At 42.1% G+C, this 72,089-nt stretch overlaps 2 protein-coding genes across 3 annotated transcripts; both read left to right on the plus strand.

The window, feature by feature from the left end:
• The first annotated feature begins 11,299 nt into the window (after positions 1-11,299).
• LOC135507143 (C-type lectin domain family 4 member E-like) lies at positions 11,300-14,783 on the plus strand. Of its 2 annotated transcripts, XM_064926723.1 has the most exons (6): positions 11,300-11,584; positions 11,734-11,832; positions 11,942-12,139; positions 12,273-12,418; positions 13,217-13,317; positions 14,000-14,783. In XM_064926723.1, the coding sequence occupies exons 1-6, from the start codon at positions 11,431-11,433 to the stop codon at positions 14,145-14,147; spliced, it is 846 nt and encodes a 281-aa protein (XP_064782795.1). In that variant the 5' UTR covers positions 11,300-11,430; the 3' UTR covers positions 14,148-14,783. The 2 variants fall into 2 exon arrangements, with proteins under 2 accessions (XP_064782795.1, XP_064782796.1); XM_064926724.1 differs by lacking the exon at positions 11,734-11,832.
• A 14,315-nt stretch (positions 14,784-29,098) lies between these two features.
• LOC135506574 (uncharacterized) lies at positions 29,099-58,289 on the plus strand. The gene is made up of 14 exons (XM_064925913.1): positions 29,099-29,211; positions 29,666-29,809; positions 31,166-31,920; positions 32,195-32,296; positions 32,401-32,874; positions 32,976-33,118; positions 33,238-33,341; positions 48,170-48,318; positions 55,748-55,927; positions 56,654-56,755; positions 56,858-57,061; positions 57,181-57,323; positions 57,433-57,533; positions 57,833-58,289. Exons 1-14 carry the CDS (start codon positions 29,099-29,101, stop codon positions 57,972-57,974), a joined length of 2,856 nt encoding a protein of 951 aa, XP_064781985.1. The 3' UTR covers positions 57,975-58,289.
• Positions 58,290-72,089: the final 13,800 nt, after the last annotated feature.

Genomic DNA, 72,089 nt, shown 5'->3' on the forward strand with positions numbered 1-72,089 from the left:
GTCAGGACATTAGACACAACATGAGGTCAGTACATTAGACACAACATGAGGTCAGGATATTAGACACAACATGAGGTCAGTACATTAGACACAACATGAGGTCAGGACATTAGACACAACATGAGGTCAGGACATTAGACACAACATGAGGTCAGGACATTAGACACAACATGAGGTCAGTACATTAGACACAACATGAGGTCAGTATATTAGACACAACATGAGTCAGTACAGTAGACACAACATGAGGTCAGGACATTAGACACAACATGAGGTCAGTACATTAGACACATCATGAGGTCAGGACATTAGACACAACATGAGGTCAGGACATTAGACACAAAATGAGGTCAGGACATTAGACACAAAATGAGATCAGGACAATAGACACAACATGAGGTCAGGACATTAGACACAAAATGAGGTCAGGACATTAGACACATCATGAGGTCAGTACATTAGACACAACATGAGGTCAGGACATTAGACACAAAATGAGGTCAGGACATTAGACACAACATGAGGTCAGGACATTAGACACAACATGAGGTCAGTACATTAGACACAAAATGAGGTCAGGACATTAGACACAACATGAGGTCAGGATATTAGACACAACATGAGGTCAGGACATTAGACACAACATGAGGTCAGTACATTAGACACAACATGAGGTCAGGATATTAGACACAACATGAGGTCAGGACATTAGACACCACATGAGGTCAGGACATTAGACACAACATGAGGTCAGTACATTACACACAACATGAGGTCAGTACATTAGACACAACATGAGGTCAGTACATTAGACACAACATGAGGTCAGTACATTAGACACAACATGATGTCAGTACATTAGACACAACATGAGATCAGTACATTAGACACAAAATGAGGTCAGTACATTACACACAACATGAGGTCAGTACATTAGACACAACATGAGGTCAGTACATTACACACAACATGAGGTCAGTATATTAGACACAACATGAGGTCAGTACATTAGACACAACATGAGGTCAGTACATTAGACACAACATGAGGTCAGGATATTAGACACAACATGAGGTCAGTACATTAGACACAACATGAGGTCAGGACATTAGACACAACATGAGGTCAGGACAGTAGACACAACATGAGGTCAGTACATTAGACACAACATGAGGTCAGTACATTAGACACAACATGAGGTCAGGACAGTAGACACAACATGAGGTGGGTACATTAGACACAACATGAGGTCAGGACATTAGACTCAACATGAGGTCAGTACATTAGACACAACATGAGGTCAGTATAGTAGATACAACATGAGGTCAGGACATTAGACACAAAATGAGGTCAGGACATTAGACACAACATGAGGTCAGGACATTAGACACAAAATGAGGTCAGGACATTAGACACAACATGAGGTCAGGACATTAGACACAAAATGAGGTCAGGACATTAGAAACAACATGAGGTCAGGACATTAGACACAACATGAGGTCAGTACATTTGACAAAAAAATGAGGTCAGGACATTAGACACAACATGAGGTCAGGATATTAGACACAACATGAGGTCAGGACATTAGACACAACATGAGGTCAGTACATTAGACACAACATGAGGTGGGTACATTAGACACAACATGAGGTCAGTACATTAGACACAACATAAGGTCAGTACATTAGACACAACATGAGGTCAGTACATTAGACACAACATGAGGTCAGTATAGTAGATACAACATGAGGTCAGTACATTAGACACAACATGAGGGAAGTACATTAGACACAACATGAGGTCAGGACATTAGACACAACATGAGGTCAGGACATTAGACACAACATGAGGTCAGTACATTAGACACAACATGAGGTCAGTACATTAGAGGTCAGTACACAACATGAGCGGAGTCAATCACCACCTTCCGGAGACACCTGAAACCCCACCTCTTCAAGGAATACCTAGGATAGGATAAGTAATCCTTCTCACCACCCCCCTCCCCCCCTTAATGATTTAGATGCACTATTGTAAAGTGGCTGTTCCACTGGATGTCAGAAGGTGAATTCAACAATTTGTAAGTCGCTCTGGATAAGAGCGTCTGCTAAATGACTTAAATGTAAATGTAAATGTACATTAGACACAACATGAGGTCAGTACATTAGACACAACATGAGGACAGGACGTTAGACACAACATGAGGTCAGGACATTAGACACAACATGAGGTCAGTACATTAGACACAACATGAGGTCAGGATATTAGACACAACATGAGGTCAGGACATTAGACACAACACGAGGTCAGTACATTAGACACAACATGAGGTCAGTACATTAGACACAACATGAGGTCAGTACATTAGACACAACATGAGGTCAGGACATTAGACACAACATGAGGTCAGGACATTAGACACAACATGAGGTCAGGATATTAGACACAACATGAGGTCAGGACATTAGACACAACATGAGGTCAGTACATTAGACACAACATGAGGTCAGTACATTAGACACAATATGAGGTGGGTACATTAGACACAACACGAGGTCAGTACATTAGACACAACATGAGGTCAGGACATTAGACACAACATGAGGTCAGGACATTAGACACAACATGAGGTCAGTACATTAGACACAACATGAGGTCAGGACATTAGACACAACATGAGGTCAGTACATTAGACACAACATGAGGTCAGGACATTAGACACAACATGAGGTCAGTACATTAGACACAACATGAGGTCAGGATATTAGACACAACATGAGGTCAGGACATTAGACACAACATGAGGTCAGTACATTAGACACAACATGAGTCAGTACAGTAGACACAACATGAGGTCAGGACATTAGACACAACATGAGGTCAGTACATTAGACACATCATGAGGTCAGGACATTAGACACAACATGAGGTCAGGACATTAGACACAAAATGAGGTCAGGACATTAGACACAAAATGAGGTCAGGACAATAGACACAACATGAGGTCAGGACATTAGACACAACATGAGGTCAGGACATTAGACACATCATGAGGTCAGGACATTAGACACAACATGAGGTCAGGACATTAGACACAAAATGAGGTCAGGACATTAGACACAACATGAGGTCAGGACATTAGACACAACATGAGGTCAGTACATTAGACACAAAATGAGGTCAGGACATTAGACACAACATGAGGTCAGGATATTAGACACAACATGAGGTCAGGACATTAGACACAACATGAGGTCAGTACATTAGACACAACATGAGGTCAGTACATTAGACACAACATGAGGTCAGTATAGTAGATACAACATGAGGACAGGACATTAGACACAACATGAGGTCAGGACATTAGACACAACATGAGGTCAGTATAGTAGATACAACATGAGGACAGGACATTAGACACAACATGAGGTCAGGACATTAGACACAACATGAGGTCAGGACATTAGACACAACATGAGGTCAGGACATTAGACACAACATGAGGTCAGTACATTAGACACAACATGAGGTCAGTATATTAGACACAACATGAGGTCAGGACAGTAGACACAACATGAGGTCAGTACATTAGACACAACATGAAGTCAGGACATTAGACACAACATGAGGTCAGGACATTAGACACAACATGAGGTCAGTACATTAGACACAACATGAGGTCAGTATAGTAGATACAACATGAGGTCAGGATATTAGACACAACATGAGGTCAGGACATTAGACACAACATGAGGTCAGTACATTAGACACAACATGAGGTCAGTATATTAGACACAACATGAGGTCAGGACAGTAGACACAACATGAGGTCAGTACATTAGACACAACATGAAGTCAGGACATTAGACACAACATGAGGTCAGGACATTAGACACAACATGAGGTCAGGACATTAGACACAACATGAGGTCAGTACATTAGACACAACATGAGGTCAGTATATTAGACACAACATGAGTCAGTACAGTAGACACAACATGAGGTCAGGACATTAGACACAACATGAGGTCAGTACATTAGACACATCATGAGGTCAGGACATTAGACACAACATGAGGTCAGTACATTAGACACAACATGAGGTCAGTATATTAGACACAACATGAGGTCAGGACAGTAGACACAACATGAGGTCAGTACATTAGACACAACATGAAGTCAGGACATTAGACACAACATGAGGTCAGGACATTAGACACAACATGAGGTCAGTACATTAGACACAACATGAGGTCAGTATAGTAGATACAACATGAGGTCAGGACATTAGACACAACATGAGGTCAGGACATTAGACACAACATGAGGTCAGTACATTAGACACAACATGAGGTCAGTATATTAGACACAACATGAGGTCAGGACAGTAGACACAACATGAGGTCAGTACATTAGACACAACATGAAGTCAGTATATTAGACACAACATGAGGTCAGGATATTAGACACAACATGAGGTCAGTACATTAGACACCACATGAGGTCAGTACATTAGACACAACATGAGGTCAGGATATTAGACACAACATGAGGTCAGTACATTAGACATAACATGAGGTCAGGACATTAGACACAAAATGAGGTCAGGACATTAGACACAACATGAGGTCAGGACATTAGACACAACATGAGGTCAGTACATTAGACACAAAATGAGGTCAGGACATTAGACACAACATGAGGTCAGGATATTAGACACAACATGAGGTCAGGACATTAGACACAACATGAGGTCAGTACATTAGACACAACATGAGGTCAGGATATTAGACACAACATGAGGTCAGTACATTAGACACCACATGAGGTCAGTACATTAGACACAACATGAGGTCAGGATATTAGACACAACATGAGGTCAGTACATTAGACACAACATGAGGTCAGGACATTAGACACAACATGAGGTCAGGACATTAGACACAACATGAGGTCAGGACATTAGACACAACATGAGGTCAGTACATTAGACACAACATGAGGTCAGTATATTAGACACAACATGAGTCAGTACAGTAGACACTACATGAGGTCAGGACATTAGACACAACATGAGGTCAGTACATTAGACACATCATGAGGTCAGGACATTAGACACAACATGAGGTCAGGACATTAGACACAAAATGAGGTCAGGACATTAGACACAAAATGAGGTCAGGACAATAGACACAACATGAGGTCAGGACATTAGACACAAAATGAGGTCAGGACATTAGACACATCATGAGGTCAGTACATTAGACACTACATGAGGTCAGGACATTAGACACAAAATGAGGTCAGGACATTAGACACAACATGAGGTCAGGACATTAGACACAACATGAGGTCAGTACATTAGACACAAAATGAGGTCAGGACAATAGACACAACATGAGGTCAGGATATTAGACACAACATGAGGTCAGGACATTAGACACAACATGAGGTCAGTACATTAGACACCACATGAGGTCAGTACATTAGACACAACATGAGGTCAGGATATTAGACACAACATGAGGTCAGTACATTAGACACAACATGAGGTCAGGACATTAGACACAACATGAGGTCAGGACATTAGACACAACATGAGGTCAGTACATTACACACAACATGAGGTCAGTACATTATACACAACATGAGGTCAGTACATTAGACACAACATGAGGTCAGTACATTAGACACAACATGATGTCAGTACATTAGACACAACATGAGATCAGTACATTAGACACAAAATGAGGTCAGTACATTACACACAACATGAGGTCAGTACATTAGACACAACATGAGGTCAGTACATTACACACAACATGAGGTCAGTATATTAGACACAACATGAGGTCAGTACATTAGACACAACATGAGGTCAGTACATTAGACACAACATGAGGTCAGGATATTAGACACAACATGAGGTCAGTACATTAGACACAACATGAGGTCAGGACATTAGACACAACATGAGGTCAGGACAGTAGACACAACATGAGGTCAGTACATTAGACACAACATGAGGTCAGTACATTAGACACAACATGAGGTCAGTACATTAGACACAACATGAGGTGGGTACATTAGACACAACATGAGGTCAGGACATTAGACTCAACATGAGGTCAGTACATTAGACACAACATGAGGTCAGTATAGTAGATACAACATGAGGTCAGGACATTAGACACAAAATGAGGTCAGGACATTAGACACAACATGAGGTCAGGACATTAGACACAAAATGAGGTCAGGACATTAGACACAACATGAGGTCAGGACATTAGACACAAAATGAGGTCAGGACATTAGACACATCATGAGGTCAGGACATTAGACACAACATGAGGTCAGGACATTAGACACAAAATGAGGTCAGGACATTAGAAACAACATGAGGTCAGGACATTAGACACAACATGAGGTCAGTACATTAGACAAAAAAATGAGGTCAGGACATTAGACACAACATGAGGTCAGGATATTAGACACAACATGAGGTCAGGACATTAGACACAACATGAGGTCAGTACATTAGACACAACATGAGGTGGGTACATTAGACACAACATGAGGTCAGTACATTAGACACAACATAAGGTCAGTACATTAGACACAACATGAGGTCAGTACATTAGACACAACATGAGGTCAGTATAGTAGATACAACATGAGGTCAGTACATTACATTTGACACAACATGAGGTCAGTACATTAGACACAACATGAGGTCAGGACATTAGACACAACATGAGGTCAGGACATTAGACACAACATGAGGTCAGTACATTAGACACAACATGAGGTCAGTACATTAGACACAACATGAGGTCAGTACATTAGACACAACATGAGGTCAGTACATTAGACACAACATGAGGACAGGACATTAGACACAACATGAGGTCAGGACATTAGACACAACATGAGGTCAGTACATTAGACACAACATGAGGTCAGGATATTAGACACAACATGAGGTCAGGACATTAGACACAACATGAGGTCAGTACATTAGACACAACATGAGGTCAGTACATTAGACACAACATGAGGTCAGGACATTAGACACAACATGAGGTCAGGACATTAGACACAACATGAGGTCAGGATATTAGACACAACATGAGGTCAGGACATTAGACACAACATGAGGTCAGTACATTAGACACAACATGAGGTCAGTACATTAGACACAATATGAGGTGGGTACATTAGACACAACACGAGGTCAGTACATTAGACACAACATGAGGTCAGGACATTAGACACAACATGAGGTCAGGACATTAGACACAACATGAGGTCAGTACATTAGACACAACATGAGGTCAGGACATTAGACACAACATGAGGTCAGTACATTAGACACAACATGAGGTCAGGACATTAGACACAACATGAGGTCAGTACATTAGACACAACATGAGGTCAGGATATTAGACACAACATGAGGTCAGGACATTAGACACAACATGAGGTCAGTACATTAGACACAACATGAGGTCAGGACATTAGACACAACATGAGGTCAGTACATTAGACACAACATGAGGTCAGTACATTAGACACAACATGAGGTCAGTACATTAGACACAACATGAGGACAGGACATTAGACACAACATGAGGTCAGGACATTAGACACAACATGAGGTCAGTACATTAGACACAACACGAGGTCAGTACATTAGACACAACATGAGGTCAGGACATTAGACACAACATGAGGTCAGGACATTAGACACAACATGAGGTCAGTACATTAGACACAACATGAGGTCAGGACATTAGACACAACATGAGGTCAGGACATTAGACACAACATGAGGTCAGTACATTAGACACAACATGAGGTCAGTACATTAGACACAACATGAGGACAGGACATTAGACACAACATGAGGTCAGGACATTAGACACAACATGAGGTCAGTACATTAGACACAACATGAGGTCAGGATATTAGACACAACATGAGGTCAGGACATTAGACACAACATGAGGTCAGTACATTAGACACAACATGAGGTCAGGACATTAGACACAACATGAGGTCAGTACATTAGACGCAACATGAGGTCAGTACATTAGACACAACATGAGGTCAGTACATTAGACACAACATGAGGACAGGACATTAGACACAACATGAGGTCAGGACATTAGACACAACATGAGGTCAGTACATTAGACACAACATGAGGTCAGTACATTAGACACAACATGAGGACAGGAAATTAGACACAACATGAGGTCAGGACATTAGACACAACATGAGGTCAGTACATTAGACACAACATGAGGTAAGGATATTAGACACAACATGAGGTCAGGACATTAGACACAACATGAGGTCAGTACATTAGACACAACATGAGGTCAGTACATTAGACACAATATGAGGTGGGTACATTAGACACAACACGAGGTCAGTACATTAGACACAACATGAGGTCAGGACATTAGACACAACATGAGGTCAGGACATTAGACACAACATGAGGTCAGTACATTAGACACAACATGAGGTCAGGACATTAGACACAACATGAGGTCAGGACATTAGACACAACATGAGGTCAGTACATTAGACACAACATGAGGTCAGGATATTAGACACAACATGAGGTCAGGACATTAGACACAACATGAGGTCAGGACATTAGACACAACATGAGGTCAGTATAGTAGACACAACATGAGGTCAGTACATTAGACACAACATGAGGTCAGTACATTAGACACAACATGAGGTCAGGATATTAGACACAACATGAGGTCAGTACATTAGACACAACATGAGGTCAGTACATTAGACACAACATGAGGTCAGTACATTAGACACAACATGAGGTCAGGACATTAGACACAACATGAGGTCAGTACATTAGACACAACATGAGGTCAGTACATTAGACACAACATGAGGTCAGTACATTAGACACAACATGAGGTCAGGACATTAGACACAACATGATGTCAGTACATTACACACAACATGAGGTCAGTACATTAGACACAACATGAGGTCAGTACATTAGACACAACATGATGTCAGGACATTAGACACAACATGAGGTCAGTACATTAGACACAACATGAGGTCAGTATAGTAGATACAACATGAGGTCAGGATATTAGACACAACATGAGGTCAGTATAGTAGACACAACATGAGGTCAGTATATTAGACACAACATGAGGTCAGTATAGTAGATACAACATGAGGTCAGGATATTAGACACAACATGAGGTCAGTACATTAGACACAACATGAGGTCAGTACATTAGACACAACATGAGGTCAGTACATTAGACACAACATGAGGTCAGGACATTAGACACAACATGAGGTCAGTACATTAGACACATCATGAGGTCAGGACATTAGACACAACATGAGGTCAGGACATTAGACACAAAATGAGGTCAGGACATTAGACACATCATGAGGTCAGGACATTAGACACAACATGAGGTCAGGACATTAGACACAAAATGAGGTCAGGACATTAGACACAACATGAGGTCAGTACATTAGACACAACATGAGGTCAGTACATTAGACACAACATGAGGTCAGGATATTAGACACAACATGAGGTCAGTACATTAGACACAACATGAGGTCAGTACATTAGACACAACATGAGGTCAGGATATTAGACACAACATGAGGTCAGTACATTAGACACAACATGAGGTCAGTACATTACACACAACATGAGGTCAGTACATTAGACACAACATGAGGTCAGTACATTAGACACAACATGAGGTCAGTACATTAGACACAACATGATGTCAGTACATTAGACACAACATGAGATCAGTACATTAGACACAAAATGAGGTCAGTACATTACACACAACATGAGGTCAGTACATTAGACACAACATGAGGTCAGTACATTACACACAACATGAGATCAGTACATTAGACACAAAATGAGGCCAGTACATTACACACAACATGAGATCAGTACATTAGACACAACATGAGGTCAGTACATTAGACACAACATGAGGTCAGTACATTAGACACAACATGAGGTCAGTACATTAGACACAACATGAGGTCAGTACATTAGACACAACATGAGGTCAGGATATTAGACACAACATGAGGTCAGTACATTAGACACAACATGAGGTCAGTACATTAGACACAACATGAGGTCAGGACATTAGACATGAGGTCAGTACATTACACACAACATGAGGTCAGTACATTAGACACAACATGAGGTCAGAACATTAGACACAACATGATGTCAGTACATTACACACAACATGAGGTCAGTACATTAGACACAACATGAGGTCAGTACATTAGACACAACATGATGTCAGTACATTAGACACAACATGAGGTCAGGACATTACACACAACATGATGTCAGGACATTAGACACAACATGAGGTCAGTACATTAGACACAACATGAGGTCAGTACATTAGACACAACATGATGTCAGTACTTTACACACAACATGAGGTCAGTACATTAGACACAACATGAGGTCAGTACATTAGACACAACATGAGGACAGTACATTAGACACAACATGAGGTCAGGACATTAGACACAACATGATGTCAGTACATTACACACAACATGAGGTCAGGACATTACACACAACATGAGGTCAGGACATTAGACACAACATGAGGTCAGTACATTACACACAACATGAGATCAGTACATTAGACACAAAATGAGGTCAGTACATTACACACAACATGAGATCAGTACATTAGACACAACATGAGGTCAGTACATTAGACACAACATGAGGTCAGTACATTAGACACAACATGAGGTCAGTACATTAGACACAACATGAGGTCAGGACATTAGACACAACATGATGTCAGTACATTACACACAACATGAGGTCAGTACATTAGACACAACATGAGGTCAGTACATTAGACACAACATGATGTCAGGACATTAGACACAACATGAGGTCAGTACATTAGACACAACATGAGGTCAGTACATTAGACACAACATGAGGTCAGTACATTAGACACAACATGAGGTCAGGACATTAGACACAACATGATGTCAGTACATTACACACAACATGAGGTCAGTACATTAGACACAACATGAGGTCAGTACATTACACACAACATGAGGTCAGGACATTACACACAACATGAGGTCAGGACATTACACACAACATGAACTGTTGAAGAAAATGTCCTGACCTTAACCACAATGTAACTATTTCATCACCTTCCTCTTTTGACATTTCCCTTTTATTCTGTGGATGAAGTCATAAACAGTTAGTCAAAGACTCAGAGCAGAGATAGGTACAGTAAAGAAGCAGACACAGGGGCAACTATATTACCAGAATCGGTATATAGACAGAAAACACAGTAAGTTGTTGGAGAGGTCATATATGCTTCGCCAGATATGAACAAGGTCACGTTTGACAGAGGTGAGATGAATGAGAGGATTGTGGATATCTACGTCAGTGCAGACACCCTGAGAGACGGTGAGACCAGCACCAAGAGAGAACAGTCAGCAGACACTGCTCCTAATAATGGACCAGGAGACCAGCACTCAGGTGACACACACACACACACACACACACACACACACACACACACACACACACACACACACACACACACACACACACACACACACACACACACACACACACACACACACACACACACACAAAACATAAAATAATATGGAATGTGTCCACAGAGCCTGATAGCTCAGGGAAGAGACCCTTCCTAGTTGCTGCAGTGTTTCTGGGGCTGCTGTGTGTTCTACTGGCTGGGATCATAGGCTTGTCTGTCTACTGTGAGTTTGTGTCCAAGTTCATTGCTTATCACCCAGTTATAAGAAGTGCAGGTTACAATGCCTATTTACCTGGTGTTTTACCTGGTAACTATGTGTTTATACTTTATAGATAACAGAGTCATCAAAGATTCTGAGGATAAAAGGATCAACTTGTCACAGAGTTTATCCCTTTATAAGACAAACACAACTGCAGAGAGAGACCAGCTACAGACCAAATACAACAACCTGACTGAAGAGAGAGACCAGCTACAGACCAGATACAACAACCTGACTACAGAGAGAGACAGGCTTCAGAATTTGCTTTGTGGTCAGTGAGGTGGTTTTCATACCTTTATTTATTATAAAGTACAGTTTTCATTGAGATCCAGTGACTCATGGAAAATAAAATGTGATGTTTATTGTATTGTATCACATTGTATCAGTGTTGTGTCATCAAACAGAAAGAACATGTTGTTCAGACGGATGGAAGAAGTTTGAATGCAGTTGTTACTTCATCTCCTCTGAGGAGAAAACCTGGGAGAAGAGCAGACAGGACTGTCTGGAGAGAGGAACAGACCTGGTGATCATAAACAGCAAAGAGGAACAGGTGAGAGGAGAAAGAGAAGGGGGAGGTGGGGGTGGGGGAGGGGAGGGGAGATATAGGTCTGTCTGGGGTAGATATGGTCAAACAATGAGCTACAAAAGTATTGGGACTTTGACAAATGTTTTTTTTGGTGGGGCTTTGTGCTCCAGCACTTTGGATTTGGAATGACACAATGTCTATGAGGTTGACGGGCAGACTGACAGCTTTCAGTTTATGGGATTTGTGCATCTTTAACTTTCTCACTCATCATTATTGACAATTCATTCAGCACTATCCGTAGTCATGGTAGCACCCACATTTATGTAGAAGTGTTTATGAAACATAATATATACTTATTTACATGTAATGTTGCTCCAAATCGACACAATACATTATTAACTATTCATTTCTATTGGGCACAAAATAATCTGAAACACAACCAAAACTAAATGCAAATTCATCCAACACATTTGTAGAGTCACAAGCTAGATGTAGTCATTGCGTGCTAGGAATATGGGACCAAATACTAAAACCTTTGACTACTTTAATACACATATAAGTGAATTTGTCGTAATACTTTTGGTCCCCTACAATGGGGGACGATGTACGAACAGTGATGTCATTTCTAAACGGTTCACTCGATATGGATGAAAAAACCTGAAACTGAAAGCTGACGGTCCGCACTTTAACCTTTAACCTTAATGTGTCGTTTCAACTCCGAAGTGCTGAAGTACAGAGGCAAAATAACAAAAAATGTGTCAGTGTCCCAAAACTTTTGGAGCTTACTCAACGCAGTGTATATTGTATCTTTCTCAACCATAGGAGTTTCTCTTCCACTTCAAGAAGAGAGTCTGGATTGGTCTGACTGACAGAGAGACAGAGGAGACCTGGAAATGGGTGGATGGAACACCTCTGACCACAGAGTAAGAGATGTTATGTCACGACTTCCGCCGAAGTCAGCTCCTCTCCTTGTTCGGGCGGCGTTCGGCGATCGACGTCAATGGGCTTTCTAGCCATTGCTGCTCCATTTCTCATATGTCCATTTGTTTTGTCTTGTTCCATACACACCTGGTTTTCATTCCATAATCACACTGCATGTATTTAGTTCTCTGTTCTCCTCCATGTCTTTGTGTGTAATTGTTTACTGTTATGTGGATATTGTCAGGCGCCATACTTGTGTTATGCTCTGTGTTTTTGGCACGTTTATGTTTTTATGTGCTGTTGTTTTTGGACCGGAATTAAAGTGTGCCTGTTTACTACACTCTGATCTCCTGCACCCGACTTCGCCTCCGTATACACCCCTAACATGATAACTATTCTCACAATAATGCTCCAATGGAAATGTTTCTATACAGGTTATTGTTGTTGATTGTAGCAGTCAACAAAGATATCTTTTATTATGTATATTATAATGTATATTATTTAGGATTGTAATGTTCCAACTGTGATATCTCACGGTTTTTAACCCTGTAGGTACTGGTATTAACCATGATATCTGACTGTTTTTAACCCTGTAGGTACTGGTATTAACCATGATATCTGACTGTTTTTAACCCTGTATGTACTCGTATTAACCATGATATATGTCTGTTTTTAACCCTGTAGGTACTGGTATGACCCACAGCCTGATAATGCAGGTTCTACTGGGGAGGAGGACTGTGTTGAGATACATAAAGATCAGAGTCCTCTGACGGCATGGAATGACTTGTCATGTGACTGCAAACTGAACTGGATTTGTGAGAAAGTTGCTTAACATCACCATACTGTAACACATTCTCTCTCTCTCTCTCTCTCTCTCTCTCTCTCTCTCTCTCTCTCTCTCTCTCTCTCTCTCTCTCACACACACTCTGTCTCTCACACTCTGTCTCTCACACTCTCTCTCACACTCTCTCTCACTCTCTCTCTCTCACACTGTCTCTCACACTCTTTCTTTCTCTCTCTCACACTCTCTTCCACTCTCTAGTGCATATCTTCCTGGTATGATCGTGTCCTGTCCATCGTCACAAATAGCCAGGCTGGACACACTGGACAGCTCTCATAGAGACATAGTGGTAGACTATGGAGATGTCTGTGTCTACTGTTTATATCAATGAAGATGTTAGAGGAATACAGTGTGTTTTAGGGGACCAGTTTCACAATAGAGCTATAATCTTAAAGAAAATAGTGTACTTTTATACCATATATTTTTCTTGACACCCAGAAGTGCTCATTACATTTTGAATGCTTAGCAGGACAGGAAAATGGTCAAATTCACACACTTATCAACAGAACATCCCTGGGCATCCATACTGCCTCTGATCTGGTGGACTCATAAACTCACATGCTTCGTTTGTAAATTATGTCCAAGTGTTGGAGTCAGCTATCCTTAAATAAAAATAAAACAATTCAATCGTGCCATCTGGTTTGCTTAATTTAGGAATTTTAAGTGATTTATACTTTTAATTTTACTTTTGATACTTGCATATTTAAAACCTAATATTTTTTTTACTCTTACTCAAGTAGTATTTTACTGGGGGACGTTCACTTTTTCTTGAGTCATTTTCTATAAAGGTCTCTGTACTTTTACTCAAGTATGACAATTGGGTACTTTTTCCACCACTGCTTCTTAGGTTAAATTCTTCTTCGGTTAAATTATCAACTCATCTGCAAAGAGAGACCAGCTACAGACCAGCTACAACACCCTCACTAAAGAGAGAGACCATCTACAGACCAGTTACAACACATTCACAACAGATAAAGACCCGCTACAGACCAGTTACAACACCCAGACTAAAGAGAAAGACCAGCTACAGACCAGTAGCTGCTCTCCCAGCCCTGCTGGAGGATATGAGCCCTAGGCCTCAGGACTACCTGGCCCGATAACTCCTGGCTGTCCCCAGTCCACCTGACCGTGCTGCTGCTCCACTTTGATATGTTCTGCCTGCGACTTATGGAACACTGACCAGTTCACAGGACTTGCTACCTTGTCCAGGACCTGTTGTTTTGAGAAAAATCTGGCCTTTAATGGCCTTGTACACTTATAATCTCCACCCAGCACAGACAGTTTCTAGGGAGTTTTTCCTAGCCAACGTACTTCTACATCTGCATTGGTTGCTGTTTGGGGTTGTAGGCTGGGTTTCTATTTAGCACTTTGTAACATCTATCAGGGATGAAGGTAAGACCCAGATGCAGGCCACGTTGAATTAACAAAGGTTTAATAATCCAACACGGGCAGGCAATAGACAGGTCAAGGCAGGCAGGGGTCAGTAAACCAGAGGTGGGGCAACGGTACCGGACGGCAGGCAGGCTCAGGGTCAGGGTAAGGCAGAGGTCAACAATCCAGAGGGTGGCAAAGGTACAGGTTGGCAGGCAGGCTCAGTGTCAGGGGCAGGCAGGTGGGCTCGGAGTCAGGACAGGTGAAGATCAAAACCAGGAGGGCGAGAAAAAGAGAGACAAGAAAAAGCAGGAGCTGAGACACAAAACCGCTGGTTGACTTGACAAACAGGACTAACTGGCAACAGACAAACAGAAAACACAGGTATAAATACAAAGGGGACAAGGGGAAGGCGGGCGACACCTGGAGGGGCGTGGATACAATCACAAAGACAGGTGAAACAGATCAGGGTGTGATTTATAAGTACATTCTATTGATTGATGATTACAGACTAGCTACGATGCCCTGATTGAAGAGAGAAACCAGCATCAGCGAGACCAAGACAGGGTTCAGGAGATTTTTGCTATGCTTGGTAAGTGGTGGATATAAATACGGGCGGCCCGGGACATCAGGCAGGTTTAGGCAGCCTCATAGAGAGGCAGATTGACGAAGGCAGCATTTTTCTATCTAAATTGACCAAGACGCACCCTTCTAGCCTTTAGGTGGCCTTAAGTGAGATTTGGTCGCCCCATGGGCTGTGTGTACAACCTACAGTAAACAGCCTTGCTCATGGAGCACTGGGCTTTGGGTACAACCTACAGTGGTTCTTCCTTTAAAAGTTGCGAGCTTGTACCGCAGGATTAAGAGGTACCCAGCATCACGGCTTCATTCCTCCAGACTACCACAAGGGGGAGTTAGGGTCCCAAGGTTTTTAGCATTTGGGTCCCAAGCATTTGGGTCCCAAGGTTTTTATATGACAAATCATATCGAGTGGTTCCAATGATGTTGACGTGAGCCACCCTTGCCTTGTGGCGTTCTTCAACAAAGATGGCTGACAAAACATCACGGTGGATCCAGATGTAGGTTGTTATAACGTCATAACGGGTCAAGCAAAACATTTACAATTGAGAGGGAAATGTTAGTTCATGTAGAGACAAACGTTTGTGCATATTATTTTGTCATAAAGTTAATTCACGAAAATCGCTCTTTAGCAAGTTATCTGTCTAGCTAACATTAGCCAGCTTGCTAGTGTTAGGAGAAATAATTTATAATTTGTGTTGATTAATGTTTTAGGGACTCCTGAGATTACCAGCAAACCAGGCTGCCGTCTTGTGAAACAGTGTATGTAAATACATCTAGCTATAAATAATCTAGCTAGCTAAAGCATTTACTGCAAATTGAATGTACAGTTATGTAAGCTTGCCTTGCAATGTAGCTGAAGTAATATAGCTAACTAACTATTTACTTGCTTATTGTGTAGTGGAGGATAAACATAACTGTATGCCTATGGATGTGTAGCTAGTTACAGTGTGTAGCCGATCTGTGTATGAACCCTAAAACGTTAGGTTCTGAACTAATGTTCATACCAGTCTATGAACCTCAGCTATCATAGTTGTTGTATCAACTTCAAGTCTGAAAGGCTAAAGTACTACATACACATGCAGTGTAGTTATTACCACGCATGAGATCCCCACATTGTAGCCTGTACATTGAATATATTCACTGAACATGTAACTCTTCCTTGGCAAATAAAGGTGCGGTTCAGGTATGAATCTCTGAGACATTATTTTTCAGTCATATTCAATACCAGATGTATCAAACTCCATTCTTTGAATGATGCTGTGTCTGCATGTATGTATTACAATTAGACACGTCAACAGTGTTTACCACTCCTGCTCCTGGGACATCAATGATTATACATTGTAACTATGCAATAGATTACACACATGATTGATTTGTAATTCATATATACAGAAGAAGAAAAACTATGCATATCTAACTCCCTTCATCTTTATTAATCTGAGGACACAGGATAGTATTTCAGTGAGATACTTAATTTCAACCAGTGGAGAATGTGAAACACTTTATTTAAAGAAGTTCATTATCCTGTTGTTATAAATGCATTATAATTATGATAATTGTAATATTATAAATACAAGTTCAATCTGTACTTCAATGCACATATGGTGTGCATTATAAAACGAGGAAGAAAGACGAGGTGGGGAAAGTGGTGTAGAAGACAGAAAGGGAAAGAGGTAAGAACCTTGCAGACATCATATGATTCATGAATTACAGTGCTACCCTAATATTCTCTCAGTTCATCACAATTGCAGTGTCTCCTAGCCAGCCTTGGGCTCCCAGTCGGCCCGAAGGTTATCTTAAGAGCGGGTGAGGTGGCGATAACGGGACTGGCTTCCTCTCTCACATCAAAACATACCTGCAGACGAGAGAGCATCATTAAGCATTGTTTGTTTTATTCTAACAAGGTCAGTTATCTTAAATCAGGAAGTGAAATGCAAAACTGACCTTTGATCATTAACTCTGGGACTACTCCATCTCTGTCTGTATTTCAATTAACCTTACTGAACCACCCATCCTGGATCCGGGAAAATTGTCATCAGCAATGCTGAATAGCATAGCGTAGCATAGTGCCACAGTTAAATAATATTACAAGAAAATATGAATATTCATGAAATCAGAAGTGCAAAATTACAAAACACAGTTTAGCCTTTTGTTAATCCATCTGTCGTCTTTTGAAATTATGCTTTACAGCGAAAGCAATACAAGCGTTTGTGTAAGTTTATCGATCGCTCGACAAAACAATAAGTACACATAGCATCAGGTAACTTGGTCACGAAAATCAGAAAAGCAATCAAATTAATTGTTTACCTTTGATGATCTTCGTATGTTTTCACTCACGAGACTCCCAGTTAGACAACAAATGTTCCTTTTGTTCCATAAAGATATTTTTTATATCCAAATACCTCCGTTACTTTGGTGCGTTATGCACAGGAATCCACCGGAAAGAGCGGTCATGACAACGCAGACAAAAATTCTAAATTATTTCCATAATGTCGACAGAAACGTGACAAACGTTTTTTATAATCAATCCTCAAGGTGTTTTTCAAATATCTATTCGATAATATATCAACCAGGACAGTTGGCTTTTCACTAGGACCGGGAGTAACAATGGCCGCCTTTGTCTTTTACGCACAAATCACTCTGAGAGCCACCACCTGACCGCCGTGCCTGGACTGGGCACAGGCGCAGAGCAAAGCTTCTACCATGGAGCAGCACCAGCGCAGAGGAAGGCTCCGGCCTTGGAGCGGGACTGGATGCCGTACCTGGACTGGGCATCGGCGGAGAGAAGGGCTCCTGCCCTGCAGCTGGAGGTTCCGGAACGTGGACCGTCTCAGGAGGTTCCGGACCATGAACCGTCTCAGGAGGTTCCAGACCGTGGACCATATCAGGAAGTTCCGGACCGTGGACCGTCTCAGGAGGTTCCAGACCGTGGACCATATCAGGAAGTCCCGGACCGTGGACCGTCTCAGGAGGTTCCGGACCGTGGACCGTCTCAGGAGGTTCCGGACTGTGGACCGTCTCAGGAAGTTCCGGACCGTGGACCATATCAGGAGGTTCCAGACCGTGGACCATATCAGGAAGTTCCGGACCGTGGACCGTCTCAGGAGGTTCCGGACCGTGGACCGTCTCAGGAGGTTCCAGACCGTGGACCATATCAGGAAGTCCCGGACCGTGGACCGTCTCAGGAGGTTCCAGACCGTGGACCATATCAGGAGGTTCCGGACCGTGGACCGTCTCAGGAGGTTCCAGACCGTGGACCGTCTCAGGAGGTTCCGGACCGTGGACCGTCTCAGGAGGTTCCGGACCGTGGACCGTCTCAGGAGGTTCCGGACCGTGGACCGTCTCAGGAGGTTCCGGACCGTGGACCGTCTCAGGAGGTTCCGGACCGTGGACCGTCTCAGGACTCCGGACTGGGAATCGTCGCCGGAAGCTCTGGACTGGGAACCGTCGCCGGAAGCTCTGGACTGGGAACCGTCGCCGGAAGCTCTGGACTGGGAACTGTCGCCGGAAGTTCTGGACTGGGAACTGTCGCCGGAAGCTTTGGACTGGGAACTGTCGCCGGAAGCTCTGGACTGGGGATCGTCGCAGGAAGCCTGGTGCGTGGGGCCGGCACTGATGGTACCGGACTGGTGACACGCACTCTAGTTCCCTGAGCTGCTGCTGTGGATACAGCTCTTCCTGAACTACAAGCCACTTGAGATGAACGTAAAAGCCAGATACAACGTTATAAAGCTGCAGGAGAGCAAAACAGTAACTGCCTCAGGCACTGATGTTACAGCATCGACAAGAACCAAATTCAAACAATGTGCATTACAGTGCACATAAAATGTAAATCTTGCACTGTTTTTAATCCAGGCAGACACACCCAAGTGATTTCCGCTCATGACGGATGCACTGTCATAGCCTTGCCCCACAGGATTATTTCAGTAGTCCAGACCATGTTTTTCAAGGCAATCAATGATCATTTTGTGGGCCCTGATGAATCTAAGCTTTCAGCTGACTGAAAGCGTAAAAAGCTTTCGTGGATGGCCCCGTTGTAATAGTACCTCACATCTAAAGACATTTGTTATTTTTTCTTTAACTCTTTGGTTTCATCTGCAATTACTCTAAACACTTGGCATTCTTTTACTTCTCTTATTAGTTCAATTTGAAACATCTCAGCAAATCCCTCAAGAACTTCCTTCTGGATTTGGTGGCTTTAGTACTTAGCATTGCCACATGCATTCATCCTTTTCTCTATGACAGGGTCATGCTTTGCTATTTCTTCTAAGATTGTCTAAAAAGAACCCTTGTTGTGAGAGTCATCAGACTCTCGATGACCTCTCTGCGCTATATTTTGAGTGGCAGTTAAAAGCACATCTGCAATTGTTTAAATGGAAGTACAGTTTCCCCCCCCCCCCACTTTATTTTTCCGGTCCTCATTTTTGACATCTAACATTGATGAGTTGCTGTCAATAGCCCTTTTATGATGATTCCAAGCAGACATAGCATTGATATGATGTTCTGCCTTTGAATGGAGCTTAAACCCAGAATCTTTAAACAGAGCCTATTTCCAGTTACAAAAACCCGACTGTGATGTGAAGGCAGATTCAGAAGTGTTAGGCAGAGAAAAACGCCTACAGGCAAAACAATAAGTTGAATCTTGACTTACAGATAATTCAAGCCATAAATTGTCCTTATACCAGGAACTATTGAAAGCACTTTTCCTAGTACCATGCTGCATTCTGGGAAATGTTTTCAAACACGGCTGTATAGGATCCTCTTCTCTGGATCTTGAAATGTCTGAAATACACATTAAATAATGTGTCATATCTCTATGGAAATGTATAATTAAGGGATCCAAAATATTAGATACTAACAGCTGATAAATAAAATGTGTAGTTTAAAGTATAGCCAACCATTGGGTCCTCTTGGAACAGCATATCTGGTGCTTGATGCAGTAGGGAGGATCTCCATGACATCTCCTGGCAGCTCTGGCTCACTGTCTTGCTCAGAGCCAGAGGTCTTTATGTCATCCCTTGATACATCTATTACATTAAAATAACACAAGAACCATTAGTGTACAATCACAATAAAAATGCCACAGCCATCAAAACAAGAACACACATTAATCAACAACCAACATTTTGAAGTGAGGCTTAATCTGACAAAATCAATTATTACAAGCTGAAGCTAAACGTAAATTCTGAACTGGGCATGGGACTGACTGCCTGATAGATGCTCTGACCCGGTGGTGGTAGACTGGGTCTTTGTGAAGTCTGACCACACTGACTCTGACTAGCCTCAGGTAGGGAGCTGCTCTGGGGTCCGGTGGTGATGCAATGGCTGGGGTCTGTTTGCACCTGATCTGCCTGTTTGTGCTTCTTTTAAAAGAAGTCTGATATCTCTCCCTTTCTTTTCATGTTTAATTGACCCTATGCAAAAATAAGACTCAATGGTTACATCTAAGCATCCGATTACCCACATTTCAGTCCAATTTCAATCTTAATTACACATCCCCATTGTCATAACTGTACCTTAAAATCAACTACCAGCCCAAGTTACTAGTTAGATCATGGCTAGCCCTACTCTGCAGTAAGTAACTTAGCTAGCTATAATTTCTTACAACTTTACGACAACAAACAGGCTATCTCCAAATTGTGGTAATCTTTTGAGTAAGGTCAACAGATTGATAATAACAATTGTTCATTTTGAATTCAAGTATGAAAATCTAACTGAGTTAAAGATTTTTCAAATTGCTGAATGTTAACTTGCTGAACACTGACAGCTGTAGCCTACTGGTTACCCCACAATAGCTAAACATTCGTATACTGTAACTTACGACACTGCACTGTGTATGTGTGTATTACTAGCACAGATGTAGACATAATGTTAGGCTAAATTGGGAACCAATCTCTCTTATCTGATTAACTGTCTGTTATGGAGCCAAAGGTCTAACGTTAACTTACACAGCGACTAAACTTTCATAAAAGTTGTTCAGGAAACCTAAACCTGATGCTAAACCTTAAAACTGCTTTCGTCAATCGCCAAAAGAGCTCATGAAGCTGTGGAAATATTATATTTTCTTCTTTTGTATGTTCTTCTTATTCTTATGTATCTCGCAACCCACGTCAACTTCTCTGCGCTACGGATCCCTTTTACGGGATCATTTTCCTAAACAACCGCTGAATTGCAGGGTGAAAAATATTACTAAAAATATTTATAATCATGCCATTACAAATGAAATATACCAAAACATACAGCTTATCTTGTTGTTAATCCACCTATTGTGTCAGATTTCGAAAATATGCTTTACAGAGAAAGAAATCCAAGCTTTTGTGAGTGTATCAATCAATGCTAGAACAGCTAGCCCCAAATTAGCATGGTCCCGAACGTCAGAAAAGCAATCAAATTAATCGCTTACCTTTGATAATCTTCGGATGTTTGCACTCACGAGACTCCCAGTTACACAACAAAAATATTTTTTTTTCGATAAATATTACTTTTATAACAAAAAAAACGCCATTTGGGTTGCGCGTTATGTTCAGAAAACCAAAGCCTCGTTCCGTTCGACGAAAATTCAAAAAAGTGTCCGTAATGGTCGTAGAAACATGTCAAATGTTTTTTATAATCAATCCTCAGGTTTTTCTTAACAAACATAATCGATAATATTTCAACCGGACCGTAACCTATTCACTAAAAGAGAGAAAGAAAATGGAGAGCTCCCCTCTCTCGTGCAGGAACTATTCAGAGGACACCTGACTACTTTTTTTTTCGCCTGCAGAATCAGTTTTGTTATACTCACAGACAATATTTTGACAGTTTTGGAAATGTTGGAGTGTTTTCTATCCTAATCTGTAAATTATATGCATATTCTATGATCTGGACCGGAGAAATAGTCCATTTACCTTGGGAACGTTATAAAAAAAAATATATCTGACCCCTAGCATCAAGAGGTTAATATTCTCTATTCCTCTTCTTCGATTTGACAAGAGGTGAAATTGGATGTCAATCAGCATCAAACTGCCTGTAGCGAATGACATTTTGTGGACACATACAACTTACACATGCAGACTTTTATGTTTTTTTGTGTATGTGTGTGTGTTACCTGTTTGCTGGTCTCCTGGTCCAGTATTAGGAGCAGATACCCCAGACACCCCTCTGGCTCCGCCCCTGTTACTGTAATAGATATTCATGATCATTTCCATCTCTTAGAGATATTGTGTTTTATAGTGGTGTCAAAACAACAGTGAGTGTCAAAGTAACCTGTGGATGGACAGTAGATGTTAGGACAGTTAACCTGTGGATAGACAGTAGATGTTATGACAGTTAACCTGTGAATAGACAGTAGATGTTAGGACAGTTAACCTGTAGATAGACAGTAGATGTTATGACAGTTAACCTGTGGATAGACAGTAGATGTTATGACAGTTAACCTGTGGATAGACAGTAGATGTTATGACAGTTACCCTGTGGAAAGACAGTAGATGTTATGACAGTTAACCTGTGGATAGACAGTAGATGTTATGACAGTTAACCTGTGGATAGACAGTAGATGTTATGACAGTTAACCTGTGGATAGACAGTAGATGTTATGACAGTTAACGTGTGGATAGACAGTAGATGTTATGACAGTTAACCTGTGGATGGACAGTAGGTGTTATGACTGTTCACTGCCACCCTATGACCTCTGTTGTCTCTGCTAGTTGACATGATGTCTGCTGAAAGCTTCCTTCATTACCAAGTCCCGCCCTCTCTCTCCTCCAACCCCACTAGTGACATTGTCCACGTTCCAGATTGACTACATTGAAGTCACCTGCCAGATCTCACAATGCCTGGATTGGTGTTTAAACACATCAGTTAATAACATCATGTTGTACAGTAATCTGATGCCCATTTGTTGATGTGTGCTACTCAACTGCAATATAGTCGGCCTGGAACGAGACTGTTCTCTCCTCATTGTAGTTGATAGATTGATTAGTTCTGAGCTCTGACCTCACAGATACAGGAAACTACTAACCCTGCTACTGTTCTCCCTCCCATCTCACTCTGACCTCACAGATACAGGAAACTACTAACCCTGCTACTGTTCTCCCTCCCATCTCACTCTGACCTCACAGATACAGGAAACTACTAACCCTGCTACTGTTCTCCCTCCATTCTCACTCTGACCTCACAGATACAGGAAACTACTAACCCTGCTACTGTTCTCCCTCCCATCTCACTCTGACCTCACAGATACAGGAAACTACTAACCCTGCTACTGTTCTCCCTCCCATCTCACTCTGACCTCACAGATACAGGAAACTACTAACCCTGCTACTGTTCTCCCTCCCATCTCACTCTGACCTCACAGATGCAGGAAACTATTAACCCTGCTACTGTTCTCCCTCCCATCTCACTCTGACCTCACAGATACAGGAAACTACTAACCCTGCTACTGTTCTCCCTCCCATCTCACTCTGACCTCACAGATACAGGAGAAACTACTAACCCTGCTACTGTTCTCCCTCCCATCTCACTCTGACCTCACAGATACAGGAAACTATTAACCCTGCTACTGTTCTCCCTCCCATCTCACTCTGACCTCACAGATACAGGAGAAACTACTAACCCTGCTACTGTTCTCCCTCCCATCTCACTCTGACCTCACAGATACAGGAGAAACTACTAACCCTGCTACTGTTCTCCCTCCCATCTCACTCTGACCTCACAGATACAGGAGAAACTACTAACCCTGCTACTGTTCTCCCTCCCATCTCACTCTGACCTCACAGATACAGGAAACTATTAACCCTGCTACTGTTCTCCCTCCCATCTCACTCTGACCTCACAGATACAGGAAACTACTAACCCTGCTACTGTTCTCCCTCCCATCTCACTCTGACCTCACAGATACAGGAAACTACTAACCCTGCTACTGTTCTCCCTCCCATCTCACTCTGACCTCACAGATACAGGAAACTACTAACCTTGCTACTGTTCTCCCTCCCATCTCACTCTGACCTCACAGATACAGGAAACTACTAACCCTGCTACTGTTCTCCCTCCCATCTCACTCTGACCTCACAGATACAGGAAACTACTAACCTTGCTACTGTTCTCCCTCCCATCTCACTCTGACCTCACAGATACAGGAAACTACTAACCTTGCTACTGTTCTCCCTCCCATCCCACTCTGACCTCACAGATACAGGAAACTACTAACCCTGCTACTGTTCTCCCTCCCATCTCACTCTGACCTCACAGATACAGGAAACTATTAACCCTGCTACTGTTCTCCCTCCCATCCCACTCTGACCTCACAGATACAGGAAACTACTAACCCTGCTACTGTTCTCCCTCCCATCTCACTCTGACCTCACAGATACAGGAAACTATTAACCCTGCTACTGTTCTCCCTCCCATCTCACTCTGACCTCACAGATACAGGAAACTATTAACCCTGCTACTGTTCTCCCTCCCATCTCACTCTGACCTCACAGATACAGGAGAAACTATTAACCCTGCTACTGTTCTCCCTCCCATCTCACTCTGACCTCACAGATACAGGAAACTACTAACCCTGCTACTGTTCTCCCTCCCTTCTCACTCTGACAGCCACAGTTTCCTCTTCTCTCTCTGGTTGGACAGCATACTTGTTACTCTTTGGCCTCAAGTTTATTTCAAAGCCATGTCTTAGTGTTACTTTGGTGTAAAACTATGTCTAATGATTCATTTGAAAGTCAACAATAGGTTTTTCTATATGTCCTGCAAGCATTTCTGAAAACCGGTTTTTGCTCAGTCATTATGCGGTATTGTGTGTAGATTGATGAGGGGGAAAAACAAGGCAAACAATTTTAGAATAAAGCTGTAACGTAACAAAATGTGAAATAAGGGAAGGGTCTGAATACGTTCTGAATGCACTGTACAACAAACCTGATGCAATGAAGAACACAGACATCGATGGCCAATTATATGGCGACGTAAGAGCCTTCAAACCCAGTACAAGAGATGGAGATGTTGCTTCAGGTAAGATCGCATGAACACACACACACACACACACACACACACACACACACACACACACACACACACACACACACACACACACACACACAGACACACACACACACACACACACACACACACACACACACACACACACACACACACACACACACTATATTAAACAAGTGAGCTTATCCTGTAGTACTCAAGCTTTATTTGTCTCAATCCTGGATGATGCAGTTAAACATATTACCAAAGATCTTTAATAATGTGTGAATCAGTACATTGTCAGTGGTGGAAGAGACCCTCTGGAGTTGCTGCAGTGTGTCTGGGGCTGCTGTGTGTTTTCCTAATAATCTTTGAATATCAAATGCTCATATTTGATTTTTGTTCCTCCATATGGGTCCCAAAAGAAGGAAGTGAAGTGGACCTTTTCTGTCATTCAACCAGCTGTCACTCAAAATCTCCTTGACCAATCAGGTTCATTAAGAGAGAGGGAGGCAGGTTGTCTAGCGGTTAAGATTGATTGGCCAGTAACCGAAGGGTGCTGCATCAAAATCCCGAACCGGCTACGTGAAAATCTGTTGACGTGCCCTTGAGCAAGGCACTTAACCCTAATTGGTCCTGTAAGTCACTTTGGATAAGAGCTTCTGCTAAAGGACTAAACTGTAAATGTACAGGAGAGACATGGTGGTTACTGTTGTCATTTCATCCTCACTGTTTAAAACTACCCATCCTCAATATCCACTTGGAGCAGTTTGTCATGTCAAATCTATTGTCTGGACATTATAATGACCCATGTTTGTAGTCCTGGACCTCCTGAACATGTTGATGTATATTTGGGAGTAAACAGAGGGTCCAAATCAGCAGAAAGGTGAAAGGAAGGAGGAGTTCTGGAAACTCCCTGAATTATCTTGGGGCTGTTACATATGATATTTAATATATGTTAACAACTAGTCTTTGTTCTCCACTTCCCCTCTATGATCTATATCTTCCTGGTATGATAGTGTCCTGTCCATCATCACAAATAGCAAGTACCATTCCCTGGGCAGGAGGACTGTGTTGAGATATACTCTGGACAAGATGATCATGTAGAGACATGGAATGATTTATATTGTGCTGCAGAAAATGTTTTAACAATAATCACTGTAACAATCTCTCACACACACACATACACACGCAAGCACGGGCACAAGCATGCAAACATGTCCTATTTTTTTTATTAACAACTACTGTGTCATTATGTTGATACTTCCCTATAGTTAACACCTACAGCAGTCACACAGACAGAGACACACAGATGACTCAGAGACAGAGATGTCACTAGAAGCAGAGACTTAACGTATAGAGGGCTTACAGTTGACATACAACATCTCCTGGTTGCCATGTTGGAAGACCATCACATTCATTCTAGAAGCAGAGACTTAATGTATAGTAGACCTACATAGAAAGAAAGACCCCGGTATTGTTAAAGTTGTCAAAGGTCATCTATCCTGAGCCAGATATGAACAAGAAGGTCAAGTTTAACAGAGGTGAGATGGAGGAGAGGATTGTGGATATCTACGTCAGTGCAGACACCCTGAGAGACGGTGAGACCAGCACCAAGAGAAAAGAGACAGCAGACACTGCTCCTAATAATGGACCAGGAGACCAGCACTCAGGTAACACACACACACAGAGACACACACACACACAAACACAAATAAATTACACACACAATACATATAACAGGTGAGATTATCCTGTAGTACTACAGCTTTATTTGTCCCAATCCTGAATTATACAGTAAAAAACATGACCAAATATCTTTAATCGTTTGTGATTCAGTGCATATTCAGTGGTGGAAGAGACCCTCTGGAGTTGCTGCAGTGTGTCTGGGGCTGCTGTGTGTTCTCCTACTGGCTGGGATCATAGGCCTGTCTGTCCAATGTAAGTCTACAGTATATCTATACTAAACAGCAATATAAACGCAATATGCAAACATTTTTAAGATTTCACTGAGTTACAGTTCATGTCAGTCAATGGAAATAAATGCATTAGGCCCTAATCTATGGATGTCACATGACTGGCAGAGGTTCAGCCATGGGTGGGCCTTGGAGGGCATAGGTCCACCCACTTGGCAGCCAGATTCCAACTACTGGGGAACCAGGCCCAGCCAATCAGAATGAGCTTTTCCCCACAAAAGGTCTTTATTACAGACAGAAATACTCGTCAGCACCTTCCCTCAGACGATCCAACAGGTGAAGGAGCCCGGATGTGGAGGTCAGGGGCTTGTGTGGCTACATGTGGTCTCCGTTTGCTAGGCCAGTTGGACTTACTGCCAAATTCTCTAAAACAACATTGGAGTCAGCTCATGTTAGAGAAATTAACATTAATTTATCTGGCAACAGCTCTGGTGGACATTCCTGCAGTTAGCATGCCAGATGCATGTTCCCTCAAAACTTGAGACATCTGTGGCAAAACTACACATTTTAAAAAGGCCTTTTATTCTCTGCTGCACAAGGTTCACCTATGTAATGATCATGCTGTTTAATCAGCTTCTTGATATGCCACACCTGTTAGGTGGATAGATTATCTTGGCAAAGGATACATGCTGATGAACAGGGATGTAAACACATTTGAGAGAAATAAGCTTTTTTGTGCATATGGAACATTTCTGGGATCTTTTAATTAATCTCATGAAACATGGGACCAACACATGTTGCATTTATATTTTTGTTCACTGTTTAAATAGTTCTTATAATTCAGATTTAATAGTTCTGATATGATCTATTTTAGTAAGCAACTTCGTCTTTATTGTTGTTGCAGACAGCAATGGGCAAATGGGTGGACGGCACCCCGCTGACCATAGGGTGAGAGATGATAACTAGGTAGGTACTGGTATCTATCAATAAGACATTCAACCTTTTTCTATAGAGGTAATTGTCATTGATGCCAGGCAACAAAGTTAAATATGAAACATGTCTGTATATTATTTAGAATTGTGATTTTCTGGCCTCCCGGGTGGTGCAGTGGTTGTGATGGCCAGCTGTGCCATCAGAGACTCTGGGTTCGAGCCCAGGCTCTGTCGTGACCGGGAGGGCTTGGTCGGTAGGAATGTCTTTGTCTCAAGGACAGTGCAGTGCGCACACTGGTAACCAAGGTTGCCAGGTGCACAGTTTTTCCTCCAACACATTGGTGTGGCTGGCTTCCAGGTTGTGTTAAGAAGCAGTGCGCTGTGTTAAGAAGCAGTGCGGCTTGGTTGGGTTGTGTATCGGAGGACGCGTGACTTTCAACCTTCGTCTCTCCCGAGCCTGTACGGGAGTTGTAGCGATGAGACAAGATAGTAGCTACTAAAAACAATTGGATACCATGAAATTGGGGAGAAAAAGGGGTAAAATTTGCGATGTCTGGCTGTTTTTAACCCTGTAGGTACTGGTATTAACCATGATATCTGACTGTTGTTAACCCTGTAGGTACTGGTATTAACCATGATATCTGACTGTTGTTAACCCTGTAGGTACTGGTATTAACCATGATATCTGACTGTTTTTAACCCTGTAGGTACTCGTATTAACCATGATATCTGACTGTTTTTACCCCTGTAGGTACTGGTATGACAAACAGCCTGATAATGCAGGTCCTACTCAGAACGAGGACTGTGTTGAGATACGTAATGACCAGCTTCCTCTAAAGGCATGGAACGACTTGTCATGTGACAGCAAACTGAACTGGATTTGTGAGAAAGCGTTGTAACATCACCATGACAACATACTGCAATACATACAGTAGAAAACAGTGCACACAATTTCCTCCTCCATTCACCCTCACCCACTCATATATGCATGCAAACATGTTTGTAGTATCATACTAATAATAAAAGGCTGACTCATTTCCTGTTTGTAGATTCTTGTGTTCCAGTAGATATGTTTGACACATCAGAGTCAACATGAAGTTAGTACATTTGACTTTGTTCACACTGCATCGCGTGCACTTCATCAATCCAATTCAAATATATTCTTCTTACGTACTACAGATAATTACATGCTCCAATTTAGACCCAGTGGAAACATTCTCAACAGTACCATTCACTCATTGCATACATTGTATAGGAGTTGACTGTAGAGATGTCAAGGTATCAAAGGATGTTACTTAATAATCTTTGACAGTCAGTCTTTGATGTCAAGTTACATATAAGTACAATATCAAATGCTCATATTTGATGTTGTTCCCCTACATGGGCCCCAAAAGAGGGAAGTGAAGTGGATATTTTCAGTGGTTCAACCAGCTGTCACTCAAAAACTCCTCAACCAATCAGGTTCATTTAAGAAAAGAGGGCTGCGGCCATTTCCCCACTATGATCTAAATATTCCTGGTATGATTGTGTCCTGTCCATCATCACAAATAGCAAGTCCCGTTGCCTGGACAGGAGGACTGTGTTGAGATGTACTCTGGACAAGATGACCATGTAGAGACATGGAATGATTTATATTGTGCTGCAGAAAATGGTTTAACAATAATCACTGTAACAATCTCTCTCACACACACACAAGTATGCAAACTTGTTCTATTGGCCTTTATATTAGCATACACATGTCCTTTTGTTGATACTTCCCTAGAGTTAACACCTACAGCAGTCAAACAGACAGAGAAACACAGATGACTCAGAGACAGAGATATCACTAGAAGCAGAGACTTAATGTAAACAGAATTCTGTTTTATTTCGTTAACTAGGCCAGTCAATTAAGAACAAATTCTTATTTACAATGACAGCCTACCCCAGCCAAATCCTAACCAAATCCTAATAATAATAATGGCAGAGCAATTTAACAGCAACTTCATACAAGAAAGAACCCAGCCATCAACAGAGGACTGGCAATAATCTGTATTATCTTCCAGTGGCTGAGTGCAAAGGGTATGAATGTGGGGGGTGCTCATAGACACAACAAAGGCCTTAAAAATGTCCACAATCTTCTCGGCCACATGTCATTAGTACACCTCACCTCAATACAGTTCACATAACAATACACAACTTGCAGCGGTGCCAAACGAAAATACCCACAACGTAGAGCGATCACACCGTGGCCAGTGACGTGTTGATTTGACAGTTTCCCCTTCACAGTGGATGACTGTTTAAGAAATAGTCATTACCCTAAGTCACACAGACGAAGGACAGTGCAGGGAGAAGACACAGGACAGTGCAGGGAGAAGACACAGGACAGTGCAGGGAGAAGACACAGGACAGTGCAGGGAGAAGACACAGGACAGTGCAGGGAGAAGACACAGGACAGTGCAGGGAGAAGACACAGGACAGTGCAGGGAGAAGACACAGGACAGTGCAGGGAGAAGACACAGGACAGTGCAGGGAGAAGACACAGGACAGTGCAGGGAGAAGACACAGGACAGTGCAGGGAGAAGACACAGGACAGTGCAGGGAGAAGACACAGGACAGTGCAGGGAGAAGACACAGGACAGTGCAGGGAGAAGACACAGGACGGTGCAGGGAGAAGACGCAGGACGGTGCAGGGAGAAGACGCAGGACGGTGCAGGGAGAAGACACAGGACGGTGCAGGGAGAAGACGCAGGACAGTGCAGGGAGAAGACGCAGGACAGTGCAGGGAGAAGACGCAGGACAGTGCAGGGAGAAGACGCAGGTATAGACATACATTAGAATTGAGGTCAGAAGTAGAAGTTACTGTATTTGACCAAAAGTGTGTTAAGATGTCAGAGGGAGTTTATGGAAACTTAGATGGAGTTGAAGACGATGAGCCTGATGCAATGAAGAACACAGACATTGATGGCCAATTATATGCCAACGTAAGAGCCTTCAAACCCAGTCCAAGAGATGGAGTTGTTGCTTCAGGTAAGATTGCACCCATGCTCTCACACACACACGCACATACACACATGAACATACACACACAGAGAGAGAGCGGGAGAGAGTACTGGGGGAGGCGGTAGGTCGAGACACAAGATGGCCAGTAGAGGGTGTTGCTGGAGCAGATGTGACACATAAATTACACACACAATACATTAAAACAGATTACCCTGTTGTACTAGACCTTTATTTGTCCCAATCCTGGATGATACAGTCAAACATAATACCAAAGATCGTACTATAATTATTTGTGATTCAGCACATGCTCAGTGGTGGAAGAGACCCTCTGGAGTTGCTGCAGTGTGTCTGGGGCTGCTGTGTGTTCTCCTACTGGCTGGGATCATAGGCCTGTCTGTCTACTGTAAGTTTAGTATGTTTTTACTGAGACTTAAGTAGCCTACTTAATCACACTTATCCATAAATGGTTTGGTAGTTACATGTTTGAATAATTCTTGCCTTATACAGATGGAGTCATTGGTCATCACAACTCAACAGAGAGAAACCAGCTACAGACCAGTTACAATGCCATGACTGAAGAGAGAAACCAGATACAGACAAGTAACAACAACCTGACTAAAGAGAGAGACCATCTACAGACTAGTTACAACACCCTGACTAAAGAGAGAGACCAGCTACAGACCAGTTACAACACCCTGACTAAAGAGAGAGACCAGCTACAGACCAGTTACAACACCCTGACTAAAGAGAGAGACCAGCTACAGACCAGTTACAACACCCTGACTAAAGAGAGAGACCAGCTACAGACCAGTTACAACACCCTGACTAAAGAGAGAGACCAGCTACAGACCAGTTACAACACCCTGACTAAAGAGAGAGACCAGCTACAGACCAGTTACAACACCCTGACTAAAGAGAGAGACCAGCTACAGACCAGTTACAACACCCTGACTAAAGAGAGAGACCAGCTTACCAATTGTAGTGAGTTAACATTCATCCCAAGCACATTATTGTATGTCTGTATTCTGTCATTAAGTGTCCAGCGTGATACATTGAAGGAAATACATGTTTTCATCTTGTAGAACAAACCTGTCCTGAAGGCTGGCAGAAGTTTGAATCCAGTTGCTACTTCCTGTCTACTGAGTCTAAAACCTGGAACGAGAGCAGAAAGGACTGTCTAGAGAGAGGAGCAGACCTGGTGATCATAAACAGTGATAAGGAACAGGTGTGTGAGAGAGAGTGAGAGTGAGAGACAGACAGACAAAGAGAGAGAGAGAAGAAATGGCATTGCAGGGGTAGATATGATCAAACATATGAATATATACTTATCTTTCTCAACAACAGGAGTTTCTCTTCAAACTCAAGAAGAGAGTCTGGATTGGTCTGACTGACTCTGTTAGTGAAGGGACTTGGAAATGGGTGGACGGTACCCCACTAACCACCCCAAGGTAATACACTACTGCTCTAATAACACTGACCAACCCAAGGTAATATATTACTACTCTAATAACACTGACCACCCCAAGGTTATACACTACTGCTATAATAACACTGACCAACCCAAGGTAATACACTACTGCTCGAATAACACTGACCAACCCAAGGTAATACACTACTGCTCTAATAACACTGACCAACCCAAGGTAATACACTACTGTTATAATAACACTGACCAACCCAAGGTAATATATTACTACTCTAATAACACTGACCACCCCAAGGTTATACACTACTGCTATAATAACACTGACCAACCCAAGGTAATATACTACTGCTATAATAACACTGACCAAACCAAGGTAATATACTACTGCTATAATAACGCTGACCAACCCAAGGTAATATACTACTGCTCTAATAACACTGACCAACCCAAGGTAATACACTACTGTTATAATAACACTGACCAACCCAAGGTAATATACTACTGCTATAATAACACTGACCAACACAAGGTAATACACTACTGTTATAATAACACTGACCAACCCAAGGTAATATACTACAGCTAAAATAACACTGACCAACCCAAGGTAATATACTACTGCTCTAATTACACTGACAAACCCAAGGTAATATACTACTGTTATAATAACACTGACCAACCCAAGGTAATATACTACAGCTAAAATAACACTGACCAACCCAAGGTAATATACTACTGCTCTAATTACACTGACCAACCCAAGGTAATATACTACTGCTCTAATAACACTGACCAACCCAAGGTAATATACGACTGCTCTAATAACACTGACCAACCCAAGGTAATATACTACTGCTATAATAACACTGACCAACCCAAGGTAATATACTGCTGCTCGAATAACACTGACCAACCCAAGGTAATACACTACTGCTATAATAACACTGACCAACCCAAGGTAATACACTACTGTTATAATAACACTGACCAACCCAAGGTAATATACTACTGCTCTAATAACACTGACCACCCCAAGGTAATATACTACTACTCTAATAACACTGACCAACCCAAGGTAATATACTACTGCTCTAATAACACTGAAGAACCCAAGGTAATATACTACTGCTATAATAACACTGACCAACCCATGGTAATATACTACTACTCTAATAACACTGACCAACCCAAGGTAATATACTACTGCTCTAATAACACTGAAGAACCCAAGGTAATATACTACTGCTATAATAACACTGACCAACCCATGGTAATATACTACTACTCTAATAACACTGACCAACCCAAGGTAATATACTACTGCTCTAATAACACTGAAGAACCCAAGGTAATACACTACTACTAATAACTCTAATAACACTGACCAACCCAAGGTAATACACTACTACTCTAATAACACTGACCAACCCATGGTAATATACTACTGCTCTAATAACACTGACCATACCAAGGTAATATACTACTGCTCTAATAACACTGACCACCAAGGTAATATACTACTGCTCTAATAACACTGACCACCCCAAGGTAATATACTACTGCTATTATAACACTGACCAACCCAAGGTAATATATTACTGCTATAATAACAATGACCACCCCAAGGTAATATACTACTGCTCTAATAACACTGACCAACCCAAGGTAATATAATACTGCTATAATAACACTGACCATCCCAAGGTAATATACTACTGCTCTAATAACACTGACCACCAAGGTAATATACTACTGCTCTAATAACACTGACCAACCCAAGGTAATACACGACTGTTATAATAACACTGACCAACCCAAGGTAATATACTACTGCTCTAAAAACACTGACCAACCCAAGGTAATACACTACTGCTCAAATAACACTGACCAACCCAAGGTAATACACTACTGCTATAATAACATTGACAAACACAAGGTAATACACTACTGTTATAATAACACTGACCAACCCAAGGTAATATACTACAGCTAAAATAACACTGACCAACCCAAGGTAATATACTACTGCTCTAATTACACTGACCAACCCAAGGTAATATACTACTGCTCTAATAACACTGACCAACCCAAGGTAATACACGACTGTTATAATAACACTGACCAACCAAAGGTAATATACTACTGCTCTAAAAACACTGACCAACCCAAGGTAATATACTACTGCTATAATAACACTGACCAACCCAAGGTAATACACTACTGTTATAATAACACTGACCAACCCAAGGTAATATACTACTGCTCTAATAACACTGACCAACCCAAGGTAATACACTACTGCTATAATAACACTGACCAACCCAAGGTAATACACTACTGCTATAATAACACTGACCAACCCAAGGTAATACACTACTGTATATAACACTGACCAACCCAAGGTAATATAACACTGACCAACCCAAGGTAATATACTACTGCTATAATAACACTGACCAACACAAGGTAATACACTACTGTTATAATAACACTGACCAACCCAAGGTAATATACTACAGCTAAAATAACACTGACCAACCCAAGGTAATATACTACTGCTCTAATTACACTGACAAACCCAAGGTAATATACTACTGTTATAATAACACTGACCAACCCAAGGTAATATACTACAGCTAAAATAACACTGACCAACCCAAGGTAATATACTACTGCTCTAATTACACTGACCAACCCAAGGTAATATACTACTGCTCTAATAACACTGACCAACCCAAGGTAATATACTACTGCTCTAATAACACTGACCAACCCAAGGTAATATACTACTGCTATAATAACACTGACCAACCCAAGGTAATATACTGCTGCTCTAATAACACTGACCAACCCAAGGTAATACACTACTGCTATAATAACACTGACCAACCCAAGGTAATACACTACTGTTATAATAACACTGACCAACCCAAGGTAATATACTACTGCTCTAATAACACTGACCACCCCAAGGTAATATACTACTACTCTAATAACACTGACCAACCCAAGGTAATATACTACTGCTCTAATAACACTGAAGAACCCAAGGTAATATACTACTGCTATAATAACACTGACCAACCCATGGTAATATACTACTACTCTAATAACACTGACCAACCCAAGGTAATATACTACTGCTCTAATAACACTGAAGAACCCAAGGTAATATACTACTGCTATAATAACACTGACCAACCCATGGTAATATACTACTACTCTAATAACACTGACCAACCCAAGGTAATATACTACTGCTCTAATAACACTGAAGAACCCAAGGTAATACACTACTACTCTAATAACACTGACCAACCCAAGGTAATACACTACTACTCTAATAACACTGACCAACCCATGGTAATATACTACTGCTCTAATAACACTGACCATACCAAGGTAATATACTACTGCTCTAATAACACTGACCACCAAGGTAATATACTACTGCTCTAATAACACTGACCACCCCAAGGTAATATACTACTGCTATTATAACACTGACCAACCCAAGGTAATATATTACTGCTATAATAACAATGACCACCCCAAGGTAATATACTACTGCTCTAATAACACTGACCAACCCAAGGTAATATAATACTGCTATAATAACACTGACCATCCCAAGGTAATATACTACTGCTCTAATAACACTGACCACCAAGGTAATATACTACTGCTCTAATAACACTGACCAACCCAAGGTAATACACGACTGTTATAATAACACTGACCAACCCAAGGTAATATACTACTGCTCTAAAAACACTGACCAACCCAAGGTAATACACTACTGCTCAAATAACACTGACCAACCCAAGGTAATACACTACTGCTATAATAACATTGACAAACACAAGGTAATACACTACTGTTATAATAACACTGACCAACCCAAGGTAATATACTACAGCTAAAATAACACTGACCAACCCAAGGTAATATACTACTGCTCTAATTACACTGACCAACCCAAGGTAATATACTACTGCTCTAATAACACTGACCAACCCAAGGTAATACACGACTGTTATAATAACACTGACCAACCAAAGGTAATATACTACTGCTCTAAAAACACTGACCAACCCAAGGTAATATACTACTGCTATAATAACACTGACCAACCCAAGGTAATACACTACTGTTATAATAACACTGACCAACCCAAGGTAATATACTACTGCTCTAATAACACTGACCAACCCAAGGTAATACACTACTGCTCTAATAACACTGACCAACCCAAGGTAATACACTACTGTTATAATAACACTGACCAACCCAAGGTAATATATTACTACTCTAATAACACTGACCACCCCAAGGTTATACACTACTGCTATAATAACACTGACCAACCCAAGGTAATATACTACTGCTATAATAACACTGACCAAACCAAGGTAATATACTACTGCTATAATAACGCTGACCAACCCAAGGTAATATACTACTGCTCTAATAACACTGACCAACCCAAGGTAATACACTACTGTTATAATAACACTGACCAACCCAAGGTAATATACTACTGCTATAATAACACTGACCAACACAAGGTAATACACTACTGTTATAATAACACTGACCAACCCAAGGTAATATACTACAGCTAAAATAACACTGACCAACCCAAGGTAATATACTACTGCTCTAATTACACTGACAAACCCAAGGTAATATACTACTGTTATAATAACACTGACCAACCCAAGGTAATATACTACAGCTAAAATAACACTGACCAACCCAAGGTAATATACTACTGCTCTAATTACACTGACCAACCCAAGGTAATATACTACTGCTCTAATAACACTGACCAACCCAAGGTAATATACGACTGCTCTAATAACACTGACCAACCCAAGGTAATATACTACTGCTATAATAACACTGACCAACCCAAGGTAATATACTGCTGCTCGAATAACACTGACCAACCCAAGGTAATACACTACTGCTATAATAACACTGACCAACCCAAGGTAATACACTACTGTTATAATAACACTGACCAACCCAAGGTAATATACTACTGCTCTAATAACACTGACCACCCCAAGGTAATATACTACTACTCTAATAACACTGACCAACCCAAGGTAATATACTACTGCTCTAATAACACTGAAGAACCCAAGGTAATATACTACTGCTATAATAACACTGACCAACCCATGGTAATATACTACTACTCTAATAACACTGACCAACCCAAGGTAATATACTACTGCTCTAATAACACTGAAGAACCCAAGGTAATATACTACTGCTATAATAACACTGACCAACCCATGGTAATATACTACTACTCTAATAACACTGACCAACCCAAGGTAATATACTACTGCTCTAATAACACTGAAGAACCCAAGGTAATACACTACTACTCTAATAACACTGACCAACCCAAGGTAATACACTACTACTCTAATAACACTGACCAACCCATGGTAATATACTACTGCTCTAATAACACTGACCATACCAAGGTAATATACTACTGCTCTAATAACACTGACCACCAAGGTAATATACTACTGCTCTAATAACACTGACCACCCCAAGGTAATATACTACTGCTATTATAACACTGACCAACCCAAGGTAATATATTACTGCTATAATAACAATGACCACCCCAAGGTAATATACTACTGCTCTAATAACACTGACCAACCCAAGGTAATATAATACTGCTATAATAACACTGACCATCCCAAGGTAATATACTACTGCTCTAATAACACTGACCACCAAGGTAATATACTACTGCTCTAATAACACTGACCAACCCAAGGTAATACACGACTGTTATAATAACACTGACCAACCCAAGGTAATATACTACTGCTCTAAAAACACTGACCAACCCAAGGTAATACACTACTGCTCATATAACACTGACCAACCCAAGGTAATACACTACTGCTATAATAACATTGACAAACACAAGGTAATACACTACTGTTATAATAACACTGACCAACCCAAGGTAATATACTACAGCTAAAATAACACTGACCAACCCAAGGTAATATACTACTGCTCTAATTACACTGACCAACCCAAGGTAATATACTACTGCTCTAATAACACTGACCAACCCAAGGTAATACACGACTGTTATAATAACACTGACCAACCAAAGGTAATATACTACTGCTCTAAAAACACTGACCAACCCAAGGTAATATACTACTGCTATAATAACACTGACCAACCCAAGGTAATACACTACTGTTATAATAACACTGACCAACCCAAGGTAATATACTACTGCTCTAATAACACTGACCAACCCAAGGTAATACACTACTGCTATAATAACACTGACCAACCCAAGGTAATACACTACTGCTATAATAACACTGACCAACCCAAAGTAATACACTACTGTTATAATAACACTGACCAACCCAAGGTAATATACTACTGCTCTAATAACACTGACCACCCCAAGGTAATATACTACTACTCTAATAACACTGACCAACCCAAGGTAATATACTACTGCTCTAATAACACTGAAGAACCCAGGGTAATATACTACTGCTATAATAACACTGACCAACCCATGGTAATATACTACTGCTCTAATAACACTGAAGAACCCAGGGTAATATACTACTACTCTAATAACACTGACCAACCCAAGGTAATATACTACTGCTCTAATAACACTGAAGAACCCAAGGTAATATACTACTGCTATAATAACACTGACCAACCCATGGTAATATACTACTGCTCTAATAACACTGACCAGCCCAAGGTAATATACTACTGCTCTAATAACACTGACCATACCAAGGTAATATACTACTGCTCTAATAACACTGACCACCAAGGTAATATACTACTGCTCTAATAACACTGACCACCCCAAGGTAATATACTACTGCTATTATAACACTGACCAACCCAAGGTAATATATTACTGCTATAATAACACTGACCACCCCAAGGTAATATATTACTGCTTTAATAACACTGACCACCAAGGTAATATACTACTGCTCTAATAACACTGAGCACCAAGGTAATATACTACTGCTCTAATAACACTGAGCACCAAGGTAATATACTACTGCTATTATAACACTGACCAACCCAAGGTAATATATTACTGCTATAATAACACTGACCACCCCAAGGTAATATACTACTGCTCTAATAACACTGACCAACCCAAGGTAATATACTACTGCTATAATAACACTGACCATCCCAAGGTAATATACTACTGCTCTAATAACACTGACCACCAAGGTAATATACTACTGCTCTAATAACACTGAACACCCCAAGGTAATATACTACTGCTATAATAACACTGACCAACCCAATGTAATATATTACTGCTCTAATAACACTGACCACCCCAAGGTAATATACTACTGCTCTAATAACACTGACCAACCCAAGGTAATATACTACTGCTATAATAACACTGACCATCCCAAGGTAATATACTACTGCTCTAATAACACTGACCACCAAGGTAATATACTACTGCTCTAATAACACTGAACACCCCAAGGTAATATACTACTGCTATAATAACACTGACCAACCCAATGTAATATATTACTGCTCTAATAACACTGACCACCCCAAGGTAATATACTACTGTTATAATAACACTGAACACCCCAAGGTAATACACTACTGCTATAATAACACTGACCAACCCAAGGTAATACACTACTGCTATAATAACACTGACCAAACCAAGGTAAAATACTACTGCTATAATAACACTGACCAACCCAAGGTAATATACTACTGCTCTAATAACACTGACCACCCCAAGGTAATATACTACTGCTCTAATAACACTGACCACCAAGGTTATATACTACTACTCTAATAACACTGACCACCAAGGTAATATACTACTGCTATAATAACACTGACCAACCCAAGGTAATATACTACTGCTCTAATAACACTGACCACCCCAAGGTAATATATTACTGCTCTAATAACACTGACCACCAAGGTAATATACTCCTACTCTAATAACACTGACCAACCCAAGGTAATATACTAATGCTCGAATAACACTGACCAACCCAAGGTAATACACTACTTCTCTAATAACACTGACCAACCCAAGTTAATACACTACTGCTCTAATAACACTGACCAACCCATGGTAATATACTACTGCTCTAATAACACTGACCAACCCAAGGTAATATAATACTGCTCTAAAAACACTGACCAACCCAAGGTAATATACTACTGCTCTAATAACACTGACCAACCCAAGGTAATATACTACTGCTCTAATAACACTGAACAACCCAAGGTAATATACTACTGCTCTATTAACACTGACCACCAAGGTAATATACTACTGCGCTAATAACACTGACCACCTCAAGGTAATACACTACTGCTCTAATAACACTGACCAACCCAAGGTAATACACTACTGCTCTAATAACACTGACCACCCCAAGGTAATATACTACTACTCTAATAACACTGACCACCCCAAGGTAATATACTACTGCTCTAATAACACTGACCACCAAGGTAATATACTACTACTCTAATAACACTGACCACCAAGGTAATATACTACTGCTCTAATAACACTGACCAACCCAAGGTAATATACTCCTGCTCGAATAACACTGACCAACCCAAGGTAATACACTACTGTTATAATAACACTGACCAACCCAAGGTAATACACTACTGTTATAATAACACTGACCAACCCAAGGTAATATACTACTGCTCTAATAACACTGACCAACCCAAGGTAATACACTACTGCTCTAATAACACTGACCACCCCAAGGTAATATACTACTACTCTAATAACACTGACCACCCCAAGGTAATATACTACTGCTCTAATAACACTGACCACCAAGGTAATATACTACTACTCTAATAACACTGACCAACCCAAGGTAATATACTCCTGCTCGAATAACACTGACAAACCCAAGGTAATATACTACTGCTCTAATAACACTGACCAACCCAAGGTAATATACTACTGCTCTAATAACACTGACCAACCCAAGGTAATACAGTACTGTTATAATAACACTGACCAACCCAAGGTAATATACTACTGCTCTAATAACACTGACCACAGTGTAAGGAGTAGGACTGATTCTCTGTGTTGTTCATACTCTAGGTTCTCCATACTCAACTGGTGTACCAACACTGACCACCGAGTAAGAGATGATAACTACTATGACAATAAGGGTCCAATTTTCAGTTCATTCAACCTCTATCCCTACAGGTTATTGTCATTGATGGTGGTATTCAACAAAGTTGATTTTTTTTAAATTTCACCTTTATTTAACCAGGTAGGCTAGTTGAGAACAAGTTCTCATTTGCAACTGCGACCTGGCCAAGATAAAGTATAGCAGTGTGAACAGACAACACAGAGTTACACATGGAGTAAACAATTAACAAGTCAATAACACAGTAGAAAAAAAGGGGGAGTCTATATACATTGTTTGCAAAAGGCATGAGGAGGTAGGCGAATAATTACAATTTTGCAGATTAACACTGGAGTGATAAATGATCAGATGGTCATGTACAGGTAGAGATATTGGTGTGCAAAAGAGCAGAAAAGTAAATAAATAAAAACAGTATGGGGATGAGGTAGGTGAAAATGGTTGGGCTATTTACCAATAGACTATGTACAGCTGCAGCGATCGGTTTGCTGCTCAGATAGCAGATGTTTGAAGTTGGTGAGGGAGATAAAAGTCTCCAACTTCAGGGATTTTTGCAATTTGTTCCAGTCACAGGCAGCAGAGTACTGGAACGAAAGGCGGCCAAATGAGGTGTTGGCTTTAGGGATGATCAGTGAGATACACCTGCTGGAGCGCCTGCTACGGATGGGTGTTGCCATCGTGACCAGTGAAATGAGATAAGGCGGAGCTTTACCTAGCATGGACTTGTAGATGACCTGGAGCCAGTGGGTCTGGCGACGAATATGTAACGAGGGCCAGCCGACTAGAGCATACAAGTCGCAGTGGTGGGTGGTATAAGGTGCTTAGTGACAAAACGGATGGCACTGTGATAAACTGCATCCAGTTTGCTGAGTAGAGTGTTGGAAGCAATTTTGTAGATGACATCGCCAAAGTCGAGGATCGGTAGGATAGTCAGTTTTACTAGGGTAAGTTTGGCGGCGTGAGTGAAGATGGCTTTGTTGCGGAATAGAAAGCCGACTCTTGATTTGATTTTCGAGATGGAGATGTTTGACATGAGACTGGAAGGAGAGTTTACAGTCTAGCCAGACACCTAGGTACTTATATATGTCCACATATTCAAGGTCGGAACCATCCAGGGTGGTGATTATAGTCGGGCATGCGGGTGCAGGCTGCGATCGGTTGAAAAGCATGCATTTGGTTTTACTAGCATTTAAGAGCAGTTGGAGGCCACGGAAGGAGTGTTGTATGGCATTGAAGCTCGTTTGGAGGTTAGATAGCACAGTGTCCAAGGATGGGCCGGAAGTTTATAGAATGGTGTCGTCTGCGTAGAGGTGGATCAGGGAATCGCCCGCAGCAAGAACAACATCATTGATATATACAGAGAAAAGAGTCGGCCCGAGAATTGAACCCTGTGGCACCCCCATAGAGACTGCCAGAGGACCGGACAGCATGCCCTCCGATTTGACACACTGAACTCTGTCTGCAAAGTAATTGGTGAACCAGGCAAGGCAGTCATCCGAAAAACCGAGGCTACTGAGTCTGCCGATAAGAGTATGGTGATTGACAGAGTCGAAAGCCTTGGCAAGGTCGATGAAGACGGCTGCACAGTACTGTCTTTTATCGATGGCGGTTATGATATCGTTTAGTACCTTGAGTGTGGCTGAGGTGCACCCGTGACCGGCTCGGAAACCAGATTGCACAGCTGAGAAGGTACGGTGGGATTCGAGATGGTCAGTGACCTGTTTGTTGACTTGGCTTTCGAAGACCTTAGATAGGCAGGGCAGGATGGATATAGGTCTGTAACAGTTTGGGTCCAGGGTGTCTCCCCCTTTGAAGAGGGGGATGACTGCGGCAGCTTTCCAATCCTTGGGGATCTCAGACGATATGAAAGAGAGGTTGAACAGGCTGGTAATAGGGGTTGCGACAACGGCGGCGGATAGTTTCAGAAATAGAGGGTCCAGATTGTCAAGCCCAGCTGATTTGTACGGGTCCAGGTTTTGCAGCTCTTTCAGAACATCTGCTATCTGGATTTGGGTAAAGGAGGACCTGGAGAGGCTTGGGCGAGGAGCTGCGGGGGGGGGCGGGGCTGTTGGCCAAGGTTGGAGTAGCCAGGCGGAAGGCATGGCCAGCCGTTGAGAAATGCTTGTTGAAGTTTTCGATAATCATGGATTTATCGGTGGTGACCGTGTTACCTAGCCTCAGTGCAGTCGGCAGCTGGGAGGAGGTGCTCTCGTTCTCCATGGACTTCACAGTGTCCCAGAACTTTTTGGAGTTGGAGCTACAGGATGCAAACTTCTGCCTGAAGAATCTGGCCTTAGCTTTCCTGACTGACTGCGTGTTTTGGTTCCTGACTTCCCTGAACAGTTGCATATCACGGGGACTATTCGATGCTATTGCAGTACGCCACAGGATGTTTTTGTGCTGGTCGAGGGCAGTCAGGTCTGGAGTGAACCAAGGGCTGTATCTGTTCTTAGTTCTGCATTTTTTGAACGGAGCATGCTTATCTAAAATGGTGAGGAAGTTACTTTTAAAGAATGACCAGGCATCCTCAACTGACGGGATGAGGTCAATGTCCTTCCAGGATACCCGGGCCAGGTCGATTAGAAAGGCCTGCTCACAGAAGTGTTTTAGGGAGCGTTTGACAGTGATGAGGGGTGGTCGTTTGACTGCGGCTCCATAGCAGATACAGGCAATGAGGCAGTAATCGCTGAGATCCTGGTTGAAGACAGCTGAGGTGTATTTGGAGGGCCAGTTGGTCAGGATGACGTCTATGAGGGTGCCCTTGTTTACAGAGTTAGGGTTGTACCTGGTGGGTTCCTTGATGATTTGTGTGAGATTGAGGGCATCTAGCTTAGATTGTAGGACTGCCGGGGGTTGAGCATATCCCAGTTTAGGTCACCTAACAGAACAAACTCTGAAGCTAGATGGGGGGCGATCAATTCACAAATGGTGTCCAGGGCACAGCTGGGAGCTGAGGGGGGTCGGTAGCAGGCGGCAACAGTGAGATACTTATTTCTGGAGAGAGTAATTTTCAAAATTAGTAGTTCGAACTGTTTGGGTATGGACCTGGAAAGTATGACATTACTTTGCAGGCTATCTCTGCAGTAGACTGCAATTCCTCCCCCTTTGGCAGTTCTATCTTGACGGAAGATGTTATAGTTGGGTATGGAAATCTCAGAATTTTTGGTGGCCTTCCTGAGCCAGGATTCAGACACGGCAAGGACATCAGGGTTAGCAGAGTGTGCTAAAGCAGTGAGTAAAACAAACTTAGGGAGGAGGCTTCTGATGTTGACATGCATGAAACCAAGGCTTTTTCGATCACAGAAGTCAACAAATGAGGGTGCCTGGGGACATGCAGGGCCTGGGTTTACCTCCACATCACCTGCGGAACAGAGAAGGAGTAGTATGAGGGTGCGGCTAAAGGCTATCAAAACTGGTCGCCTAGAGAATTGGGGACAGAGAATAAGAGGAGCAGGTTTCTGGGCATGGTAGAATATATTCAGGGCATAATGCGCAGACAGGGGTATGGTGGGGTGCGGGTACAGCGGAGGTAAGCCCAGGCACTGGTGATGATGAGAGAGGTTGTATCTCTGGACATGCTGGTTGTAATGGGTGAGGTCACCGCATGTGTGGGAGGTGGGACAAAGGAGGTATCAGGGGTATGAAGAGTGGAACTAGGGGCTCCATTGTGAACTAAAACAATGATAACTAACCTGAACAACAGTATACAAGGCATATTGACATTTGAGAGAGACATACAGCGAGGCATACAGTAATCACAGGTGTTGAATTGGGAAAGCTAGCTAAAACAGTAGGTGAGACAACAACAGCTAATCAGCTAGCACAACAGCAGCAGGTAAAATGGCGTTGACTAGGCAACGGGGCCGACAGATAAAACATAAACAAGCAGAATGGAGTACCGTGATTAATGGATTAATGGACAGTCCAGCGTGCATCAGCTATGTAGCCAAGTGATCAGTGTCCAGGGGGCAGCGGTGGATGGGGCAGGGAAGCTGGACTGGCGAGTGTTATCCAGGTAAAAAAATTAAAATAATAACAATGACTAAATAGCTTGTAGCTAGTTAGCTGATTAGCTTCTGGAGGTTCTTGAGTGTGTTCTAAAAATTAAAAATAATAGCGATTCCGTATCACATTGGGTGAGGCAGGTTACCGGAAGGTATAAACAAACGGTTAGCAGGCCTGTGCTAACAAGCTAACAGTTAGTAGGCCGGTGCTAAACAAGGTAGCAGTTAGCGGACCGGGCCTAAACAAGCGTAGCAGTTAGCAGGCCGAATTAGCAAGCAAGGAGATAGCAAGGGCTAGAGAGTTAGCCTTTGGGGGACGTCGCGATGGGGTGAGTCTGTTTATTCCTCTTCATGCGGTGACATCGATAGACCGGTCGTGGACCCGGATATTGTAGCCTAGGAGTATGCTACGGTGGTAGCACAGGGGCTCTGGCCGGGCTAGCTTCAAGCTAAGTGGGTGGAAACGCTAGCCAGGAGTAATCATCTGGGGTTGCGGTTTAGCTAGATAGCTAGTTGTGAAGATCCAGCTGAAAAATGTTCCGTTTGCGTTGGGAATCCGGGGATAAAAAATAAATAGGTCCGTTATGCTCTGGTTAGAGTCGCGTTGTTCGAACTGGCGAGAGCTTTCCGAGCTAAAGGTTAGCTGATGACCGGTTAGCTGAAGACCGCTAGCATAGCTGGTAGTTAGCTGGCTAGCTTCAGTTGAGGGGTTCCGGTTCCAAAGTAAATATAAATACTTTAGGAAAAATAGCTACGTTGGGTGAGGCGGGTTGCAGGAGAGTATTTGGAAGCTGAGGTTTAGCAAAATGTTTTAAAGGATATGCGAAGAAAAATATGTAAAAACGAAGAAAAAAAACGATATAAACGATATATACAAGGGACACGACACGACAGGACGTCTTACTGCTACGCCATCTTGGAACCTTTAATTAATTAAGCTGAATAATGTCAGTATATTATTTAGGTGATGTTCTGTGATATCTGACTATTTTTAACCCTGCAGGTACTGGTATTAACCATAATATCTGACTGTTTTTAACCCTGTAGGTACTGGTATTAACCATGATATCTGATGGTATTTAACCCTGTAGGTACTGGTATTAAACATGATATCTGATGGTATTTAACCCTGTAGGTACTGGTATTAACCATGATATCTGACTGTTGTTAACCCTGTAGGTACTGGTATTAACCATGATATCTGACTGTTTTTAACCCTGTAGGTACTGGTATTAACCATGATATCTGATGGTATTTAACCCTGTAGGTACTGGTATTAACCATGATATCTGACTGTTGTTAACCCTGTAGGTACTGGTAATAACCATGATATCTGATGGTTTTTAAACCTGTAGGTACTGGTATTAACCATGATATCTGATGGTATTTAACCCTGTAGGTACTGGTATTAAACATGCTATCTGATGGTTTTTAACCCTGTAGATACTGGTAATAACCATGATATCTGATGGTATTTAACCCTGTAGGTGCTGGTATGAACCATGATATCTGACTGTTTTTAACCCTGTAGGTACTGGTATTAACCATGATATCTGACTGTTTTTAACCCTGTAGGTACTGGTATTAAACATGATATCTGATGGTTTTTAACCCTGTAGGTACTGGAATGACAATCAGCCTGATAGTGGAGATCCTAGTGGGGAGGAGGACTGTGTTGAGATACATAAAGATTGGAACTTTCCACTTAAGGCATGGAATGACATGCCATGTGACTGGAAACTCAATTGGATTTGTGAGAAAGTGGTTTAACATCATCATGACAACATACTGTAGCCTGCAGAGCACACAACTTCCTCCTTCATCCTCTCTCTCTCTCTCACACACACAGATAGAGCCTCTGTCTTGATCTCGCTCACACACTCTGCCTCAATCCCAAACACACCCTTACACAGATTTTCACACACACACAAGCACACATGCATACACGTACACACACGCATGCAAATGCACCTATTATTGTATTTGTTTGTAGTATCTTATTAATAAAAGTCCTACTTATTTCCTGATTGTACCTTCCTGTGTAGTATTCATTTTGTTTCACACATCATCAGATATAATTTGAAATTAGTACAGTTGACTTTGTGCATAAACATAAATTCCAATTCAAATAATTCTAAAGAATATATTCTAATTTTGGCCTGGTGATAAAATTCTCAACAGCACCAAACCACCATTACATACATTGTATAGGAGATGACTGTATGACCAATCAATGAGTGTAGTAGAGATATAAAAGGATCTCAAATTATGTTACAAAGTCATCTTTGACCGTCAGTCTTGGTTGTCCGGTTCCGGGTTGGAGCGAGCGGTCGCATCTACACTTCGGTCCGCAGGTAGTATAACTTTTCATTACATTTCATTATAGTACAACGGTTTGATTTGTCTAATCTTAGCAACTTCTTCTTAGTTAGCTACATAGCCGTCTTTGTATCTAAGATAATTGCGTAATTATCGTAATTCGTCGTCCTAACGTATCTGCCCAGCAGCTAGCTAACGTCCACTAGCACTGTAGAAACTATTACACTCAACGACTCGATTAGTGTAGTGTTAGCTAGCTACATAGTTGTCTTTGCTGTCTTCGTATCCAAGGTAATTGTGTAGTTTAGAGTGTGTAGACTTAGAGTGATTATCTTAATTATCTTAATTTACCGAGGTTAGCTAGCCAGCTACTTGTCGTCCTTAACGTAGGAGTTACTGCTAGCTAGCTAGCCAACAGCTAGCCAACGTCTTCCGATTTGAACTTCAACAACCCGGTCAACATTCCGCCTCGCTCCACAGGTAGTATCACATTTTCATTTCACTTCATTACAGTACAACGGTTTGAGTTGTTTGATCGTAGCTAGCTAGCTACATAGCCGTCTTTGTATCTAAGACAATTGTGTAGTCTGGAGCGATTTTCTAGGTTAGCTAGCCAGCTATTGTCGTTCTTTTAACGTAACGTTACGTAATCAACACTGCTAGCTAGCCAGCTAGCCCCCGAATAGCAGCACTGTAGAAACTATTACACTCGACGGAACGACTTGATTAGTGTAGTGTCAACAACGTAGCCACTGCCAGCTAGCCTACTCCAGCAGTACTGTATCATTTCAATCATTTTAGTCAATAAGATTCTTGCTACGTAAGCTTAACGTTCTGAACATTCGATAAGTGTAGTCCACTTGTCATTCCAATCTCCTTTGCATTAGCGTAGCCTCTTCTGTAGCCTGTCAACTATGTGTCTATCTATCCCTGTTCTCTCCTCTCTGCACAGACCATACAAACGCTCCACACCGCGTGGCCGCGGCCACCCTAATCTGGTGGTCCCAGCGCGCACGACCCACGTGGAGTTCCAGGTCTCCGGTAGCCTCTGGAACTGCCGATCTGCGGCCAACAAGGCAGAGTTCATCTCAGCCTATGCCTCCCTCCAGTCCCTCGACTTCTTGGCACTGACGGAAACATGGATCATCACAGACAACACTGCTACTCCTACTGCTCTCTCTTCATCCGCCCACGTGTTCTCGCACACCCCGAGAGCTTCTGGTCAGCGGGGTGGTGGCACCGGGATCCTCATCTCTCCCAAGTGGTCATTCTCTCTTTCTCCCCTTACCCATCTGTCTATCGCCTCCTTTGAATTCCATGCTGTCACAGTTACCAGCCCTTTCAAGCTTAACATCCTTATTATTTATCGCCCTCCAGGTTCCCTCGGAGAGTTCATCAATGAGCTTGATGCCTTGATAAGCTCCTTTCCTGAGGACGGCTCACCTCTCACAGTCCTGGGCGACTTTAACCTCCCCACGTCTACCTTTGACTCATTCCTCTCTGCCTCCTTCTTTCCACTCCTCTCCTCTTGACCTCACCCTCTCACCTTCCCCCCCTACTCACAAGGCAGGCAATACGCTCGACCTCATCTTTACTAGATGCTGTTCTTCCACTAACCTCATTGCAACTCCCCTCCAAGTCTCCGACCACTACCTTGTATCCTTTTCCCTCTCGCTCTCATCCAACACTTCCCACACTGCCCCTACTCGGATGGTATCGCGCCGTCCCAACCTTCGCTCTCTCTCCCCCGCTACTCTCTCCTCTTCCATCCTATCATCTCTTCCCTCTGCTCATACCTTCTCCAACCTATCTCCTGATTCTGCCTCCTCAACCCTCCTCTCTTCCCTTTCTGCATCCTTTGACTCTCTATGTCCCCTATCCTCCAGGCCGGCTCGGTCCTCCCCTCCCGCTCCGTGGCTCGACGACTCATTGCGAGCTCACAGAACAGTGCTCCGGGCAGCCGAGCGGAAATGGAGGAAAACTCGCCTCCCTGCGGACCTGGCATCCTTTCACTCCCTCCTCTCTACATTTTCCTCCTCTGTCTCTGCTGCTAAAGCCACTTTCTTCCACTCTAAATTCCAAGCATCTGCCTCTAACCCTAGGAAGCTCTTTGCCACCTTCTCCTCCCTCCTGAATCCTCCTCCCCCTCCCCCCCTCCTCCCTCTCTGCAGATGACTTCGTCAACCATTTTGAAAAGAAGGTCGACGACATCCGATCCTCGTTTGCTAAGTCAAACGACACCGCTGGTTCTGCTCACACTGCCCTACCCTGTGCTCTGACCTCTTTCTCCCCTCTCTCTCCAGATGAAATCTCGCTTCTTGTGACGGCCGGCCGCCCAACAACCTGCCCGCTTGACCCTATCCCCTCCTCTCTTCTCCAGACCATTTCCGGAGACCTTCTCCCTTACCTCACCTCGCTCATCAACTCATCCCTGACCGCTGGCTACGTCCCTTCCGTCTTCAAGAGAGCGAGAGTTGCACCCCTTCTGAAAAAACCTACACTCGATCCCTCCGATGTCAACAACTACAGACCAGTATCCCTTCTTTCTTTTCTCTCCAAAACTCTTGAACGTGCCGTCCTTGGCCAGCTCTCCCGCTATCTCTCTCAGAATGACCTTCTTGATCCAAATCAGTCAGGTTTCAAGACTAGTCATTCAACTGAGACTGCTCTTCTCTGTATCACGGAGGCGCTCCGCACTGCTAAAGCTAACTCTCTCTCCTCTGCTCTCATCCTTCTAGACCTATCGGCTGCCTTCGACACTGTGAACCATCAGATCCTCCTCTCCACCCTCTCCGAGTTGGGCATCTCCGGTGCGGCCCACGCTTGGATTGCGTCCTAACTGACAGGTCGCTCCTACCAGGTGGCGTGGCGAGAATCTGTCTCCTCGCCACGCGCTCTCACCACTGGTGTCCCCCAGGGCTCTGTTCTAGGCCCTCTCCTATTCTCGCTATACACCAAGTCACTTGGCTCTGTCATAACCTCACATGGTCTCTCCTATCATTGCTACGCAGACGACACACAATTAATCTTCTCCTTTCCCCCTTCTGATGACCAGGTGGCGAATCGCATCTCTGCATGTCTGGCAGACATATCAGTGTGGATGACGGATCACCACCTCAAGCTGAACCTCGGCAAGACGGAGCTGCTCTTCCTCCCGGGGAAGGACTGCCCATTCCATGATCTCGCCATCACGGTTGACAACTCCATTGTGTCCTCCTCCCAGAGCGCTAAGAACCTTGGCGTGATCCTGGACAACACCCTGTCGTTCTCAACTAACATCAAGGCGGTGACCCGTTCCTGTAGGTTCATGCTCTACAACATCCGCAGAGTACGACCCTGCCTCACACAGGAAGCGGCGCAGGTCCTAATCCAGGCACTTGTCATCTCCCGTCTGGATTACTGCAACTCGCTGTTGGCTGGGCTCCCTGCCTGTGCCATTAAACCCCTACAACTCATCCAGAACGCCGCAGCCCGTCTGGTGTTCAACCTTCCCAAGTTCTCTCACGTCACCCCGCTCCTCCGCTCTCTCCACTGGCTTCCAGTTGAAGCTCGCATCCGCTACAAGACCATGGTGCTTGCCTACGGAGCTGTGAGGGGAACGGCACCTCAGTACCTCCAGGCTCTGATCAGGCCCTACACCCAAACAAGGGCACTGCGTTCATCCACCTCTGGCCTGCTCGCCTCCCTACCACTGAGGAAGTACAGTTCCCGCTCAGCCCAGTCAAAACTGTTCGCTGCTCTGGCCCCCCAATGGTGGAACAAACTCCCTCACGACGCCAGGACAGCGGAGTCAATCACCACCTTCCGGAGACACCTGAAACCCCACCTCTTCAAGGAATACCTAGGATAGGATAAAGCAATCCTTCTGCTCATATTTGACTGATGTTCCCTTATAAGGGTCCAAAAAGAGTGAAGTGGATATTTTCAGTCAAACAGCCGTCACTCAACATCTCATCCTCACTGGTTAAGACTTCCCATCCTCAATATCCACTTGTAGCAGTTTGTTGTGTCACATCTATTGTCTGGACATTATAATGACCCATGTTTGTCACTCCCTGAATTATCTTGGGGCTGTTACATATGATATTTAATATATGTTAACAGCTAGTCTTTGTTGTCCACTTCCCCTCCATGATCTATATCTTCATGGTATGATAGTGTCCTGTCCATCATCACAAATAGCAAGTCCCATTCCCTGGACAGGAGGACTGTGTTGAGATATACTCTGGACAAGATGACCATGTAGAGACATGGAATGATGTATATTGTGATGCAGAAAATAGTTTTGCAAAAACCACTGTAACAATCTCCCACATGCACACACACAAGTTCGCACACAAGTATGCAACTTGATGTATTTTTGTAATGGCATACCCGTGTCATTTTGATGATACTACTCTAGAGTTAACACCTACATCTGGTGTGTTTACGGACATATTCAATAAATTCGTATCCCAGTCTGCTGTCCCCACATGCTTCAAGAGGGCCACCATTGTTCCTGTTCCCAAGAAAGCTAAAGTAACTGGGCTAAACGACTACCGCCCCTTAGCACTCACTTGTCATCATGAAGTGCTTTGAGAGACTAGTCAAGGACCATATCACCTTCACCCTACCTGACACCCTAGACCCACTCCAATGTGCTTACCGCCCCAATAGGTCCACAGATGACGCAATCGCAACCACACTGCCCCAACCCATCTGGACAAGAGGAATACCTACGTGAGAATGCTCTTCATCGACTACAGCTCTGCATTTAACACCATAGTACCCTCCAAACTTGTCATCAAGCTCGAGACCCTGGGTCTCGACCCTGCCCTGTGCAACTGGGTACTGGACTTCCTGACGGGCAGCCCCCGGGTGGTGAAGGTAGGTAACAACATCTCCACCCTGCTGATCCTCAACACTGGGGCCCCACAAGGGTGCGTTCTAAGCCCTCTCCTGTACTCCCTGTTCACCCACGTCTGCATGGCCGCGCACGCCTCCAACTCAATCATCAAGTGTGCGGACGACACAACTGTGGTAGGCTTGATTACCAACAACGACGAGACAGCCTACAGGGAGGAGGTGAGGGCTCTCGGATTGTGGTGGAAAATAACCTCACACTCAACGTCAACAAAACTAAGGAGATGATTGTGGACTTCAGGAAACAGCAGAGGGAACACCCCCCTATCCACATCGATGGAACAGTAGTGGAGAGGGTAGTAAGTTGTAAGTTCCTCGGCGTACACATCACAGACAAACTGAATTGGTCCACCCACACAGACAGCATCGTGAAGAAGGCGCAGCAGCGCCTCTTCAACCTCAGGAAGCTGAAGAAATTCGGCTTGTCACCAAAAGCACTCACAAACGTCGACAGATGCACAATCGAGGGCATCCTGTCGGGCTGTATCACCGCCTGGTACGGGAAATGCTCCGCCCACAACTGTAAGGCTCTCCAGAGGGTAGTGAGGTCTGCACAGCGCATCACCGGGGGCAAACTACCTGCCCTCCAGGACACCTACACCACCCAATGTCACAGGAAGGCCATAAAGATCATCAAGGACAACAACCACCCGAGCCACTGCCTGTTCACCCCGCTATCATCCAGAAGGCGAGGTCAGTACAGGTGCATCAAAGCTCGGACCAAGAGACTGAAAAACAGCTTCTATCTCAAGGCCATCAGACTGTTAAACAGCCATCACTATCACTGAGGGGCTGATGCCAACACACTGACTCAACTCCAGCCACTTTAATAATGGGAATTGATGGGAATTGATGTAAAATATATCACTAGCCACTTTAAACAATGCTACTTAATATAATGTTTACATACCCTACATTATTTATCTCATAGGTATACGTATATACTGTACTCTATATCATCTACTGCATCTTTATGTAATACATGTATCACTAGCCACTTTAAACTATGCCACTTTGTTTACATACTCATCTCATGTGTATATACTGTACTCGATACCATCTACTGCATCTTGCCTATGCCGCTCTGTACCATCACTCATTCATATATCTTTATGTACATATTCTTTATCCCTTTAACCTTATGTGTATAAGGTAGTAGTTTTGGAATTGTTAGCTAGATTACTCGTTGGTTATTACTGCATTGTCGGAACTAGAAGCACAAGCATTTCGCTACACTCGCATTAACATCTGTGAACCATGTGTATGTCACAAATAAAATATGATTTGATTTGAAAGACAGGGTGGAAATATGAACGTTTTATCATAAAACATGTGAAGGGTTTTTTTTCTTCTTCCTCTTAAATCTGTCAAACTGAAACTATGGAGATATTGTCAGATCTTCTGCTTTTTCATTCTGAGTAACTCTTCACAGTCAGCATAGATAGAGCATAGACCCCTACATGGCCATTGGTGGCCGGTCACAACACAGGGGGACGTTTCCCCTAAGTACAGATCTAGGATCAGGTTACTTTCCCCCAATCCCAACCTTAACCATTTGTGGAAGAAATATAAAACTGAACAAGATCAGCATCTAAGGGCAACTCCCCTCTACACCTCCAGTCACAGAGTGAGATCCATAATGTGTTCTCCATTTGAAGGCTGGGGGTGCAGTAAACTCAGTCAGGATATATGTAGTGTATCTGTCAATTAACAGGATCACAATTTATTTTAGAACATGAAAAATTGAGACCCTATGAATTCACACATACATCGAATAGCATGATATAGAGTCACATAATGTATATTATCAAACTAAGGCTGGTGGAAGTCACATGGTGGCCAGTGTTGTGTTGATTTCACAATTTGTCATCCACTGTGGTTGACTGATAAGGAGTTTCACTACCTAAAGTCACAGACGCAAAACAGCACAGGGAGACGACACAGCTACAAACGTACATTAGAGTTGAGGTAAGAAGTAGAAGTTACTGTATTTGACCACAAGTGTGTTAAGATGTCAAAGGGAGTCTATGAAATCCCAGATAGATTTGAAGACGATGAGACTGATGCAATGAAGAACACAGACATCGATGGCCAATTATATTCCAATGTAGGAGCCTTCAAACCCAGTCCAAGAGATGCTGGAGTTGTTGCTTCAGGTAAGATTGCACGAACACACACACACACACACACACACACACACACACTATATTAAACAGGTGACATTACCCAGTATTTCTATACCTTTATTTGTCCCAATCCTAGATGATACAGTAATACACATTACTAAAGATCTTACTTTAATAATGTGTTATTCAGTACATGTTCAGTGGTGGAAGAGACCCTCTGGAGTTGCTGCAGTGTGTCTGGGGCTGCTGTGTGTTCTAATAATCTTTGACAGTCAGTCTTTGTTGTCGAATTACATATAAGCACAACATCAAATGCTCATATTTGACTGTTACATATGATATTTAATAGATGGTAACAGTTAGCCTTTTTCTTCACTTCCCCTCTATGATCTACATCTTCCTGGTATGAGGGTGTCCTGTCCATCATCACAAATAGCAAGTCCTGTTCCCTGAGCAGGAGGACTGTGTTGAGATATACTCTGGACAAGATGACCATGTAGAGATATGACATGGTTTAAAATGTGCCGCAGAAAATGCTTTAACAATAACCACTGTAACAATCTCTCACACTCACACAACTACGCACACAACTAAGCACACACACGTCAGTGCAGACACCCTGAGAGACGGTGAGACCAGCACCAATAGAGAAGAGACAGCAGACACTGCTCCTAATAATGGTCGAGGAGACCAGCACTCAGGTAAAACATACACACACACACACAAAACATAACAGTATATTGTATGTGTCCACAGAGCCTGATAACTCAGGGAAGAGACCCTCTGGAGTTGCTGCAGTGTGTCTGGGGCTGCTGTGTGTTCTCCTACTGGCTGGGATCATAGGCCTGTCTGTCTACTGTGAGTTTGTGTACAAGTTCATTGCTTAATTGTAAGAAGTTTAGATTACTAAGCCTATTTAACTGGTGTTTCACCTAGTAACTATGTGTTTATACTTTGTAGATAACAGAGTCATCAAAGATTCTGAGGATAAAAGGAAGAACTTGTCACAGAGTTTATCCCTATATAAGACTAACGCAACTGCAGAGAGAGACCAGCTACAGACCAGATACAACAACCTGACTGAAGAGAAAGACCAGCTACAGACCAGATACAACAACCTGACTAAAGAGAAAGGCCATATTCAGCTAAAGCTTTTTGTGATGGGTGAGATATAAACTGTGATAAATTAGAAGTAAAATCAACAATAATTATATATCATTGGGCTTCTGTGTATGAAGCTACTGGTGAAGTTTCTCAATTTGTTCACCTTTGCTCTTCAACAGAGCAGCATTGTCAGGAGGGATGGAGATACTCTGACTCCAGTTTGTACTTCCTGTCTACTGAGAAGAAAACCTGGGAGGAGAGCAGACAGGATTGTAAGAGGAGAGGAGCAGACCTGGTGATCATAAACAGCAGAGAGGAACAGGTGAGAGAGAGAGAGAGAGAGACGGAGCAAATATTATTTTTCATCAGTACACTAATACGTGTGCTGTATTTTATAAATGTATTAAAATTTACATTATCTTTATCAACAGACATTTGTCTTCAACTTCCACCTGAGAGCCTGGATTGGTCTGACTGACTCTGTTACTGAGGGGACCTGGAAGTGGGTGGACGGCACAACACTGACCACAGGGTGAGAGATTTGACCATTTTACCTTGTGATAAGTTGATAAGAAACAAAGATATATTGCCTCCAACCATGTTCATAAAAAAGTATGTTTCCAGTCATGAATGTCATTCATGAGAACCATAGATTATAGAAAAGAGGCAATATTTACATATGAAAAGGTAATCAAAATGTGTTGATTGCCCATTCTTGATAATGGTATGATCATCTTACAGAGGGTGTCTTTAAAACGTAGGACCGTGTCTATAATTGAGGAGTATGTTGGTACCACCGTGTCTGACTGTCTGGTTCTCTGTGTTGTTTAGGTACTGGAGCGCAGGACAGCCTGATGATAATGGGCAGGAGGACTGTGCTGAGATATACTATGGACAAGATGACCCTGTAAAGACATGGAATGATGAAAATTGTCACAAATATCATGACTGGATATGTGAGAAAGTGGTATAACAATAACCCACAGTAACAAACATTGTCTCTGTGTGTGTCTCTCTCTCTCTCTCGCTCTCTCTGTCTCTCTGTGTATCTCTCTCTCTCAATTCAATTCAAGGGCTTTATTGGCATGGGAAACATGCTAACATTGCCAATGCAAGTGAAGTAGATAATATACAGAAGTGAAATAAACAATAAAAATGAACAGTAAACATTACACTCACAGACGTTCCAAAATAATAAAGACATGTCAAATGGCATATTATGTATATATACAGTGTTGTAACAATGTGCAAATTATTAAAGTACAAAAAGGAAAATAAATAAACATAAATATGGGTTGTATTTACAATGGTGTTTGTTTTTCACTAGTTGCCCTTGTGTGACCTGTTGCCACAAGACATCTTGCTACTGTGATGACACATTGTGGTATCTCATCCTGTAGAAATGGGAGTTTATCAAAATCTGGTTTGTTTTCAAATTCTTTGTGGATCTGTGTAATCTGAGGGAAATGTGTCTCTAATATGGTCTTACATTTGGCAAGATGTTAGAAAGTGCAGCTCAGTTTCCACCTCATTTTGTGGGCAGTGTGCACATAGCTGGTCTTCTCTTGAGAGCCAGGTCTGTCTACGGCGGCCTTTCTCAATTGCATGGCTATGCTCACTTGAGTCTGTACATAGTCAAAGCTTTCCTTAAGTTTGGGTCAGTCACAGTGGTCAGGTATTCTGCCACTGTGTACTCTCTGTTTAGGGCCAAATAGCATTCTGGTTTGCTCTGTTTTTTGATAATTCTTTCCAGTGTCTCAGGTAATTATCTTTTTGTTTTCTCATGATTTGGTTGGGTCTAATTGTACTGCTGTCCTGGGTCTCTGTGAGGTCTGTTTGTGTTTGTGAACAGAGCCCCAGAACCAGCTTGCTTAGGGATCCTTCTCCAGATTCATCTATTTGAAGGTGATGGCTTTGTTATGGAAGGTTTGGGAATTGTTTCGTTTTAGGTGGTTGTAGATTTTAATGGATAATTTCTAGATTTTGATCGTTAGCGGGTATCGGCTTAATTCTGCTCTGCATGCATTATTTGGTGTTTTACGTTGTACAAGGAGGATATTTTTCGCAGAATTCTGCATGCAGTGTCTCAATTTGGTGTTTGTCCCATTTTGTGAATTCTTGGTTGGTGAGTGGACCCCAGACCTCACAACCATAAAGGGCAATGGGTTCTATAACTGATTCAAGTCTTTTTAGCCAGATCTGAACTGGTATGTTGAATTTTATGTTCGTTTTGATGGCATAGAAGGCCCTCCTTGCCTTGTCTCTCAGAACATTCACAGCTTTGTCGAAGTCAACTGTGGCACTGATGTTTAGGCCAAGGTATGTATAGTTGTTTGTGTGCTCTATATGTCAACTGTGTCGAGATGGAATTTGTATTTGTGGTTCTGGCAACTGGACCTTTTTTTGGAACACCATTATTTTGGTCTTACTGAGATTTACTGCCAGAATCTGTGCAGAAGACCTAGTCTCTCTCTCACTCACACACACACACACACACACACACACACACACACACACACACACACACACACACACACACACACACACACACACACACACACACACACACCAATATAGTTATTATTTTAATAGTTGGAATTGGTCCTGAATGGTTATCACTTAAAGCTAAGCATCCCGCTAGCTGGACACCTGTCGACAACTTCCGGGGGAAATTGGAGGGTGCGCATTTCAAATAAATAATCAAAATTATGGATATTAAACATTTAGGTACATACAAGTATCTTATAACGGTTAAAAGCTTAAATTGTTGTTAATCTAACTGCATTGTCTGATTTACAATAGGTTTTACAGCGAAAGCATGCCATGCAATTGTTTGAGGATGGCGCCCCACATCAAAATATTTTTCAACCAGCACAGGCTTTGTAAAAATCACAAATATCGGTTAAATATTAACTTACTTTTTAAAAATCTTCCTCTGATTTGCAATCCAAAGGGTCCCAGCTACAACATGTATGGTCGTTATGTAAGATCAAATCCTTCTTTATATCCCAAAAAGTCAGTTTAGTTGGCACCATCGATCCACTCGTTCAACATGCAGAGAAAGGAATCCTAAAAGCTACGGCTAAACTTTGTTAAAACAAGTCCAAATGCATTTCTATTGAATCCTCAGATGCCCTAAAATGTCATTAAACTATAAAATTTCATACGGAAAGAAGTATGTTCAGTAGAAAAGCAAAATTAGCAGGTGCGCGTCGTCTTCGTCACGCACCAGACTGATTTCCAACTCTGACACCCAGTACTAAAACTCAAAATTCTTCCTTGTTAGGGAAGAAACAAAACTGAAACCTTGAACAACTACTGTTGATATCTAGTGGAAGCCATAGGAATTGTAATCTATGTGCTGGATTTGTATATGACCCTATACCTTCCATTGTAAGAGCACGGGCTCTCAAAAAAAAAAAGACATTCCGTTTGTTTTTTCTTTGGATTTTCTCCTACCATATCTATTGTGTTATAGTCTCATACATGATTTTAAAATTTCTACAAACTTCAAAGTGTTGTCCATCCAATGGTACCAATTATTTATTATCCTGGCTTCTGGGCCGGAGCAACAGGCAGTTTACTGTCAGTCAGGCGGAAATTCAGAACAAAGAACCCGAGCCTGAAGAAGTGATGATTCCACCTTCTGGTTAAAGTGAGAGATGACCTCAACGTAGAGGTGAAATTGAGACTGTCTCAAAACACATTGGAGAACAGAATCCAAGGGGACTGACCTTGGACCTTCTCCTCTAATAGGGTTGAAAGGAGGAGAGGAATCTAGGAAAAAAATAATTGAGATATTGCCTTAGTGTCAGAGAGAGACAGAGGAGGAAGAAAATTGAGTGAGGAAGAGAGCAAAAATAATGAATAATTGTTGTGTTTAGATTTAGAGGAGAGAATGTAGACATACTGTACTCTGTAAAATGATTCTTCATTGGTTTTATTAAAAACATGTCATGTGATTTGCCATAGACTTATGCTTAGTAAAAAAAGTGGGACCAATTATGAACCAATGCTTATCACTTTAATGATATGAATAACAAAGTCACTTTTGAATAGAAAAAGGAACAATTGTCTTTAATTAACAAGGTCTACCAGCATCCTGATTGAATGTGATTGGATACTGAGAGGGCACACACACACACACACACACACACACACACAAAACAATGCTAATGAAAGGTGAGAATGACTCACAACCTTCACTTCACAAGGGACAACGTGTAGGTAACCAATGGCAACACCAAGCACCAGAGGACCTGTCTGTTACACACTCATGCATGGTGTGTAATGAATGGGGTCAACACCCTCTCCCTCTCTGTTCTCGGTCTGTGGACCACAGCAGGTGACAGGATGTGTCACGGCTTTATCCACCAAAAAGAAACAGACCTGTGTGCCCTAAATGGCACCCTATTCTTTATATAGTGCACTACATAGGGAAATAGGATGCCATTTGGGACGCAGACTTAAAGACCAGACTGTTGTGTATAACGTCTCCATCCCTTGTTCATTCTGTTTCCTGACATCTTTCCTCTTTTTAATGTTTTTGGAAGGTTATTTATGATCCAAACTTTCATTCTGTTGTCCACCCGTTCGCCCCAGTCATTAACACAAGCACATCCTCCCCAATGAAGGTGCCACCAACCTCCTGTGACACACACACACATAACCAGACAAACACTAATACCATATAATAAAACAACACTAGTGAAGTTTTGACAGACTTTCTTCTGTGTCTCAGTTGGTAAAATCATGGGCACATACATCAGTTCAACACCTAGTTGAGATTTACACTTGGTTCAGTTGTCAGCATTAGTGATGTAAGTATGTGTGTGTGCGTGCGTGTGTGCTCTTCTGCAGATGGAATACCAAGACTCTACAGGCCGGCTGCTGTGTGTTTAGGAGTGGATATTAGTGTACAGCCTAGATGCAGTGCTACATAGTAAACTATAAATCTTAACATTGACAATGGCTATTGATTGAAATACAGTGCAGACCCCTTCAATTTCCAACACTTTTCTTACATTACAGCCTAATTCTAAAATTGGTTATAAAAGTTTTTCCCTAATCAATCAACACACAATACTGAAATACAGTGCCTTGCGAAAGTTTTCGGTCCCCTTGAACTTTGCGACCTTTTGCCACATTTCAGGCTTCAAACATAAATATATAAAACTGTATTTTTTTGTGAAGAATCAACAACAAGTGGGACACAATCATGAAGTGGAACGACATTTATTGGATATTTCAAACTTTTTTAACAAATCAAAAACTGAAAAATTGGGCGTGCAAAATTATTCAGCCCCTTTACTTTCAGTGCAGCAAACTCTCTCCAGAAGTTCAGTGAGGATCTCTGAATGATCCAATGTTGACCTAAATGACTAATGATGATAAATACAATCCACCTGTGTGTAATCAAGTATCCATATAAATGCACCTGCACTGTGATAGTCTCAGAGGTCCGTTAAAAGCGCAGAGAGCATCATGAAGAACAAGGAACACACCAGGCAGGTCCTAGATACTGTTGTGAAGAAGTTTAAAGCCGGATTTGGATACAAAAAGTTTTAAACATCCCAAGGAGCACTGTGCAAGCGATAATATTGAAATGGAAGGAGTATCAGACCACTGCAAATCTACCAAGACCTGGCCGTCCCTCTAAACTTTCAGCTCATACAAGGAGAAGACTGATCAGAGATGCAGCCAAGAGGCCCATGATCACTCTGGATGAACTGCAGAGAACTACAGCTGAGGTGGGAGACTGTCCATAGGACAACAATCAGTCGTATATTGCACAAATCTGGCCTTTATGGAAGAGTGCAAGAAGAAAGACATTTCTTAAAGATATCCATAAAACGTGTTGTTTAAAGTTTGCCACAAGCCACCTGGGAGACACACCAAACATGTGGAAGAAGGTGCTCTGGTCAGATGAAACCAAAATGTAACTTTTTGGCAACAATACAAAACGTTATGTTTGGCGTAAAAGCAACACAGCTCATCACGCTGAACACACCATCCCCACTGTCAAACATGGTGGTGGCAGCATCATGGTTTGGGCCTGCTTTTCTTCAGCAGGTACAGGGAAGATGATGGGAAAAAATTGAAATTGATGGGAAGATGGATGGAGCCAAATACAGGATCCAACATTGGATCATTCAGAGATCTTCACTGAACTTCTGGAGAGAGTTTGCTGCACTGAAAGTAAAAGGGCTGAATAATTTTGCACGCCCAATTTTTCAGTTTTTGATTTGTTAAAAAAGTTTGAAATATCCAATAAATGTCGTTCCACTTCATGATTGTGTCCCACTTGTTGTTGATTCTTCACAAAAAAAAGTTTTACAGTTTTATATCTTTCTGTTTGAAGCCTGAAATGTGGCAAAAGGTCGCAAAGTTCAAGGGGGCCGAATACTTTCGCAAGGCACTGTATATCACATTTACATAAATATGAAGACCCTTTACTCAGTACTTTGTTGAAGCACCTTTGGCAGGGATTACATTCTTGAATCTTCTTGGGTATGACACTACAAGCTTGGCACACCTGATTTGGGGAGTTTTGCAGATCCTCTCAAGCTCTGTCAGGTTGGATGGGGAGCGTCGCTGCAGAGCCTTTTTCAGTTCTATTAGGAGATGTTCAATCGGGTTCAAGTCTGGGCTCTGGTTGGCCACTCAAGTACATTCAGAGACTTGTCCCGAAGCCACTCCTGCATTGTCATGGCTGTGTGCTTAGGGTTGTTGTCCTGTTGGAAGTTGAACCTTCTCCCCAGTCTGAGGTTTTCATCAAGGACCTCGGTACTTTGCTCCATTCATCTTTGCCTCGATTCTGACTAGTCGTCCAGTCCCTGCCGCTGAAAAACTTCCCCACAGCATGATGCTGCCAACACCATGCTTCACCATAGGGATGGTGCCAGGTTTCCTCCAGACATGACGCTTAGAAATCAGGCCACAGAGTTCAATCTTGTTATCATCAGACGAGAGAATCTTGTTTCTCATTGCCTGAGAGTTGTTTAGGTGCATTTTGGCAAACTCCAATCGGCCTGTCATTTGCCTTTTCACTGAGGAGTGGCTTCCGTCTGGCCACTCTACCATAAAGCACTAATTGGTGGAGTGCTGCAGAGATTGTTGTCCTTCTGGAAGGTTCTCCCATCTACACAGAGGAACTCTGGAGCTCTGTCAGAGGGACCATTGGGTTCTTGGTCACCTCCCTGACCAAGGCCCTTCTCCACCTATTGCTCAGTTTTGCCGGGTGGCTATCTCTAGGAAGTTTCTTTAAGAATGATGGAGGCCACAGTGCTCTTGGGGACCTTCAATAATGCAGAAGTTGTTGGTACCCTTCCCCAGATCTGTGCCTCGACACAATCCTGTCTCAGAGTTCTACGGACAGATCCTTTGACCTCATGGCTTGGTTTTTGCTCTGACATGCACTGTCAACTATGACACCTTATATAGACAGGGGTTTGGGTTTGCCTTTCCAAATCATGTCCAATCAATTGAGTTTACCACAAGTGGACTCCAATCAAGTTAAAAAAAAAACCTCTCAAGGATGATCAATAGAAACAGGATGCAGCTGAGCTAAATTCCGGGTCTCATAGCAAAGGGTCTGAATAGTTATGTAAATAAAGTATTTCTGTTTTTTATTTTCAATACATTTACAAATATTTCTCAGAAACTGTTTTTGCTTCGTCATTATGTTTTTTTGTGTGTAGATTGATAAGGACAATTTTGTATTTAATACATTTTAGAATAGGGCTATAAAGTAACATGTAAACCATGATATCTGACTGTTTTTAACCCTGCAGGTTCTGGTATTAACCATGATATCTGACTGTTGTTAACCCTGTAGGTACTGGTATTAACCATGACATCTGACTGTTGTTAACCCTGTAGGTACTGGTATTAACCATGATATCTGACTGTTTTTAACCCTGTAGGTACTGGTATTAACCATGACACCTGACTGTTTTTAACCCTGTAGGCACTGGTATTAACCATGATATCTGACTGTTTTTAACCCTGTAGGTACTGGTGTTAACCATGATATCTGACTGTTTTTAAGCCTGTAGGTACTGGTGTTAACCATGATATCTGACTGTTTTTAACCCTGTAGGTACTGGTATTAACCATGATATCTGACTGTTGTTAACCCTGTAGGTACTGGAATTAACCATGATATATGACTGTTGTTAACCCTGTAGGTACTGGTATTAACCATGATATATGACTGTTGTTAACCCTGTAGGTACTGGAATTAACCATGATATATGACTGTTGTTAACCCTATAGGTACTGGTATTAACCATGATATCTGACTGTTATTAACCCGGTAGGTACTGGTATTAACCATGATATCTGACTGTTTTTACCCCTGTAGGTACTGGTATTAACCATGATATCTGACTGTTGTTAACCCTGTAGGTACTGGTATTAACCATGATATCTGGCTGTTGTTAACCCTGTAGGTACTGGTATTAACCATGATATCTGACTGTTTTTAACCCTGTAGGTACTGGTATTAACCATGATATCTGACTGTTGTTAACCCTGTAGGTACTGGTATTAACCATGATATCTGACTGTTGTTAACCCTGTAGGTACTGGTATTAACCATGATATCTGACTGTTGTTAACCCTGTAGGTACTGGTATTAACCATGATATCTGACTGTTTTTAACCCTGTAGGTACTGGTATTAACCATGATATCTGACTGTTTTTAACCCTGTAGGTACTGGTATTATCCATGATATCTGAATGTTGTTAACCCTGTAGGTACTGGTATTAACCATGATATCTGACTGTTTTTAACCCTGTAGGTACTGGTATTAACCATGACATCTGACTGTTGTTAACCCTGTAGGTACTGGTATTATCCCTGATATCTGACTGTTTTTAACCCTGTAGGTCCTGGTATTAACCATGATATCTGACTGTTTTTAACCCTGTAGGTCCTGGTATTAACCATGATATCTGACTGTTTTTAACCCTGTAGGTCCTGGTATTAACCATGATATCTGACTGTGTTTAACCCTGTAGGTACTGGTGTTAACCATGATATCTGACTGTTATTAACCCTGTAGGTACTGGTATTAACCATGATATCTGACTGTTTTTAACCCTGTAGGTACTGGTATTAACCATGATATCTGACTGTTTTTAACCCTGTAGGTCCTGGTATTAACCATGTGTTACAGATATAGGTATCCTGTGTGTGTGTGTATGTATCCTGTGTTTTCTCTCCTTCTCCCCTCACAGGTGAAAATCATCACTCCCCAATCAGTCACCAATCATCAATCAGAAGACAGACCTCCTCCTGTTTCCTACCCAATCACAGTTCCTTCCCTTGGTTTAAAAACCCTTTCAGTTGTTTGCTCTGGAGCTCAATCTATCTGTAAATGCCATGTCTGTAGGTCTCTGTGGTTCACGCGCTCGGTGTGTATTAACCTCTTTGTTTGAGCACATCCATAGCACTTTGTCATCACCTGTGAGTATTGTTTTGGTTATGGTGTTCGTGTTTGATTGTTGGTGGGAAAAGGGGAAACCAAGACAAGTCACCCATGGGCATACACTACCCGTAGGTAGACTTTGTTAAATACGCTAGTTAGAACTGGGCGGACCACCCACTGTATTTTTGGTTAGTTAGCTGTTGTTAAAGTAGGCTAGTCAAGCTTAGGTTTTTTTTGAATACTTATTGTTTCTTTCCTTGGGTCCAGCTCAGCCCCTTTTCCTGCTCCCCCCATTACCGTGTGTTTTCAAATAAACCTTGAGTTTGACGGTAGATTTCAGTTGTCCTGGCTATTTTGTTCTCACTTTTACTTTGTCACAATATTAATTTGCATGAGTTATGTTACGGGTCTCATTACCACCCCCCCCCTAGACTGTCGGGCCAAAAGGGATTCGTAACACCATTATATCTAACTGTTTTTAACCCTGTAGGTACTGGTATTAACCATGATATCTGACTGTTTTTAACCCTGTAGGTACTGGCATTAACCATGATATCTGACTGTTATTAACCCTGTAGGTACTGGTATTAACCATGATATCTGACTGTTATTAACCCTGTAGGTACTGGCATTAACCATGATATCTGACTGTTTTAACCCTGTAGGTACTGGTATAAATAAACCACAGCCTGCTAATTGTGGGGGCCAAGCAGAAAATGGTGAGGAGGACTGTGTTGAGGTACGGGAAGATCAGAGTCCTCTAAAGGAATGACTTGTCATGTGACAGGAAACTCAACTGGATTTGTGAGAAAGTGGCTTAACATCACCATGACAACATTCAGTAAAACACAGCAGCCTACAGTGCACACAACTTCCTCCATTCTCTCTCACACACATACTAGATTCAGTCCATAGCGCAGAATATCTGCGCTATAACGCAATACAAAGGCAATGTTCCTGCATTTGTGAAGACTGCATTCACAGTAAACTCTACATATGTCAGCTACATTGAAAATTAACTTTACATTTCAATAGCACTTTAGCGCAGATCTTCTGCTCTATGGATTGAATCTAGGATTCAGAATGAGCCATAGCAGAGGAAGAAGAAAATTAAGGTAATATCAGAGAGAGAGAACAAAAAGAGAAACCAATTATAGTTCTGTTAAGATTTAGAGAACAGTATGTAAAAGTATAATTAAACACACAATGACTCAACCCAAATTAATAAACAAACACAGCATCAGCTTAATTCATTTATTCAAATATGACTTGTGTTTGGGTTGACAAATCACTTATATTTCTAGGACAAAAACACTGAATAAAATAATAAATATCACGGAACGGAATGAACAAGGAATGAAGAGGATGTTACACCAAACTGTCTGGTCTACAAGAGTGCATCACAAATTACACCCTGTTTCCCCATGTAGTGCACTATATATAGAATAGGGTGCCATTAAAGACACATATCAAGTCTCCTTCTTATAGGTGGATAGCCTTGAAACATCCTGTCATTTGTTGTGGGCCACAGACAGATGAACTATTTATTCTTATCACCAAGACTTGAATTATTCATTCTTTAGTAAATGGTTAAACATATTTATAGGTGGTGATTCCTTTCTGAACAAAATTTAGCAATTGTTTCCCACGGGACAAAAACTGGTTGAATCAACATTGTTTCCACGTGATTTCAGACCAAAAAAATATGTGATGACGTTGAATCAACGTTGATAACTGATTGGATTTGCAAAAAGTAATCAACGTAGGGGAGTTTATTTTTATCACACAGCTTTTAACCCAAATCCAATGACATTTGTTGTTGATTTCACATTGAATTCACTGTTAGTTTTGATTTACATTTGGTTGAGTTGTCAACTAGAGGTTGAACTAACATCTATGCCCATTGGGTTGGTGGTAGCTTTGTAGTGTTTTCAGTAGTTAATTACTTGTTTGTCATGTAGCTAACTACTGGAACTACATTACTTTTTTCTGCTAAAATGTATTTATTTTTCAGAATGAGACCTGCTTTATTCTCACTTGAAACATTTGTTTAAAAGGTCTTCAGTGCCCTCAGAAAGTATTCATACCCATATGTAACAGTATAACTTTAGACCGTCCCCTCGCCCATACCCGGGCGCGAACCAGGGACCCTCTGCACACATCAACAACAGTCACCCACGAAGCATCGTTACCCATCGCTCCACAAAAGCCATGGCCCTTGCAGAGCAAGGGGAACCACTACTTCAAGGTCTCAGAGCAAGTGACGTCACCAATTGAAACACTATTTAGTGCGCACCACAGCTACCTGTTTCACATCCGTTACACTCACCCCCCTTTTGACCTCCTCCTTTTCCACAGCAACCAGTGATCCAGGTCACGGCACCAATGTAACAGTATATAGATATATAAATTGGAGTAAACAAACAATAACACTTATGCTTCTACATATTGTAGCGTTATTTATTAGAGAGGGGTAAAGAAAAACTTTGTTCGGGCTTCAGGCAGGTATTAACCATGCCGAAAGGAAAAGAGTAGAATAGAGAGAGTACCACTACCAGACCCACACACATCAGCAGAAGAGACTGCCTAGAGTGTAGCCTGTTTACCAGATAGCCAGTGGAGAGAAAAGAGAATACACACCCTATAAAACCCACATCACCAAGAATAACTCATACAATAATAATAATAATGGCAGAGCAATTGAACAGCAACTTCATACCAGAAAGAACCCAGTCAGAGGATTTGCAATAATCTGTATTATTTTCCAGTGGAGGAGTGCAGAGGGTATGAATGTGGGGGTGTTCATAGACACAAAGGCCTTAAAAAATGTCCACAATCTTCTCGGCCACATGTCCTTAGTACACCTCAATACAGTTCAAATAACAATACACAACTTGCAAGCAACCTCCCTTTTAACTAAAATGTCCACCCAAATACTTCTGGCAGGGCAATAATAGTCCAGCTCCAATGATCTTCAATGGGAAGTGCATTAGGAAAATAGAGATTCTGTTGCAGGGTAAAGCACTGGAACGATAGAGGGAAGAGAAAGAGAGAAAGGAAACGAGAGATCTTAGCTGTGGTCTTCAGGCATGCCGGTGTACGGTCTGACTGTCCGATGGTTTGTTGGTTTGTAGGTTAAAGCCTCACAACAATGTTGCTACTAATCCATGCGATCCATAACCGGCGCGGACCCAAACAAAAATAACCACGACGTAGAGCGATCACACCGATGATTGAGTTTAATACTTTATAAACTACTTTATTTCCTCCTTCCTTACTGCTCATGCTCTCTTAAAGTGGCAGCGCACGGTGAAGGCTCCGTGCAGAATTTCGCCACAATATTATGCACATTTTAAAGACACAGTCTATTTTACCATAGTTATATATATTGTTTTGTCCTTTCTCTATTTATGATGTCCATCCAGTTTGATTTATATTTGTAACTGTGCTAAAATCTCTGAACCTATACATATTTTACAGACCCGTATGTTTTACATTGGTTCTTTTCTTTTGTTATTTCACCTTTATTTAACCAGGTTGGCCAGTTGAGAACAAGTTATGATTTACAACTGCGACCTTGCGATCTTGTTATTAGTCCCACCCTTCAGCTCCATTCAACCCCTCCCATCGATCTCTTAACACCATCCATTTTGGATTTCTATTTGACATATATTTTTCAACTGTGCTGTGATGTTTCACAAAAGTACTGAATATTTCTATTCAAATAGCTTCTACAGATTGTAAATTAAGATAAACATTTTTGCTAAAATAATTATTATATTATTGATTAATTGACTATGGCTTTTCAAATTACTCAGTATTGCTATCTGCAGCGTTAGTTCTAGGCAAATGTTGCAATTCTTCAGCCATTCCTGGACCTGTGACCAAAAACGAGCTACATATGAACAGTACCATAATAAATGATCTAATGACTCTGCCTCCTCAAAGCAAAATCTGCATAGCAGGGAAGATTGTATCCCCCATATATACATATATATAACATTCTATTGGTTGCAGGAATATTGTATAGTAATTTAACCTGTTGAGTGTAGGGGGCAGTACTTTGATGTTTGGTTGACAAACGTGAAAACCTGAGGAAAATCCCTCCCTGAAGTGCTGTTTTTCCTGAAAGCTCTCTGTTCCATTGCCTGCCTTTGCTCCATTTAAATGGATATCAACCAGATTCCTTTTCCTATGGCTTCCCCATGGTGTGAACAGTCTTTAGACATAGTTTCAGGCTTTTATTTTGAAAAATTAGCGAGAAAGATCATATCGCGTCATTGTATGCTTGGGTGCCAGCAGCGTTTTGCATGCACAACAGCTTGGAGCAGACATTTTCTCTCTTAACATCACTCTGAACTGCAGTGCTCACTACTGTGTAGACGACTTCACACCACAGTTTAATTTTTGCATTTTGAATCAAACAAAATATAATAAAATAGAACATGTTTATTAAAATATATCACATTAGCTAAATATGGAATGATACCAGTCAGTCACCAGGGTGACTTCACTCATAACTTCTTACTGCTGTTTAGCTCTTTCCAAGCCTCAGTCCCAGATCTGTTTGTGCTGTCTTGACAATTGTATGCCATTTTCACACCAAACAATAAGTATCACGTTTGAAGTTAAGACCCAGGTGCAGACAGTGTTGAAGTAACAAAAGTGTATTAAATCGAACACTGGCAGGCAAAGGTACAGGACGGCAGACAGGATCAGGGTCAGGCAGAGGTTGGTAATCCAGAGTAGTGGGGCAAGGGTACATGACGGCAGACAGGCTCAGGGTCAGGCAGAGGTTGGTAATCCAGAGTAGTGGGGCAAGGGTACAGGACGGCAGACAGGCTCAGGGTCAGGTCAGACATAAAGGTCAAAACCGGGAAAAATAGAAATACAGGACCTATAGGCAAGGTGAAAACCGCTGGTAGGTACGATGAACCAAACCAACTGGCAATGGACAAACAGAGATCACAGGTATAAATACACAGGGGATAATGGGGTACATGGGTGACACCTGGAGGGGGTTGGGGACAATCACAAAGACAGGTGCAACAGATCAGGGTGTGACAATAACATAGGAGATGGCAAGACAGCACAAACATATTTGGGACTGAGGCAAGCTGTTTCCAACTAACAGGTATCTTTTTCTGGTATTGTCATGTCAGAACCAACACTAAAGTTTGAGGCCCTCTCAAAGGTGTGACATAGTCATCATCAGACTGAGTTTAATGCAAACCACAACCACAACACAAACAACCTGACCACGATAAATGTCATTCAGTAACTGTGCAGGTGTTATCATTACCTTATAAGATATTCATTATCATTCCCATCTCTTAAATATATTGTGTTTTATAGTAGTGTCAAAGCACCAGTTTAGTCAGTACGTAGTTATGACAGTTCACTGCAAAACCTATGGCCTCTGTTGTCTCTGGTAGTCAACATGGTAGCTGCTGAAAGCTTCTTGATAACTGAGTCTTTTCTCATCTCTCTTCCAAACGCCCTCATGATGTTGGCCATGTTCCAGGCCGACTACATGGAAGTTGCCTTCCAGATCTCACAACACCTGGATAGGTGTTTAACATATCAGCGAAACACATCATATGATATAGCAAACGAATGCCCATTGGTTGCTGTGTGCAGCCTGACTGCAATA

This window comes from Oncorhynchus masou, chromosome 20 (genome assembly GCF_036934945.1).
Source record: "Oncorhynchus masou masou isolate Uvic2021 chromosome 20, UVic_Omas_1.1, whole genome shotgun sequence".
Lineage (NCBI taxonomy): Eukaryota > Metazoa > Chordata > Actinopteri > Salmoniformes > Salmonidae > Oncorhynchus > Oncorhynchus masou.

Bases quoted from the DNA above. Each gene is read 5' to 3' on its own strand.
- LOC135507143 (XM_064926723.1), top strand. From the start codon at position 11,431: ATGAACAAGGTCACGTTTGACAGAGGTGAGATGAATGAGAGGATTGTG. The intron at 11,585-11,733 runs GTGACACACACA...ATGTGTCCACAG, and splicing joins ACCAGGAGACCAGCACTCAG to AGCCTGATAGCTCAGGGAAG. The intron at 11,833-11,941 runs GTGAGTTTGTGT...TATACTTTATAG, and splicing joins CATAGGCTTGTCTGTCTACT to ATAACAGAGTCATCAAAGAT.
- LOC135506574 (XM_064925913.1), top strand. From the start codon at position 29,099: ATGGCCAGCTGTGCCATCAGAGACTCTGGGTTCGAGCCCAGGCTCTGT. The intron at 32,875-32,975 runs GTGAGTTAACAT...TTCATCTTGTAG, and splicing joins AGACCAGCTTACCAATTGTA to AACAAACCTGTCCTGAAGGC. The intron at 57,534-57,832 runs GTGAGAGATTTG...TGTGTTGTTTAG, and splicing joins GGCACAACACTGACCACAGG to GTACTGGAGCGCAGGACAGC.